The sequence below is a fragment of the Chionomys nivalis genome, chromosome 4 (genome assembly GCF_950005125.1).
Source record: "Chionomys nivalis chromosome 4, mChiNiv1.1, whole genome shotgun sequence".
NCBI lineage: Eukaryota > Metazoa > Chordata > Mammalia > Rodentia > Cricetidae > Chionomys > Chionomys nivalis.
This window is the reverse complement of record NC_080089.1, coordinates 85,756,254-85,828,342: the sequence shown is the minus strand read 5'-3', so window position 1 is coordinate 85,828,342 and position 72,089 is coordinate 85,756,254. Positions and strand designations below refer to the sequence as shown.

Sequence of the window (72,089 nt, the reverse complement as noted above, 5' to 3'; positions counted from 1 at the left end):
TCAAAAACAAAATGAACAAACCAGGAGGAAGGGAAGAGATTATGATCACTATGGAAACGATGCAGGGGTAGTGATACCAGATACATTTCACTCAGTTCTTCAGTCTTCTCCCTGTAGGAGCCAGGTGTTTCCAAGCCATAAGCTCCCTTATCTGGGATCGGAGAATTTATGTTCTTGTCATGATGATTAAAATCTCAAGTATCATCATTTGTGTCACGATTTATTATTTACTTATGGATACTTGCAAATCACACTTAATTAGGACGATCTTTAAGAGCTCTTGAGGAAGAACAATAAAGCTGTTGATTTGGGACGGGAAACTACCTTCTGTCATGCTGCAGCTTTCAGGACCACGCTGTCAGCGATAAAACTCCATGGTGTCCTCAAAAATGATACATCACTGCTGGCGCTTTATGTCTCAACTTCTCCCGCGGGTCTGATTGTCTCTGTGTGTCTCCCAGATGCATCACAGCTTCTATTTCAAGACTCAAGGATCACTTCTTCCACGGAGTCTCCCTGAAACTCTATGTACACACCAGAATGGTTCTCCTCGAACATCCTGTGCAGGTTAGTGGTCTGCAGTGACAGGCCACCTTCTTTTACAATTGCCCTTTAATGCCGCTGTCTTCCCATTGGACCGTGAGTTCTTTGAGGACTGCATCACATTTGTGTTTGTGATACTCAGAGGCTGGGTATCGAACCTTACAAATGGTCAGCAAGTCCATAAATGATGAAATGATAAATTTAAATATTCTGTTTTGCTATTGTGTATCAGGTCTTCACGGATGATTTCTTCCAGAGCACATTAGATCGGTTAAAGAATGTGTGTGTAGGCAGTCCTCCAGTTTGTCCTTTTGAACTAGAACAATGCCTGCTCCAGACCACCCAGCAAGGACCAATCCCCATGGCCACTGTCCTGCACCCCAGCCTGGAACACTGGCCTTCAATCCCTTGCAGGTGGAGTTCTCAGTATACTCCATTGCCACGGATGCATAATCAGAGAGAATTCTCAACAGTGGAGTTTCTGGCTGCCTTACAGAACAGCGGTGGTGATGCCTGAGTTCTTAAGAACTTGAGTTCTGCTGAGCCCCACTCCTGCCTTCCTTACTATAGAGATGCTTAGTCTGCTAAGGATCCCCTGAATTAATGCAGCTCTTCGGGGCAGATTACAGAGTCACTCTACCAGATTCTCTAGAACTGTGTCTCCCATATGTCCAGACAGAGGGCTCTAGCATGGCAGTATGGTCAGCTGCAGTCTAACCTGATGAGAAGCTGTCTTAGATCAGCTCTTGTTTGATTTGCCAAGCCATGCGTTCACCGTCTATAAGACGTGCTACCATCAGAACTGCAAAGCTGGATATGAGTGTGCAAGTTAGAGCAAGCCAAGCACAACAGCACAGCTGACAGAAGAGGTTGAACCTTCAAACATCTGTGCACAGCAGCTGATAGATAGCTTACCCTTTTATACTTGTTTCCACCGCCTGATTTATTTTTCCCATGTTTGATGCATTATAAATTATAAATTATTCCAGATAATAGATAACTTTACCAGAGCAGAAAGGGGTCAACCACATATTAATACTATATAACTTCAGCATATCTTAAACAGATTGTTTCTCACTTTTCAGGGGTGTGAGAGAAGGACTTTGAACTATTACCAGCTTTTGGGATGTTTTTATGGATTCTCATTCTTTCCATTTAGTAAAATTGCTAGCCTTAGGCAAGCTTATTCTTGTTATCAAGTCTCTGCTTCACTGTAGGCTAAACTAGATAATCTGTCTAATTATAATATTTTGATCTCTTCCAACATCTCATTCTTTTCTCATTATGATCTGCTACTTAATATACCAAACCAAAGAAGAAAAAAAAGACAAGAAAATCAATACTAAAACATAACCTAAACTTTGCAGTTACTGAGAAATTTTAGCTCATGTATCTAGGCAAACAATACATGTAGAAGACTTAAAAAATGGTTTAAAGTAATGTCTGTCTTGGAGCCCAGTGGAGCATAGACACTATGGAATAGTAATAGCATTTATGTTCAGTTGGGCATATGCTAAGTTACCTTAGATCGGTGCTTGTTCTTAACAAAAATCTTCCACATAACATGCTTTGTGATGTATAAATAAGGCCACTGAGCCAATTCCACATGTCTGGGCCCAACAGAGCACTCTGCCTGTTCATGGAAGTTGATTTTAAATTGAGTCTTAACAGTTGTACTTAGTGGCTGTTTCCTTCAGCTTCTTATTCATAGCCTGGGCTTACTGTGCATATCTCCATGAGATCAAACATGACAGCATGCCCACTCATGCACATCTCGAAATAATCATCAGGTTGTTGCTTATGTGATGGAGGAAGGTCATTGGTTAAATAATAAAGAAACTGCCTAGGTCCATTGGATAGGCCAACCCTTAGGTGGGTGGAGTAAACAGAACAGAAGGCTGGGAGAAAGAAGCCGAGTCAGGGAGTCGCCATGATTCTCCCACTCCAGACAGACGCAGGTTAAGATCTTTCCTGGTAAGCCAGCTCGTGGTACTACACAGAATATTAGAAATGGGTTAGATCAATATGTAAGAGCTAGCCAATAAAAAGCTGAAACTAATGGGCCAGACAGTGTTTAAAAGAATACAGTTTCCATGTAATTATTTTGGGGCATAAGCTAGCCATGTGGGCGGCCAGTTGTCGGAGACGCAGCCCCGCCGCTCCTATTACAACACTTATGTCCTCAACACTGTGAATGCAGCAAGGAAAGAGAAACTCTCTCCTCTTCAGGGCTCATGAAAGAGCGCCTGCCACAATCATTTTGGCTCTCTGTATTTTACATTTGGTAGAATTAGAATTCCTGTGGCTGGAAGAATGGCTAGTTGCCTGTATCCAGAAGACATGCTGCTCATGCATCCAGAACATCGTCGCTGCAAGAGTCTGTTCCAAGGCCTTCCATAATGTTTATTATTCCATATTCTGATCATGGGTACCCTCAAGGGTGGGTCTGTGTTATAGCTCCACATATCTCCAAGGACACTTTATACAAAGCCACATTAAAAAGCTCACTCTGATGTCTATTTTTGTTGCTCCTGTGTATATAACATTTCTTAAAACTTAGTAACAGGAGTAGTATTTGTTTCCAAAAATATCCCCTTAAGTGGGATGGGGCTTGTTACCTATGCTTAGTTTCATATATGGTGCACCCATGGTGCACTTTTTAGTATTTCTTCTGGCTGTGCCTCTGTTTTTCTCATTCCTCTCCAGAGTAAGTTATCAGACCTAATTTTGAAATATGAAAGCTATTATCCAAAATGCACCAATATTTCCAGGTGCAGTTTTATGGAACTGCACAACTGTTTCTCAGAAACATAAAACAGTTGTTGAAAAATGTTTTAAAGTGCCAACAAGTTAGAGGTCTTCCGAGCGGAGCAGGGTCAAGCTCAGGCAAGCAGAAGCTCAGAGTCCATTTACTTTAGTTTTTACTCATGATGAGCCTTGTCTTCAGACTCTGGATAGTCTGCAGGAAAGAGAGACTTAGGATAAATTTTATTCCTGTGAGTTAAAAGCCTGACTTTATTCCATGTAAGCAGTTGAAATATACCCCAATTATTTTTACTGCATCTGACCTTCCATTATTGTTTAATAGGACACAAACCTTAAAAACAACCCAGATCCAATCCAACTTCTAGAAGACTTGGTGGAGAAAAAGATCTTCAGACAGCCTTGATTCATAAAGCACCTGATCTGACAGAGCTTTCCCATGGAACATCATGATCACACAACTCTGTAGTTAGAATGAAAGTCACGGAGTGGCTCTGTAGCAATGTCCTGAGCAATGACTCTCCTTTCTCTCTTTTAGAAGCCCAGTGTAGTTTCCAAACTACGACTTGGAGCATTTGCAACGAGGACAAGAAAGGCCTCAAGGAAATATGTTCATGAAATTTCATCATCAGTAGAAACAGTTTGCTGGTTTCCTTTTACTTCTTTAGCAATACTTTATTGAATACCTAGAATGTTCTGGGATTATATGTCAGGTGTCAGTTTAAAAAGAATATAAAATCAAACTAACTGTTTTAATGGACAGAGCCTTTACACTCTCCCAAACATTTTGCAAAGCAATTTTACTTTTATTCTATTTAGTTCTATTGAAAACTTAAAAGGCTGCAAGGACCATTTTGGTAATACAGAAAGATAAAAGTAACTTGTAGAGTTCTTATATTGAAACAAACCCAGGATAGTATTCTGCAAAACTCTAATACATTCCACTATTCTGGGTTCTTTTGTTTGGGTGGTTTTTGTTGCCTCTTTGTTTTCTGACTCAGGGATTGGCTGTTTACTCTAGATTGACCTGCCTCAGCCTCCCAAGCACTGAGATTATAGGTGTTTGCCTCACACTTGGCCAATCTGCTTTTAATTTAATACAGAAGTCAACAAATTGTCCTCATCGTTCAAAATCTAGCCTGTAGCCAACTTTTTAAAATAAAGCTTTATCAGTACACATCCGTGTCCCTTTGTTTACACACTGTGGTCTTTTCATTCTGGCAGTGCTGCAGCAGTCACCATGTTGCTTGCAAAACCAAAAGTATTTATTATCTGGCCCTGCTCACAGGCTCAAGTGCTGAGCGCTGGTATAAGACACAGTGTTTCTTCTTGAAAATATTAAACTAAAATGGAAGAGTTGGGAGAAAAATTTTAGCCTTCCTTTCTACACATTAGATAAAACTCAAGACAAAGTTGATTGATTAAGATGTTATTATCAGTGGGCGATGGTGGCACAAGCCTTTAATCCCAGCACTGGGGAGGCAGAGGCAGGCAAATTTCTGTGAGTTTAAGACCAGCCTGGTCTACAAAGCAAGTTCTAGGACAAGTAGTGTTCTTATATGGAGAAACCTATCTCATAAAACAAACAAGAAAAAAACAAAAAATAAACTTCATTATCAAATACAATTCCAAAAGAGCATGGATGAAAGGGAACCAGAAAGAAGGAGGAGTTAATACTAGGGAGTGTATCACAGTGCATTGCAGAAATACAGATGTCTTTGTGAAGAAAGGAACATTCAATGGTCAGTCATGCAGGATTTGTACAAAGGTAAGCGAGGTAATGTGAAAGCCAAAGTTACATTTCAAGTTTTAATTACTGTGCCTAAGGAAACCATGAAGCAAAAATGTCTCTGATCTGTAAGCCTCTTGCTCAAGGACAGATAGTTGCTGAAATTCTGGAGACTGTTGTGTATGGGAGATAACAAGTCAGATGTTTTTCTCTCCCCTAAGTAAGTTTGTTTGGCCCATCTGCACCATGTGTGCTTGGTCACACTGTAGGCAGGAGGTTCACAGGCAGGAAATACATCAGGAAGTACGCTTGCCTCTGCTTGGATGTAGGTTGAAGGCACACCAGGATGTATGCTTGCCCTTGATTGGACGTGATGGAAAATAAGTTGCTGCAAAACTTGATTTGGGGCCATCTTCTGGAAATCCAGAGATGGACCTGGCCAGTATTTAGTTAAAGTTTGTTTCAAATTTGGCTTTAAACTGTGGTAGTGGGTCTTATTCTTGACTGGTGGGGTTAACAGTAGCTTAATCTGGAACAGCTAAAAGACAGTATGACCATCATACCCTAGAAGAAGCAGAGCAGTCTGTGCTAGAAGACACATCAAAAGAGGTAGTGGTGGTGGTGGCGGCAGGGACTTTGGAACTGCAGAAAGGGGGTGAACCACCACTGTGACTGCTGGGAAGTAAGGTAGGAGCTAGATTCAGGGGATATAAAATGTCAAGCAAGCCAGGTGTGGGGAAAATGCCGTTCCTTGCACCTGTAACATCCAAGATCATTCTTTTACTGTAATCAGTTCCAAATGTGAACCAAAGTTCTTCACTTATCTGCTTCCCCCCCCCAAAAAAAAAAACCCAAACTGCTCTTCTGCTAGGATAAGTGTAAGTCTCCTAAGTTTCATCCTTGAAAATAATAGCCAGTCACAATCTTCTAAATTTTTTCAGTGGGACTCTCAGTTGGGCTGTAATTCCTGATGGTAGACTTAGTAGATCCCAGGTCCTTATTCTGCCTTATTCTAGAATCCCCTCTTCCTTGAATGGTTTGTGCTAATTTAGTGGAACTGGATAGACTGTCATTTCTGAGGGGACTAAGCCTCCAGCTGTGTAGTCTTAGCACAACAACATAGATTCCTCATTGTAATTAAGATTAATACTCCCAGCTTTTGTTTTTTTCATTGAATTCAGGCAGGCTATCAAAGTAGCTGAAACACATGGAAGAACAGTGTAATGGTTGTTAGTATCTTGACAGTATCTCAAATCACCTAGGAGACAACTTTCCAGATACCTATGAGGGTAGGTTAGCCTCTGGGAAAACCTGAGGGAATTATCTTGATTACATTAATTTAGGTGAAAGACTTACCCACTCCGGGTGGCACCAATCCCTAGACAAAATAGAGGAAATAACTAGTCGTAGTGGTATTCACCTTTAATTCCAGAACTCTGGAGGCAAGGCAGGTCTCTGTGAATTCAAGGCCAGCCTGGTCTGTATAGTTTCCAGAAAGTTTCCAGGAACAACCAACAAAAACAAATCAAAAAAAAAAAAAAAAAAAAAAAAAAAAAAAAAAAAAAAGAAAGGAAGGAAAAGAAAAGGAGAAAAGGAGCTAAGTGGAAGCATCCATCACTCTCTGTGTTCTGACTACAGATGTACTATGATCAGTTCTTGCTGCTGTGACCTTCCTAGCACGATAGGATGTAAGTTTTAATTGTGAGCCAAAATAAGCCCTTTATCCCTTAAATTGCTTTAGTCAGGGTTATCACAGCAACATGGAAAGACAAAGAGGTTGTTTACCTCTTGGCATCTGGGAAGGAAAACAATAAAAAGATGAAGGTGCTTGGGGCAAGAGGCAATTCCCATGGCTCATAGACAAAGACTCACTCCCTTCAACTAAGTCTTCGCTCATTGACATCCCAATATCCAATTAGATCATGAACCCATAAGTGAATTAACTCATGGATGAGGTCAGAGCCTTTATGATCCCACCAATTATCAAAGCCCACAGCTAGCAATGATGTCTTACCCATAGGATCTCTGGACATTTTAGATACAGACTATAGTAGTTATTATGGAATTCCACCATCTACTTGATACTGGTGACACAAACTTCAAGTAAAATTTTTCCTTCCCAACAACATGAGAGAATACTTCACCATGCTTCTCAGAGATACACTAGAAACTTTCACTAGGGAATTTCTTTACCAGTGGAACCTTCACTAGAGTATGTCTTACTGCTGTTAGAAATGAGGGGTTGGTCCTGATACCTCTCAGGACACATGGACACCTATCTCACATGCTAATACCATCCTAAGGTTTCTACAATACTGGGCTTTCTGGGCCTTCCCTTGGTATTCTATTCTGTTAATGTTCTGCTGATGTGGGATTCCCCTCTATATATTATAAGTGCCATTGATTAACAAAGAAGCTGCTTTGGGCCTACTGCAGAGCAGAATAGGGCAAGGTGGGAATTCCAAGCAGATAGAGGAGGAGAGGGTAGACAGAGTCAAGGAGAAACCATGTAGCTGCCGAAGAAGACAGATGCTGGAACTTTACCTGGTAAGCCACAGCCATGTGGTGATACACAGATTAATAGAAATGGTTTAATTTAAGATAAAAGAGCTAGTCAATAAGAAGTATTAGCTAACGGGTCAAGCAGTATTGTAATAATAAAGTTTTGTGTGATTATTTGGGGTCTGGGCAGCTGGGAAACGAATGAGCAGCCTCTGACTCCATTCTGCCATCACTATCTCATGGCCATGGGTAACTTTCCAGGTTCTGTCTCACTACAGTACTAAGATCAGATTTATACTTCCAGAACACTGGAATATTTGTGTGATCCTATAAATTCTCTTACCCTGCTCATATGGTGTACCTCACTTCCTCAAGGCTGTACCCTACACACATTCTCATATCCCTGCTTGCATATATATGTGTGTGTGTGTGTGTGTGTGTGTGTGTGTTTCAAGGAAACCTTTCCTGGGAGCTGCAATACACACATCTACTTATCCCAGATAGGGAGCCCAGGACAAACCAAGTACAGATACCACGAAAGTCCAACTTGGTGAAGCAATGAGTTTTATTGATGTTATGTACAGGAATATGGGGGATGAATTACTTATAGGATTAGAAATTAATGACAGATGGTTACATTACCAAAGCCCACCCCACATAACCTGGAGCACACTGCACAGACTACAGGCAGTTCAACAGATTTCAGAGTATCCTTTGCAGTTGCCTCAGTTGGTCTGAGGCTCTTTCAGGGAGCTTGGCAGGTTTATGCTACTTCTAACCAGCTGGTCTGGTCTCAGGGTCTTTTTTGCAGTTTTGCTTTGCCTGAGAATCTTCTTTGAAGTGTGGCTTGTTTGAGAGTGACTCTCAGCAGTCTTCATTGCTTATTCTGGGAGAGAGGGGTCTAGTGAGTCTGGTCAGTTTCAGGGACTTCCTGAAGTGTTTTGAATTGTTTTCCTCAGGCTTAAGAAGCTTCCCTGCAGAATGGAATGTCTTAGAGGAAACTGCAGCCCAACAATATGTCCTGGTTCTAGAAAAGCAAAGTTTCTTTTTTAGGCAGTATTGAACTTCCCTGTTCAACCTACGTAGAGACTTGACACAGGTTATTGTCTAGAACAAAGAAATACGGCAAGGAAAGACCTTAACTTTCCATGTAAGAGAAGTCTATGGCCTCAAGTAAATGAGAAGAGCTTGTTTCTGATGATCAGGGATTCTGAGAAATTGGGCATTAATTGTTCCCAGGTACATTTACCCATGTGCTAACATATCTCACGGCTTAGCTTTTGTCTGTGTCTTCCGCAATGCCACCAGATATACCCAGTTGTTCTAGTACCAGAATTCATTCCCCGCCAAGTTTTTTTTTTTAATTTATTTGTTTTTATGTGCATTAACATTTTTTTTCCTGCATGAACGACTGTGCAAGAATACCAGATCACAAACAGTTGTGAGCTGCTGTATGGGTGCTGGGAATGGAATCCAGGTCATCTCAAAGAGCAGCCAGTGCTCTTAACCTCTTAGTCATCTCTCCAGTGCCCTAGAATTCTTATTTAGACAGAATTATTGAGGCTTCATATTTGCCTTTCTGCTTTAGAGTTGCCCTATCATGATCAGGTTAAGCATCTGAATTTCAGCCCAGTCAGTCCTTCAGTTTCAGTAAATGCAAATTTCCTTTAAGCTGCCATGAAACAGCTCTGGCTCATAGCATGACGCTGGTTAAGAGCTGTGTGAGTCTATATGGCTTTTGTGAGGCTTCTGGTGATGTCAGAAGCAGAAATTCTAAACTACAGTTCTTATAATTAACACTGCAACCACACTATTCATGTAGTGAAGGCTCAGTCTTGTAATGTTATGTCTCATTTGTACCTAGGGAAATTACCCGTGGTGGAAATTCTCATAACTGAGATGCCAGAGTACACCAGAGATTGTTACCAGAAGGTGCCTACACCAGTGGCCTTTTCTTGTATTTTCTACAGCTTTGTAACAAGATGTAATTGATGAGCTAGTGATATTGGCAGCCCATGGCAGCTTGTTGGAAATAACCTTGGGTCCAAGTCCAAGAGATCTGAATCTAAATCTCTGCTTTATAGATTTCTCCAGGTAATTCTTAAGAACATTGAATGCTCCAAGTAAATCTCAGCATAAGGATCTTAGCTCTAAAAAACATCTTGAGGCAAACATAATCTGTTGCTATGTAATCCCAATGAGACTGGAGAAAAAGGAAATTGAGACAGAGACAAACATAAAGTAGAAGTACTGACAACTCACCACAAATACTCAAGAAAACACAGTCCAAAAATTTAGTCATGTAATATATGTCCGGAGAAGTACCAGGGAGTCATTGTATCTTGGAACAGACTGTCACTGGGAGGGACATGGGGGAAAAGCCTATTTCCTATTTTTCATGTTGAAAGATAAACACAAAGTGTTAACTTTACTCCTAGATGTATTACTGGCTCTTCCGTACAGCCATATAGGAAGTCATTGCTTCTTTGGATCTCATTAGATAATGTTGGGGTGCTGGAACCATTAGCTATTGCCAAGCACCCAAGAAAGTCCTCTAGTATGAAAACCAGTAGAACAAAGTAAGTAGATAAAATGGGCATCTTAGAGGAAATAATGTAGAAGGACAAAAGGGTTTTAAAATTCTGATAATAGTTGCAGAAAAGACAAAGTAAATTGAAAGGTGCTGCTGATTACAGCATTCAACATTTTACTTGAAACTATAATTCAATCATGTATCTTACAGCTAAGCTTTTTATCAGTATCTTCTACTGTTACCAGAAATAATTTTGATATATGAAATACGTTAGTCTTCAATGAGATAAGACAGAGACGAGAGAGAGAGAGAGAGAGAGAGAGAGAGAGAGAGAGAGAGAGAGAGAGAGAACTGCCAAAGCAAGAGAAGTAGTTTTAAGGAACAGTCAGGAAAAAAAAAGAAAGAAATCTTGACAATGAAAATTCATAGCAGAAATGAAAGTTAAATGGAATAGATGAGGGATAATATTGAGAGACACTCCAAAAAGCATCAAAAAGACAACATGGAGATCTGCTGAAATAAAATATAAAAATTAAAACATTAAGAGGTAAATTCAGGTCTGACAATAAAAACAAAAGTAGTTTCGAACAAAGTAAATGGGGCAGAAAATTTTGAGAAATTTTTATATGTAAAGAACTTAAATTCATAAACTGAAAGAAACTATTTCATGATTACCTTAATAAACAATAAACAGATGTCCACCGCCCACATCATTGTGACATTTCAGGACACCTAGGACAAAACAGCTAAGGATTTTCTGTCAGGAAGGGGTTTGCATGCCCGACGAGAGAACCAGACTTACCCAGTAGGACACCGAAACTAGAGAGAAACAGATCTATGGATCTAATGGCTTTAAAAGACTAGAATAAATTTGGAGGAAATTCTATAGCAGTCAACTTTTCAATCAAATATAAGAGTACAAGAAATACACTTTCAAATATTAAAGTTCTGAAAAGTGTTGTTTTGCATGTGCCTTTTAACTGTGGGGCAAAACTCCAGTAACATAGGAGTGTTCAGAAACGGGGAGACTGAGTCCAGGTGCCTCGAGGTTGAGAATGAATGAGCTCCAATGTAGCTCATATCTTAGGACAGGAGCTGTGGCTCAAGTACAATTGGGAAGGATATCAAGGGATAGAAATTTTTACATTTAGCTAAGCTGAAGGGTTGCCATCAACAGGTAACCCAACTGATGGTAGCACTTGAGTGGCTGTAATAATGTAAACACCAGAGGCAGATTTAACTTAACTTCATTATCAGTAACTCAGCTCTTTCCTTCGGAGGGAGGACGGAGGGTGTGTGAGTGGGGGAGAGCGCAGGAAGAGCAGGAATTAATGGTTCCTCTTCCACACTAAATGTCAATTAAAAATCAAACATATGAAACACATGTTTTATATGATATACGCTTTTATTGTCAGTCTTATAGCCTTAATTATGTTGCCATTAAGTGTTTGGCCTCATCTGGACCTGCCTTTTATTAATCGCTGGATTGGAGCATTTGTACAATCATTTATGTTTAATTAATCAAAACTCTGTCGTGCTTACTTCTCTTTTGGAGTTCAATTATTTAAACAAACTGAGCCTTCACAGAATCTTTATGTTTAATTGAGAATATTGACAGTGCACTTTTGGCTTCCTGCTAAAGTCTTTAGCAGGCAGTCATACTTTTTCCTATGGGCAGCTGTTCATAGCATTTCCTCAGACATGCTGTGGTGATTTATATTCACTCATCGCACTAATGAAATACATGTTAAAAGATTAATTAAAATGCTTATTTTTAAAATGACCAGAGGGCAATTACTTTAGCAGTTAGAACTGTCCTAAGTGGTTCTCACTAAAAGCAGGGGGACCTTTTTTTGTGTGTGTAATGTGGTATTAATCTCATTGTCTCCAAAAATAGCAAGACCTTTTTTTTTATTGGCTTAATTTATAATCTGTAGACAGCATTAGAGTGGCAATCATAGAACTATATTTTGGAGGGTGTAGAAAATTAGGAAAAGCAATCATTATTACTATCACTAAATAAATGAATTTGCCAAAGCTATTTTTCCCTTATATAAACACGGCATATGCTCGGATTCAGCAATTATTTGTTTGCACATCAACCTCTGACATGAACGCTCTCCCATCTCTGTCACAGTGCTTCATTTTCTCCTAAGAACACCGTGTACGTTTTAATATTATCTCTGTTAAAGGAAATAGAAACTCGAAGAGGTTATGTATCTTGGCCAAAACACTCAGCTTTAAACGTTTGGGAAACAGGCACTGTGTTCTGTTCTCATGCTGCTCCCATCACAGGTGAGTGCAGAAGGCTTCACTGGTGAGCAGAAGGGGCCGTACCTTTTCCGCTCTACCTACGCTTCCTGTAGGATGCCACCTCTTTCTTATCCCTAAATGATCCAGTTGTTTTTCAGCTTTGAGGCTCTGAAGCAATGGTCCTCTAAGCCTGGACCAGCAAAAATAGAATTCCTAGGAACTTATTGCCTTTTAGCTATCTTGGAACTTTTGGATCAGAATGAGGACTAGTGGGTATGCCTAACAGGTAATTTTAAAGTTTGGGGTTCTCCCTACAGTTACCTTTGGTAAAACCTTAATTCTGAAGTCCTTGGCCTGAGTCCCCATGCAGTTTGCCTCTGTGGTAGTTAACGCTTGATGATTTCACCAGGTATATCACTTCTAAAACTGCCTTTTGTTATCTTGTGGACAGATTCTTATCTGATCGCCATTTCTAAGGTACCTTCACTACTTCTTCTCTTAGTGCCTGCTATCCTAGTTAGGTTTGTATTGCTGCGATAAAGCACAGACCAAAAGCAACTAGAGAAGCAAAGAGTTTATTTCATTTTAGAGCTTGTAGTCCATTGCTAGGGAGGTCGAGGCAGGAACCTGGAGGCAGGAACTGAAGGAGAGCCCATGGAGGAAGGCTGTTTACAAACTTGTTCTTCATGGTTGACTCAACAACCCAGGAATAGGGCTGCCCACAATGGTCTTGACCTTCCATATCAATTGTTAATAAAGAAAATGCCTCACAGAGTTCCCTACAGGCCAATCTGGTGGAGAAATTTTCTCAAGTACCTTCTTGACCAGGGTCCATGAAAAATTGACAAGACAAAACAAACCAACCAACCAAACAACCAGCACAACTACTGAAACAGAATCCTTAAAATGTCTAAGTTCCCACGGCCTTGAGCATCAGGTATATATTCAACACTGGTTTCCAAATTGCTGTCTCCTTTCCAGAAAGCTCCATTAGAGAGCTGCTCTGTTGTTAACTCAACCTGTGTTTGCTACAAAAAAGCAGGCACAGTCCAGCACTGGGGGAGGGACTTCCCAGAAGCAGGAAAAGAAATTTACAGAGGCCTTTAGAGCATTAACTCTTCATGTCCAAGGGCATTAGCTGATCTTGACTTAAAAAAGTCACCATTCTTACCTAAACTGAGTGGCAGGCAAAGTGTCATCATCCACAATAAAATTACCTGGTTCTTCCCTTTTCCTTTCTGTCTTTTCCTTGGGGACTGGAGCAGTCCTCAAGCTTTTATACTTCTTTAAATATCTGAGCCACCCATTCCTTGTGGACAATGCAGTGGGCCCTGGTCTCATGAATACAGTGACAGGCTGCAGTTATATACTATAACTATACCAAAGAAATACACTCCTACCCATTTCTCCATTCCTTTTCTATCAAATACATCTTCCATAGTGTTTTCTGATTCATTTCCTTCAGATGTGAGATCTTGTCTCATCTTTACCCAGTTTAAGATCCCTCTGATAAACAACTGGAATGAACGCTTGAATGGTTCCCAATTGCTCACAGAAAACAGACTCTTACACACACTTGAAGTCCTAAATGCAGCTTTAAATTTAACTTCCCTCATCACAGCCTCGTTGGACTCCTTGCTGTGCCCCTGTATGTCAAGCTCTTTCTGCTTTGCTGTCCTGATCTGTGTCTGGGCGAGGGACTTCATCAATGCTTCTCCATGCTGAGCTTTCCTATATCTGGGCTCAGTTTTGATGTCCCCCTGTATGTCAAGCTCTTTCTGCTTTGCTGTCCTGATCTGTGTCTGGACGAAGGGACTTCATCAATGCTTCTCCATGCTGAGCTGTCCCATATCTGGGCTCAGTTTTGATGTCCCCTTTCTTGAAAGTCTTTTCTAATGCTGCTCCAGTTCCCACACAAGCAACAGGTTTCTCCTTGAGGCTTCTAGACTGTTGTGTTGATTTGAGTAACAAGGGCCTTTGGATTTTACACACCTTGAGAGAAAGGATTGCATCAACTCATCTAGAGAGGCCTGGAAACTCACCCTGTGCTTTGCACATTAACAGGTGGTTAATAAACCAACTGGACTCTGATATAATCAGTTTGGTTACTAGACTGCAGCTCTCTGGAGGCAGAGAACATTAAAAGGAGAGCAGTTTGACATTCTAGACAGGTACATTGTGAAGCTGATGTGGAGAACAGAACCACAAGCACTATCCTCCCAAGCACACAGCAGGGGTGATTCCAGTGAAGTCTGGAGGAGAAAACCGATTCTAACAAAATGACTGCTTTTACCTGTACTTATAGTGCCAAATAACATACCAGAAAGATCACAGGACCACTAGCTCCACCTAAATGTTGTTTCCTGTTGGAGTCTTTCCTTGTGTTGCAGAGAGGGACCATAGCCGCTTGTGCCTGGATGAAAGTGTGGTGAAGGAACACGGGGAAAGTAGAGAGAAGACAAGGGAGGATGGTGTGCAAAAGCAGCGCTGTCCGCCTTGACCTTTTCTGAGCACTTGGCCATCTCAAAGCTTTCAAGTGTACATTTCTTTCTGTGCTCAGCATCAGTTAACACATTCTCAGGGCCCACTTTATTCTCCCCCCTCCCTCTTTTAAATTAAAGAAATTGAGGCTCTCTCTCTCTCTCTCTCTCTCTCTCTCTCTCTCTCTATATATATATATATATATATATATATATATATATATATATATATATATTTCCTGTAAGTCATAGAAGCAGGGAGGAAAAGAATGGACTCCAGAAACCACTGCTCAGCTTGGACTCAGCTTGGCCCTGACTCCTGCATGTTTTTTTTTTTTTTTTGACGTATTCACCTAAAAGAACATTGACGAAATAGAATAGTTTCACCAACATTTCCTTTAGGTAATGAGTTTGCTTCTAGCCATGACTTCTCTGCTCTACTCATATAGTTAAATGGCCTTTAAACTTTTTTCCATACAGCTCATTCGACTCTAAAGTCTTAAAGGCAGGTCTTCTTCATGCTCCACACAGTTATAATATAATATAGGTACTCACCAGGCCCCCATTTCATTCTCCCTTTGGCTAGGAGTTTCCTTTGGGTACTGTGAATACAGCCAGTGATCATCCGCCAGTCACACCAATCACACAGCTCTGGCTGAACTTAGACCCCCACACACGTTCAAGAAAGAGACCAATGTCAGAGTATTTAAACAATAAATGCAATTGTTCTAAGAAGAGGCAACATAGGACTCCTTCTAATCTCTTTGCCTCACCACAGACAGCTCGCAAGGCTCCTCGTCTGCGCTAGATGTGGCTGACGTCCTCGTGTTTTCTGCTGTACTTATCATCTGGAAAATTTGACTGCGGTCGAATATGTGCTAAATGATACGCCAATACACTCTTCAGCCAAAAGGTAAAACTCAAGACTGTGTTGGGAAAACCTTCACAAGAAGACTGCAACCACTTTACATGTGTAAAACTCCTTCCATCGGGGAGCGGGGACCCTGAAACTTCCACCAAAGCACATGAAAATAACATCAGTGGTCTGTTTCCCGCCTCGTAAATGAACCAGACCTAGGCAGAGACATTCAGGCAATGTCAGCTCTTGTCAAGCCAAGACAAGGTTTGGCATCTGTTAAACAGTTAAAGATACAGATAAAATGGTGACCAAGATGGAGGAGGGAAGGGAAGTGTGGAAGACATGTATAAAGTCTGAGAGTAACAGGTCAGGGCTGACTGAGTCCTGGATTTGGAAATATCACTAAAGCATATTGGCTAAACCTTCCCAAGTACTACATCACTGCTAACACACTCATAGTAAAAGGACTGTGGAAGTCTGTAACAGAAAGCCTTGGGGCTTTGAACACTGATGAGGTCATTCCTAGTCTAGGTGGGTATCCTTGGGTGCCTCCCACCCTCACCTTCTTCCAGGAAGCTTGTTTTGATTCTATGGAGTGTAATTTGCCCTGACCTCTAAGAGAACATTGTCCTTGAAATTGCCCATAAAAGCAGACTTAGGATTACTCTAGGTTTGATTCCAAGTTAATCAGGAGAACCGCCTTTCTCTGTCCTGGGGGCATAGTGCCTTTGAAGTTTCCCTTCTAAGTTTATGACAAGGACAACGCAAAGCATCATCAAATTATTTTATTTTTGCCGGGCGGTGGTGGCGCACGCCTTTAATCCCAGCACTCGGGAGGCAGAGGCAGGTGGATCTCTGTGAGTTCGAGACCAGCCTGGTCTACAAGAGCTAGTTCCAGGACAGGCTCCAAAACCACAGAGAAACCCTGTCTCAAAAAAACAAAAAAAAAAATTATTTTATTTTTATTTTTCTGGGGAGAAGAAAACACATCCATTTCTCCACAGGTATGTGGGCTTTGGAGTCGACTTCTCATCAGCAGAAATTGAACAGGAGTCACAGGAATCTCTTCTGGACCAAGGTGATGGAAAAAAAATGAGCTTTTCCCATAGGTGTTCCTCTTTCTGTGAGAAATTTAGGGGTAAAGTTAGATAGCACAGGTACAGAAAGTTAGCCTCTAGGTCCTCAAGTCAAGGAAAGATGCCCCCAAAGCCACCTCACCCAATGGTACTGGTTTACTCTGCTGTCATTTGAATACACCTTACACTGGATACACCAACAACTATTGGATATACCTTAGCATTTAGTTTCATGACTTATGAATAACTTCTGAGATGCCTACTTTTCTCACATCAGCAAGACTAAACCTTCCTTGGTAAATGTACCATGAAAACAGACGAATATGCATCCAGGTGAGCTCGGGAAACCTCAGGGCCCTGAGCAAGAACAAGAACAGTTTCCATACATGGATTAATCTGGATTTCCTATAGCTACAAGGAAGTACAAAGAAAGCATCCAGCCAGTAGATGAGGGGATGTAAGTAAGGATGGCCGTAGTGCCTTAACTCGTGTCTTAATTTAACTTCCTGTTGTGATAAAATACTGTTATCGAAAACAACTTAAGAAAGAGTTTGACTTACAGGTCGAGGAGAGTCCAGTCGGTGGGGAAGGCATGGCAGTATACAGTAATTCTAGTTGGGGTAGCCAACAGGAAATGTGGCAAGGTCATAAACTCTCAATGTCCATCTCCAGAAACACACCTCTTCCAGTAAGGCTGCACCTGCTGAAGGTTCTGAACTTCCCAAACAGCATCACCACTGGGGACCATAAATACATGTGCCTGTCGTGGGTATTTCTCAGTCAAACCACCTCACTCACTGAAAGGAACTTTCATTGCTGTGTGAGTAGGGTTGGGGAAAATAGGAGATCCACAGCAAGAGGAAAAGGCCAGAAAACTGGACCTGGTGAATAGCGCCTCCATCCAACATGTAAGACTCAACCTTGTACTAGGTCCTTAGATGGGTAGTTTTTCTAATACAGTCTCAATAGCAAAGGCAACTTGGTAGCACATGCTTTAGAAATGTCAATCTTGTGAGCACTGAGCACCAGGCTGAGGATCTGGGCTGGACATAGATAGCAAGAATTGTTCCTTTCAGGGGAGTGCTAGGCACTGAGGTGGGGGCGGAGTGGGGGACACAGCTGCAGCTTAGGAGAAGCCAGGAAATGAATTTTTGTGAAAATTCACCGTGTTCTTTTCCCTTTGGGATTTTTCTAGGGAGTGGTTTCTGGTTCTGGCTGTAATCTGTTAGAAAAGAAGAATCCAGAAATACAGTGTCAGAGCGCATTTCCCTTCCACCTCCCTTCTCTTGGTAGACCTGGAGTTTAGACAAGAAAGGGTCACAAGAGCAAGCAGGATTATTTTAAATGCCCTCCTCCAGAACCTGGATAGACCTGTTACCAACTCCCAAGGCTAGGAACTCTCCCCCTTGGTGCCTCTGTCCTCTGCCACCATCAAGTCCTGCTTCCCTCCAGCAGCACCTGTGCCTGAGCTAAGAAATGGACCTGACATCTGTCCTGGATGATTCAACCCACACCTGACAAGATTTAACCAAGAAGAACTTGCATCTCTGTTGTCTACCGAGACAGCTGCCTTGCAGGACACTGCTAGCCTTTTATGCAAGTCATTGGCATTGTTTTAAAAGACAATTATTTTATTTCACTAAAAATATTTATCAAGGAGGATACATACACACACATATAGAAGAGGGAAAGTCGATTTTATTTAAGGGGGTGGCCCTAGGTAGGACCACGCTTAAGGGAATAATCCCATATCCAAGAGTGTATGGGCAGCACAAATTAGACTGGGTGGATTATTAAAATGAAAAGAAAAAGAGAACAAGAAATTGGGAGGGGTGGAGAATTGGAGGGTTGATCTCAAGGGAGTTAGCAGAGAATTGAGGGGTAAATATGACCCAAATACATTGCATGCATGTATTAAATTCTCAAAGAATTAATAACAATATTGTACTAAAATTATTTAGTTGGGATGGTGTAATTGGTGGTGACCACTTGCCTAGCATTCACAAGGCCTTAGGTTCCATACACAGCACCATGTCCAATGAACGAATGAACGAATGAATGAATGAATGAATAGCAAAGTATTGAGTGCAGTGGTGAGTTTGAGGTGACCCCAAGCTACATGAAACTGTCTCAAAAAGAAACGTGTGTGTGTGTGATATCATGAGAAGACAGTAGATTTTAAGTGTCAAAGTTAAAAACGTGCATGGGAGTTAATTCAGAAGAAAGCTTGACTACTCTCAGTTGGAAGGTGAATTTAGTATCTCAAAACATTGGCGCTACATGGTACCATTGCAATTACCTCATCTAAAGATTATTTCTGGGTATCGTGGAGCCAGTGACAAAGTCAGCAAGCTCTGACTTCCATTTGCTCATGTCAAGCCCTTGGCCATTCGTCCATCCTAATCACACCCCTTCCCCCTGCATGGAGCTACCTGAAGTGGAAACACTACCTGCTGTTCTGTATCCAGAGGATCGATGTATACACATCAGGAGGCTTCTGACCTCAAGCAGCTTAGGACCTAGCTGAAAGGAAGATGCACATATACTTCTTTAATTTACAATGGGAAATAGACTGAACTGCACTGGGTGGATAAGTAACTCATTCTGAACCTGCAAGTTTCAGCAGGAAAAGGATGGACACCCCCCCCCGCCCCCAGTGTGTGCTGAACAGATGGGAGGGAGGAAGGGAGGCAGGAAAAAAAGGAGGAGGAAAAGAAGGGAGGCAGGCAGGCAGGGAGGGAGGCAGGCAGGGAGGGAGGGACGGAAAGACACTTGAAGAGAATGCCTCCCCAGTGAGCCAACTCGTGTAGTCTTAGTGGATGATCCAGGACAGAGAACTCTTCATAAAACTCAACCCATTTCCTTGACTGAGCAGTTCAAGGTGAGAGAGAACAAGGGAAAGACAACTTTACCTTCTTGCCCGGTTTCCAATTCTTCTATTGTTAGGAGAATACTGATGATCTTGTAATGACCCTCAAAACCATAGTGACACACTCTCCTTCCCAAATACCCGGATGTATCTAGCCGCTGCAGGAACGCATTCACGGAGTAACCCATGCCACATGAAGGTAATCCTGACTACCCCACAGCCTGCCATACAGAGGCCAGGTGGGCCTGCACCCTCTGTACTGACAGGTCTCAGAGGCCACTTTGGTTGTTCCCATTTGCTCCAAAACACAAACATAGAAACACCCTTAGACTTCACAGCTGCCAGAAAGCAATCTGGGAAGTAACAGTTGAAGCACACGGAGGACAATTAAACCATCAGGGACAAGCTGGGCTTTTGAAGCTTCTTCGGTTAGGTGTGATGGTTCAGGCCTAAAATGCCATCATGGGGAAGCTCTGAAACTCTTGTGTGTTTGAGGTCAGCCTGGGTTACATGGAAGACCCTGTTAAAGGGACATTTCTTAGGTGTCAGTCTCTGGAAGGTCCTTTCTATAAAGCAAATGCCTTCATACTGTAAAGAGTATTAGGAAGAAGGGAGGGAAAGAGGAAAGAGGGAGGGGGAAGGAGTTTAGGCACTTTGCCAATGTTTGCACTTCTGTCGGAACCCTATGGAAGTCAGCACTGAATTCAAGATTCCTACGTTTCTTTAAACTGCATTCCTATAGCATGGCTGCTTTGATTTATAGACAGCAAAGTAAAACCACAACCCAGGAAGTGTTGGGTGAGACAGGGCCAGGTGATTCCCTAATGGAGCAGGACATAGGACATATCACTCCTGCTGCGGCGGCTGCTTTGGACCTCATCATCCTTGTCAACTTAGGGAATATATTATGTTTTTTACTGTGAAGACATGGTTTGATTTCTGAGGATCCTGCTTTACTTCTTACCCTTGCTGCTAGGAAGCTCAGAGGCGAATTTAAGCACCCCTTTCGTAAACTGTCTACTGTTCCACGTGCACATCAGAGCTCTTGTTTTCTTCTCATCTTGACTCTGGATTCTGATTTCAATTTTACGCAGTCTTAAGTTTTTACATAGCATTTACATGCTTGTTGTTAAGTATTCTCACAAGGCATCCCCAAACCTTAGCAGACTAAAGTAAGGCATGCATGACATTAAAAAAATAATAATTTACCTGGGCTGGGCTTTCATCTGTTGTACCCTACAGATTCTTCAGTGCTTTGAATTCTATTGCTTAAAAAAAAATCTGAAGAAAATTCAGACACCATCTGGCTGTCTTTAGAAAGACAGAGGTAGTTCAGGTCTTTGATCTGCACTGCACATGGGCTGAACGAGGGAAAGAGGACCAATCTCCCTGACACAGACAATCGCTCGCTTTATTAAACAAGTGTCTTGTATTACACACAGAGAGCATGCATTATGTGGACGCACACGGGAAAGTTAGAATGAAAAGTAGATACGGAGGGAGCGAGGGTAGGAGACTCTGGGTTTGAAACATTCCCCTTACAGCTGTTTCTAATAAAGTCCTCTAAAGGCGAGCTTATTTCCACAGCAGAGACTAATGCAACTGTAACTGCCCCGAAATGTTGTATTTATTTTTCTAAATATAAAGTATCAGAAATAACTGAGAGTCCATAACCACTGCAGGTCACCACCCTGCAGACAGGTTACTTTGCATTTTTCTTTTAGTAATGCTATCATTCAAGACCCGGGCCATTTGTCACCGTTGACCTAGTAATAAAGTTGTGAACGTGATCACAAGAAAAAAGAAGAAGAAAAAAAAGGGGGGACTAGGGGAAACAGAACCACACTAATGAGAGAAGTCAAAAAGGTCATTGGGGATTGCAAATGGAAATGATGGCCGGCGAGAGGCTCTTTCCAACTTGCTGTGTGGGGAAAAGAGAACTGGATGGGTCCTGGGAAATTCACTGGTAAGTGTCCCTAAGCTGGCTCGGGTTTGGGGAGACTGGGGTCTTAGTCTGTTCACTGGCTCAATTAGCCCTAAGGTTAACCTTTACATCAGTCTAGGAACGCTTGTTTCCATTTCTCAGGTTCCCCTCAGGTTACCTTTTTAATTTTTCACCGTCTTCCTCCATCACATGTGGAGGCTTGCGCTTCGATGCAGTTTTACAGTTTTGTAAGGAATGGGAGATTGCGAGTTTCTTTCAGTGGAAGTTGGGAACAACAGTAAAGGCCAAGTCCTTCCGTGTCTGGGCTGGTTCTCCAACTCACAGCCATCTCCAATCTGGCCAGAGAGGGCCACCTGCAGAGCTTCACTCTCAGGGGCCGTTGGATTTCCCGGGTGTTCCAAGGGGTCCACGAGATGCCCTGTACTAGACACAGGCAGAGCCTGGATCTGCAGGGAGTGGTGCCTGGCAACTCTGCTACACTGGCTCGTGACTGCACCAACAACCGTCCCCAGAGGGCGCCCTGGGCCGGCACCCTGGTTCCAGACCAGGCCTACAGCTGTAGGAGAGAGTGGGAGGGTGAAGGAGGGTTCTCTTGCGGACCCACGTACAGGGTGAGTCTTCAATTCTTCACTTCTGCCCTATGCCAGGGGGTTGGGAGGGGGTTGGAAACAGCCACCCAGCGGGATAGTTGACAGACTGTCCGCCACCCCTTCCTTTCCCCCACCAGAGTATAATGTCCCACCACCGCCCAGCTGTCCATCCAGGGTGGGATTATTATTCAGGCTGTCTGGGACTCTACTGAGTCTTGCTACAAACACTTGCCCGAATCACGAAGCTCGCTAAGGTCAGGGCACTGTCCCCTTCGTATAGCCCAGGAATGTTCCGGATTCCTTGCTTTGGGCCAGACCACCACGCCAGGTTAGCATTTGTGGCAGATAGGAGAAGCAGCACGCAGCGTGGGCTAAGGCCCTAGATCCCTGGGCCGATCCAGAACTAGCGTGAGCTGCTTCACAGAGACTCAAGTTCTCAGGTAGCGGCCACGAACCACCGCGGATGACCCTGCCAACACGCAGCCTTGGAGAATTGCCCTCACACCAGTAGTGGCAGTGTCGCCCGACCACTGGAATATTTCCTTTAGAAGTTTAATTTTGCGCTCAGTATTCTGAAACTATTTTTTTTTTTTAATTTTTAGGGTATTCTTAGTTCAAATGTGCAAAAGGTTCAACAACCCCCTTTCCGGCACTGCATTTCTTCTCTCGCTTTCCTGCGGCCACTGAGGGTGACCTAAGGAGAATCCACAGACGCACGCATGCCAGCTCGCTCCGCTCTGTCTACTGAGTTACCGTCACTTCTTAGGATAACGTGGTGGCAAACCGAAGGGACGTGGTTTCGCGGGCTCCAAGAGTTTCTGGGGATTTTGATGTGCGCTGTTAGCCGCGTGCCCTGCCCGAGGGCTAGAGAGGTACAAACTCTTGCATAACCCAGGGACAGCTTTACTGTCAACCCGCAGATAGGCGCGAGTGATAGACGCTGCTAGAGACGAAATCTTTACCCAGACGCTCACTGTGCGCCTCTTCGGAGGGGTGATCCACACGCGCGGTTCCTCGCGGCCCCACTGGCCGCCTGCTGCTCCGGCTCTCCAACAGGTGCGCTGGCCGGGGCATCGGACCACTCTAGGGTCCAGCTAGTCAAACAAACCAGGAGACGGAGGGCCCTTCCAGCTCCGGCAAAAGGGATGTGGGCTAAGTGGGAGCCTAGCTCCCAGGATGAGGCGCGTGCGCTACGGAGCGGAGGCACCAACAAGCTGCACTGGGAAAGCCCGCACCAAGCCCAAGTGCGCAGACGGCCTCCCTTGATTGTCATAAAGGGCTTGCTGGTAAAGAACGGAGACAAATCTCCCGATCAAGGGACAGGGCCAGCAAAGGGATCCGTGGAGAGAGTCCTGGCTTCAGCACTCCCCTCTCCACCTCTCCCTTTTTAGCCCATTTTGGTAGCACGTACATCACCTGGGAGAACTGTTGATGGAGAATTAGTTAGGAGTCGCTTAGGAGTGGCCAAGCGTTTCTCTTCCTACCCCACGTATCACGCCCTTCCACGGATGACTTTGAATTCTACGTCCAGTCCGACCCCCATTTGGGCCGCAGCTTCCGAGCCACGAGAGTCTGGCAGATGCACAGGGGCAAGTGGGCGCACGACGCGGACTCTGATTTATGATCCAGCGATTCGCGAGAACCCCAACGCTTTGGCTAGGTTAATTTTTGTCATTGTTCCTCATTAGGGTGAGATAGTTTGAAGTTTGGAGCGGGTTTTATTTATCACCCCGCACATTTGAAATACAGTCAGACATAAAAATAAGTGACTCTGGGACTCTGGCGCAATATTGGAACCGTCGGGGAATAATTTGGCTAACTGACTTGGACGTTTCACCTTCTAAACAGAAATGCAGCTCTCAGTCAAACTGTAAATCAGATTGTCTTCAGCAAGGGGGTTGGGGAGTGGTGGTGGCGGTGGGGGCAACTAAGACCAGAAAGAACAAAAACCGAAATGAAAGAAAATGCAGATACTGACTCAAGCAACTCCAGCTTCAGAAAGCCTGGTTGGATTTTAATTTCAGGTGTGGAACCTCATAGGAAATGTGAATTCCTAAATGTTTTGCCAGGGTGTTTTAGGATACCCAGGAAATTGAACTTTTTTTCTGCCGTTTTGTGACAATGTCAAGGACTAAATGGCCATTTTAAAGCAAGCAAACAAACAAACAAACACCACTCGATTAAGCGTACTCTGGGTCGAAACCCAGGTCCCCTTTTACAGTTGTAATTACAGATGAACATAAAGAGACAGGGATTGGCCTGGGGTCAGACTGGGGGTGTGTGTGTCATGAAAGCGACTTAAATTTTGATAAAGAGAAATTTCTCTTGCAGTTCCCTTGTTCCCAACTTGCTCTGAGTCTTGGGAAAGGGATATGATAGCCTTTTCTTCTCAGGGATTCCTCTCTCCATCTATCTGGAAGTCCGAATAATAAACGCTAGATCTCTTACCGCAAAGCCTCCGCAAAGAAGGAACTGGAAAAGAACGGAAAGTCAATCCAGGCAGCTACTCAACAACTGATCACAAAGGAAAATGCAAAATACAACCAAGCTAGACCATCTTCCCAAGAAGGGAGCATCTGTTACTATTTTGCATTATGTCTACCCCCCCACACACACACACACACAGGAAGTTTCTCTGGAGCTCCGGCCTGGACATGGGAGACCAGGACTTTTCTTTTCCACTATGGAAAAGCAAGCATGGTTTTCTTGATTTCTTGATGCTTACCTGCAGCCATAGCACCTGTAGTCACCTGCTCCACTTTTAAGGCATTTAAACAAATACATATTGATTTAAACTCATCTTTTTATACCAAAGCCATTCACATAACTTTTTTAGGAAATATTTTCAAATGGGAGTAAGAAACCTATGCCTTTTTTTTTAAAAAAAATCATACTATTAAATTTTAATTTAAAGATAACACAGAGACTTTTTTTTTTTTTTTTTTTTTTTTTGGTTTTTCGAGAAAGGGTTTCTCTGTAGCTTTGGAGCCTTTCCTGGAACTCCCTTTGTAGACCAGGCTGGCCTCGAACTTACAGAGATCCGCCTGCCTCTGCCTCCCAAGTGCTGGAATTAAAGGCATGCGCCACCACCGCCCGGCTCACAGAGACTTCTGGTAGAAAAAAAAATCACTTTAACGTAGCTTTGAACTGTGCTGAAAGATTTCCCTGGTAGTAGATGGTACTTAGTGTCTGATGATAATAGTGAATGTACAATTTAAATTATTCTTGCAATCAAAACACACTTCAAAATTTTTAAATAAAATAATTAAGATCAAAATACATTTGATAGGCAAAGGGTTGACAAGATGCTGGGGTTTTGTTTTTTTGTGGGTTTTTTTTTTGCTTCCCCCAAATTGAAAAGTTTTTGACATTTGTAAGGCCAAGTTCTTAATCTGATGGTGTTTTGTTTTGTTTTATATCAGTTTCAAGCTAACTTTACTCAGATTCATTTATCTGCTTCAGAACAGAAACTCAAGAAATGCAACTTAATCTGCTGGGCACCTTTTTCCTGTGTTGTGAGTGATCTTTTGCCAAAATGACCTGAAGTCTTTTTTTTTTAGGCTAACCAGCTGGGAAATAAAACAAAAATGTTTGTCTTTCTATACATTTATTTTTATTTGTTAGACTTTTCCCTCCTTTGCTTCTAATGAATCATAAAGAAGAGTTCTTTCTCTTTGAATTTCAAACCACAAATATTTTTAAAAACATGTATTTCAAGAACTAAATCTACAGATGTAATACATACTGTGAACCCTATAAAATGCGTTTACAATGCTGACTTAAAAAAGAAATTTATAACTTTCATATGTACCTTCCTTGTGCAATAGGCAACCTCCATATGTTTCCGACTTCCATAATTCAGTTTTCCTGGACATCTGTAGCAGGTAGTGAGTGCTTCTTGAAGAACATTTTGGGTAATTTGAGAAGGAACCACACTGAGAACTAAAGGTGAACATAAAAAAAGTTTTTCTTTCTAGAAACGCTAGTTACTATAACAATTTAACCTGAGGTGACTGTTTTTGCCTCCTTGATGTGATTGAATGTAGAATGTGGCAGTTTTGACACAGGGTGGTGATTCTGCTGAGGGTTCTTCCCAACCACTTACTAAGAACCTGAGGAGTCACTCTTGCTACCTCCAGGCCTTTTGCTTGAAGATTTTCAGGGACTCTTCCTGAAAATCCAATTTGAGAGTTGAAGAAAGGGCTCGGCAGTTCCCAGCTCTGATGACAGGCGGCTCACAACTGCCTCTAACTTGATCTCCAGGGGACCCCACCATCTCCGTCTGTTGGCACCTGCGTCCACCTGCACATACCTACATTCACAGTTAAAAGTCATTTAAAAATATTTTAAAGAAACAATCAAATTTGAACATATATTCAGTATGTTTTATTTTAGATACTTTCAAATATTTGTAATAAAAGGGGAGAGAATACAATCTTTTTCATTTTTGACTACTTAATTGTTCATGTACAGTTCTTAAATAATAGAAGACTTTGTCCAATTCGAAGAGAAAACAAAACAAAAGGTATGTAGGCAGGTCTGCTTTTGGTCCAGTTTCTGCCATGTGCTGAAAGACAGGGACCATTTCCAATGCTGCTTTTCAATAGCTTAATTTGTAACACTAGCCTTAAATTAATCTGCCAAAAGCCCTGCCATTCAAGTAAAGGTGAAATGTGTCTTTGCTAGTATGAAAGATGAATAAATTCCGTCTACATTTTTTGTTGTTGTTTCAATAGATTACATGGTTGTGAACAGATTCTATTGTTTAAGAATAGCAAGCATCTACCAACGTAAGGTACAAAAACAGTTTCAATAGAGGCTAGAATAATTTTTATAGAAAGCCAAAATCTTAAAACTTGGCATAGTGGTGAGAGCCTGTGCTCCCCTGTGAGGCTGTATGGCTGGAGGACCACTTGGGATCAGGTGTGGAGGCCAGCCTGGATGCACCCTCTCATCACTAAAGAAACAAAAACCGAAGCACCAAACAGCGGTTCTTGAATAGGGTCTATGCTTAGTCCCATTTTCAACCCACTTGTTAAACTGGGAGCCACAAGGTTGGTCACCTTTGCTTACAGGGAGAAATGGGATCAGTTCAAAGTATATGAAGATAACTATATAATGAAACTGAGACTTTTTTATAACATAGACTTCTTAGTAACTAGAGAATATATATTATTTTTCAGGTTCCTTTGTTGTCTGGTCCAAATCATTGCTATACTGGTGTTAATTGCATGTTAATTGCATGAGCACCTTCAGTCTATCTTATTTTATCCGTTACAAGAAGATACATTTGGTGTATTTCACATCTCATAGTACTGTATGAGGAGTGTGGGTCAACAAATGAGAAAGAAGGGGGACCGCTTCCTCAGTTACTGACTGAGACAGAGCAGATATTTATGGAAATAGTTTGAATGAATTGAGATAGGCACGTTTTTGACCCAGGCTAGGGTTGGGTTTTCTTCTTTCTGGCTGTATATGGCAAGTTCCTTGTCCCTTAGGTTGAAAGAGGGAAGATAGAGGATTGATTTGCACTCAGACTACACTTCACTTGGTCCTCCGGAAACCATATCTCCCCGGAGCCCAAGGGAGAAGGAAGTCTGTGTTGAGAAGAAGCCACTAGCTGAGCCCTGTAAGGGGGTTCTTGTGCTGTCTGAGCAGGGTTCTTGGGTTCATTGAAAGGATGAACTAATTGAAACTGAGGAAACCCATTTTTAGGAAACAGTAGAAGAAATGGGGAGTTGTTTAAAGTGTGGGGAGTTGGTGAGGGTTGTGAGTCAATAACAGACGCCAGTTGAAAGGAACCCCAGTTTTGGGTCTTTCCAAATCCTTGGCTTTGCAGCTGCACTCTAGAAGGGTGTCACTTGCATTCCAGCCAGCCCGATTTACTTAGGGAGCCTTGGTAAACGTGTGCAGGTTATGGTTTGTTTGCTGTAAACCAGATTAGAGGGAGAAGCAAGGAAACGTGTGGCCAGATTGAAGAGCCGCGGGAGCAAGAAGCGAGTGGTCTGAACTGTGGGAGGCATTGATGTACAGGGTCCTGAATTAAGGATCCTGCATCTCCTTCTGCGGTTCAGTTACAAAGTAACAACCAAATACCCTTCGTTTCTTGGTGTTTGTAGTCTACCAATTGCTCACCCCAACACTCTTGCCAGTCTCTGTGTTTTTCAGTCTTTTAGTCAAGATTTTAAAATATTTATTTTAGCATGTAAGAAGGGACCACCGCAAGTGCCCCGAGTTTAGCTGATCGCTCACTGTATCAGTGTATGTGTGTATACTAATACAGTGTATATGTATACATACATACATATATATGTATATATATGTTTCTACTATAAAAATGAAACGTAAAAGTTAGGGTATTTTACAGTGATTGTGAAGTGTAAAAGAAAAAGGCTGCCTAGTATAGAACGAAGTGTGGGCAGGTGGGCCTACTTTTAGAAAATCATCAATTGTTTATAAAACTAGGTGTCTTATAGATCAGATAAAATGAAACAGCAAGTAACAGAGAGAGAGAGAGAGAAAGAGAGAGAGAGAGAGAGAGAGAGAGAGAGAGAGAGAGAGAGAGAGAGAGAGAGAGAGAGAGAGAGAGAGAGAGAAGAGTCGTTTAAACAAGATCCAGGCTAAAATGCATTGTGGAAGCAGGGGAGAATGTTTCTCTTCTTCTAAAAAGGATGTTTCAAGAACTGCATCAAGAAAAACAGAGAACAGATACCCTTTTTAAAAAGCCTACCCTTCCATTCAGCGTCGCCCCCCCCCCTCAACCGGCTGTCCTGTGGGATTCTGATTCCAGCGTGAATCATTGCCCTATCCCACCCCGAAATACGGACAATCCAGGATTTTATGCCTCTCCTTCAGCTACAAGTTCGCCCAGGCTGATTCCATCCTTAGAGTTGCTTTTATTTAAAATAGAGTTTGGCTGGTGCTGGGAAAGACCCGAGTGCGTACTGTTTCAGTCCTAATCCATCATTAGTGTAAGGAATACAATGGAAAAAGACATTTTCTTTTCCCGCGTTATAAGCAAGCACTCCCAGATACTTAGCTCTTTCCCGGGTTTTTACAGGTGCTTAGGTGCAAGTGCGCACACTAACACATGTACAGAAGATGTACGAACACAAACAGACCCTCGCAAATGAGACCCCAGGATTCGGAGATTTTCGGAGCCTCCGCTCAGGAGGATTCCTAGTAGTGGAGAAGGGCCTTGGGAGAGCTCAGCTTCTCTGAAACCCCTTTCTTTGAATCTCAACTTACTGGGGTCTAGTTTCACTCGCCAGCCATGATAAGGTTCTCAGTCAGCTTCCAGGGAGTATGGTTCTCTGTGTGTACAGTTTCCAACCCAATGGGAAACCAGCTTGTTCTCGGTCCTGGAGCCGAAGCCCAATTCTAGCTGTTGGTCCTGGAGCTGAAGCGCGATTCCAGCATGAGGAGGAAGCAAGTGACTATGCGGCCCTGAAGCAAGGATTGGCAAACCCAGCCCAGGACTAACGGAGCTAGCTCCCTCATTCATACGCGCACACTTGGACGCATAGGGGCTACTTTTTGTTGTTAGTTTGTACTTTTCCGGATGTCCGCAAGGTCTGGCTTTCCAGTATATTTGTTATGTGAATCTAAGTCCGAATGGCGTGACCTGCGCCTCCAGCTGCCACGGGTAAGGTCGCAAGAGGAGGCAGAGGAACAGAGAAGGACTTGGGGCCCTGTGATCCTTAGGTCACCCCTGAAGGCCCCGTTTAATCATCCCAAATCAGTTTGAACTGGGCGACATCTAAAAGGACAAGATCATAACCACAAAGCAGGCTTCCGGTCTGGAAATCCGGGAGGTTTCTTGTAACCAGTCGCTCCGCCAACTCCTGCTGCCTGGTCAAGTAGGCCAGAAACCTCTAGTGACTCCACCCCTGGGTCACAGAATTTATGAATCTCTTGGGCTGCAAACTTGGAGAGCCCCTCGGATCGGTGCACTGCAGGATCTAGGAGGGCCAGGGCCCGACACTCCAGCCTATCCAGCCTAGAGGGCTACAGAAGATGGCTTCACGCGCCGCTGGAGCTTTACACACAGTCAGAAGCCGCGAGTGTAAACGCCAACGACGTCTGAATCCCACTTCATCCCCAGACATCCCCCCCTTCCCCCGTCAGTCCGAACTTTGCAGGCTGCCTCACCATGCTCTTCTGTGGGCTCCAGCTTTCGGGCAAACGTCACAAACAGTGGTTGTTTAATGTATTTCTTTAGGACACAATATTGTCCTGCTCACTACTGAGTTTGGAGATCTTCGGACAGCTCCAAGCTAGTGACACAGGCTCCCATAACCCAAAATAAAAACAATGCCTTCCAATTGAACGTCTTTCTCGGGCATTTAAAGTCTGCATCCTCAGCAAGTCCTTCACGGGAGAAGGTTGTTGCCGGGTTTGCCCTGGGCCTGCAGGCGCCTTTACGCACCCCCTGTTCTGTTCCATCTATCCTATCCCTAGCATTCTGGTTCTGAAGAACTGCGGGTTTCTCCAGCTATGATCAAAACAAAAAATACTAGTTCCAGAAGTGATGCCACTTCACAAGCCACTCTCCTGAAGGTTGAAGGGAAGCCGGAAGAAAGTCGGGAGTTACAGTGTTCAACTGAACACTGAAACAAAACTAATCGTTCGCAGCGTGTTTTATACTGAAGATTTATGACCACAGTGAATTTCATTCTACACGAGATTTTTAAATTTACATCAGATGCATAGCCTGTTAGTGCTAAGAAAATGTTGAATGTAAACAACAGAATTGCATATACGTGTTTGCTGTCGTTCAGTTTTAAAGTTCTGCTTTCCTTCAAACTTATTTTAAAGAAGTACGCCGATTCTTAAAAACCCAATATAAATATAAAGGTACTTTAACTTATAGATATTTAAAAATGTACAAGTGCCTCGTAAAACAGGTTTTACTTTGTGAAGTTGTAAGGCGTTTTAAAGTTAAGCCCATATCATTAAAACATATGGAATTAAAATTCCATGACCTACGTTTTAAAATAATTACTCCGAAATAAAGGGGATCACATAAACTAGTTTCCTCACTAGTTTATGTGAAGGACTGAGAGATAATACAATAATTAATTTTAAATATTAAAAAATCAAATATCCTTAAATGCATCTCACCTAAGAAAATCCTACAGAGTAAGGTTTATGCCCATGGCCATGCTCTGTGCAGTGGGCATTATTAAATGCGGGAATGTTTACATGAAAAAACGACAAACATGTTGGCTATGAGTTCTTGCCCCCTCCAAATGTTGTGCTTTGTAGCCACATCGATAAGGATGTGGGACCGGGCATTAAAGGTTCCTTGGAAATTTTGATAATGCTAACTAACTTCAGTGCTCTATTTTCGTTTAAACCTGGAGGCTCAACCTTTCCTGGTTCTGATAAGTCTGAGCGTCAGGGATCTGGACTGGGTTGGTGGGTGTCCGCGAAAGAGCCCTCAGTTTCTCTAGGCTGGCACACCCCAGCCAGCTGGCGGCGCTTCTCAGGCCCTGATTTTCCGACCTTCTAAGGAAGTGGGCGCGGGCTGAGCGGAGTCGACGCCTCCTGATTGGTGAGCGGTCTCGATAATGGACAGCTCTGGAGGCTCCGCCCCCGCCGCTTTATTGACACTAATGAGCAAGTTCTTCCCACCGCTCTCCTGCCTGGAAGTGCTGACAGATCAAGGCAACAAATTTCAATTACAATCCCTAATTTGTGTCCGCAGAGTGTTTTTTTACCCGTGTTAGTCCTCTCTGGCGCATCAGTCGAGGCCGATCTTGGAGCAGCAGGAGGAGGTGGAGGGTTGGGAGTAAAGAAGTGCATCACTGAGCTCTAGGCAGAGACCAAGGGAAGGAAACTTGACTGCCGCGTTTCTGCTTCCTCGGATCCCAACGCCAGAGAGAAAAAGGAAACTGCATTTTTTTTTTTTTTTTTGGGCCGGCCGCTGCGGGAGGCGGGGAGGGGGGGGCAGATCTCGGGAGGCGTCGGGAGCTGCAGAGCGTTTGGTGGGGCCAGGAAGGCGAGCGCGTGAGTGCGCCCCAGCCGCGGGTATATGAGAGAGGGGCGGGCGGGCGCGGGGCGGCGGGGATGGCCGAGAAACGGAGGGGCTCTCCGTGCAGCATGCTAAGCCTCAAGGCGCACGCCTTCTCGGTGGAGGCGCTGATCGGCGCGGAGAAGCAGCAACAGCTTCAAAAGAAGCGGAGAAAGCTGACCACGGAAGAGGCGGCCGGAGCGCCGGACGACGCTGGCTGCAGCCGTGGTGGTGGCGCAGGCGATCAGGGCAGCTCCGAGGCCGACGAAGACGCAGCTCCCCCGCAGCCGCCTACTGGGGCGGCGTCCGGAACGGCGCGGAGCTGCACGGACGTGGAGCGGAGCTGTGGCTCCCGCGGAGCGGCGGGTGAGTCGGCCCCTTCCCGTCCCAGCGGCTTCCCGGAGCATCCCCGCCCGGGTCCCGCGAATCTGAGCTTCGGCGAGGCAGTGCTCGTGCGGGGGGTCCTTCCCGGTGTCTGTGGCTGAGCCCGGGGTGTCAGGCGCTGACCTGTCGGCCTCGCGCACCGTCCGACCGGGCTCCCAGTAGGGCCCCGCGGGCTACCGCCGTCGTCGCCCCCGCGAGCCCACGGTGCTGCTCTTCGCCGAGCTAAGTTTTAGGAGCCCCGGGACGCGTACCGGAAGGCTCAAGCTGAAGCACTGAAACCGGGTCGGACGCCCCGAAGCCGGGTGTGCCAACTTGGGGAGGCTGCGGCGAACTCGCCCACGCCCTTTCCCGGGAAATCGAGCGCTTCTCGGCCCCGGCTCTGGGCGCCCGAGGGCTGGCTTTTCGCCCTCTTCTCGCGGCTACGCCGCTGGGTCTGGGACGCCTGCAGCCGGGAGGATCGGAGGGAGCGGCATCTGGAGCGGCATCTGGAGATGTTTCCAGAAGGTGCCTCGGGCCGGGCCCTGCGAGAGGAAAGGCAGTTACTCAATTGAAGGGAGGCCCGGGGCTATCGGGAGCGGGGCGGCCGGTGGCCGTAGGATCTGGACCTTGAGCTCCGGGTCGGGTCTCAGACCTAGGAGTGAGATTGAGTGAGTGAGTGAGTGAGTGAGTGAGTGAGTGAGTGAGTGAGTGAGTGAGTGAGTGAGTGAGTGAGTGTGTGTGTGTGTGTGTGTGTGTGTGTGTGTGTGTGTATGTGATGTGTGATGTGCCCGCGAGCCGGGGCCACGCACAGGCGGGGCGCCGTGTGGGGAGAACACGGCCCTGGCTTTCAGAGATGGGAACTCAGTGGGACCCCGCAGGCCTTTAGGCAGCTCCGAACGCCCCAGGACTGCGGGCAACTCTCCTAGGGCCTGGCCCTGAGAAGGTCCCCAAGGTCGGTTCTCCCTCTCACTGCTTCCCCGTCTCTGCCCTCTGCTGTCCAGGCAGCTGTGAGGACGGCTTCCTGCAGGGCGCGTCCCCGCTGGCGTCTCCGAGAGGTTCCCCGAAGGGGTCTCCGGTACCCGGCCTTGCTCGGACAGGGACCCCACTGCCCGCGCCGCAGGCCCCGAGGGTGGATCTGCAAGGAGCGGAACTCTGGAAACGCTTTCACGAAATAGGCACGGAGATGATCATCACCAAAGCCGGCAGGTAAACTTGAGCTCTCGGCGGCGGCGGGGGCGTGGGTGCTCCTGCCTTCTGGCTTCACCCTACCCCTTGCCTGGCCACAGCTGTGACCGCTCCAAATGGGCCCGGGGCAGTAGGCCCTCTTTGTAACCTTCTTTGCCTTCTATACTGAAGCGCTGTCCATGAAGGGCGCAGCCGGGCCCACTCTTGTTCAAGTCAGGGAGATCTTTGTCAAAATGGATGTTACAGTCTTGTCGATGCTCTGAGAAAGTGCGGAGGTGCATTTAAGGCTCGCTCTAGTTGTCTGTCCTGGACTAGGTAATAGATTGACCACTCTCGCTTTAGTTATAGTTAACTTACTTTCTTCAACATACTTTTTTTTTTTTAGTTCAAAACTCTCTCTCGGGTTAGTCCTAGCACCGTGTACTATTCCGATATTAGGCAGCCATGAAAAGTTACTATGGGCATGTTTGCTATAAGAATAGCAGTGCATTGCTTAAGAATTATTATTCTGTTTTTTTAAGACTGTACACACACACACACACACACACACACACACACACGAAATCCAGTCCACTGCCTTAAATTTACTGAATACAAAAGCCTTTTGGGAGAAGTAACTTTTTAGACTATGTAATTTGTCCGTCGTTCGTTAGTCAAATAAATGGACTTGTTGACTACATCATACTAATTTGAGGTTGGTGAGCGAAATTTTGCGCTTTCAAGTTTTCAGCTCATTTAGTGTAACGAAATCTAAGAATAATATGTATCCTTTAAAGGTTCTTTAAAACGAACGCACAACTCTTTCAGGGAGTACACATGGTAAAAACCTGGGTAGGATAAAAGTATCCAAACTTATTAGAAATTACAAAAACATATTTTATTGAATCCATATGCTACCTTCTGCATTCTCAGGGAGTTTTTTTTTTTATTAAGGATCCAAATGCGTTCTTCAACAACACAAAGCAACAGTTGTCTTATAAAGGATGTAGTTGAGGACCTTGACTCTATCTTACAGGTGCGCCGGAAGAACACTAAAGCAGCCAGCATATTAAACTGCTCTCACGCTTAGTTAATAATCATGGACTTTCCTTTGTCTGGCAGTGGTCTTTAATAGCATTGCTGTAAAAAAAAATTGGCAGATAAATTTGTGTTATAAGGTTAAATGAACAAAAATGAGATTAGTTGGAGGGTCCTAGACATAAATCATTAGAAGAAAGTCCTTTTTTTTTAAAGGACGAAACTTATGTTGTTTTTAATACACAGTAATGTGCTGCTGTATTCCTTGCTTCTGTGCCCCTTTTAAAGGGATTATGCGCATTTACTTCAGCATCCCCTTTAATACACATATCTGGGAAGTCAAAAGAAAATGGAATTTTTGTTTGCTTTAATTAGCAATAATTGTGGTTAGAAAAGAAAACATTTTTGGGTTACGGTGGGGGAAGGGAATTCGTAAATATATGTTGTGTTTAGTTTCTGCTTCCAATAAAGAAGTTTTACTATACCTTTCAAATTCAGAGCGCCTTTTGCACTTCTCCGTACCAGGCTGCAGACAGGAAGTCCTGTCTCAATAAAGAACATATTGTTTGGTTACAGCATGGCACGTTGGCTCCTTGCGGGTTTTTTATAACCTCCTTTAAAATTTCACATTGTAATATATTTTATCGCTTTCAGGAATTTGAAATTTCTATCAGTGATGTATTCATTATTTGTAGTAAGATAAGTCAGCTGGTTGGTTCTGCTTCAAAAGCAAAGTTTTTTTCCATGTAAAACCCTTTCACTTTTAAGATACATTGAAGTTTCAGTAAACACGGAGTGTGTGTGCCTGGTGCAACAAATCACGTTTCTAAAGCTACAGTTCTGATGTAGCCTATGCTCTGACACCCAGAATTGTGTTATCTACCTGTATGTTATAAATTTGTCTGCATTAAAATGGAAATTACTGGAAGATTCTAGGCTTTATTCAGTTTCTATTCTTAATTAACCTAACCCCCATTTCTCCCCCCCCCCCAACTCCCATCACAAACAGGCGCATGTTTCCAGCGATGCGAGTGAAGATCTCCGGATTAGATCCCCACCAGCAGTATTACATTGCAATGGATATTGTGCCCGTGGACAACAAGAGATACAGGTACCTCGAGCAGAGCCATAGCAACTCCAGGACCCTGCTGGCTAGTGCCTGTCTCCTCCATGGCCCTGTGACTCTTGTTTCCCAAAGTGTGTAGAATTTCCAGATTCAAGATCTAACTCCCATGGGTTCTAGACGCTGAAATGGTGGTTCTCCCCTAGCATGTGTGGAAACTCAGCGTTGTTTTTAATAGGAAAAGAGATGTCCTCAGTCTCTGAGACTTTGAGCTGAGGCCAATCTGGCATTGCTAAGGTGAAATATATTTTTAATGTTGGTTAGCGGTTCAGTTAGAATTTTGATAGGAGATGTTTATGCAAAATTTGAAACTACACATGATAGTAAATGCTATATTTTTCCCATTTTTGCTCTTATGTAAATTTTCTTGTTATGTTAAAAAACCAGATGTATTTTAGACTTTCATTTGAAAAACCATGTTTATAAGGTAGAAAAATAAAATCTCAAAATTCACTGCGACTTAAATCAATCTGAGAGTGTGTACTGAATTGTTATCCCTGTCTTGTTTTTAAGTTCGTAATTGACAGTTCTTTAAAAATTTCTATAATACTTGGATGTTGAAACAGAATACATTTGTCTGCGCATCAAGAAAACTCTGAAAAGATAATGAGTTCTTTAGTTTCAAGCCTCTTTGCTTTTACTTATTCAAGAAAGCAAATTAGAGATTTTCAACGACAATGCCTTTGGTTTATTGGAAGAGTGTAAAATGCTAATCTTTTTAAGAGGAAGTTTGAGAGTTTGGGAGAGCAGAAGAGGGATCTCTATTTGAAAACTTCTCATGTAGTGTAGGTCTAAATGAAATCATCCGGTTTCTATCGCTTTTTAAAGAAATGGATGTTTGTTTTGGTAAAACAAGTTTTTGATGTCCAAAGTATTCAGACTGAAATCTGTATATGAGCATAGGAAATACTAAAAGTGTTTAATAGTTTTATTTGTATTTTCTATTTAAGTTATATTACTTAGTCTAATTAAATAAGTTATTAGAAGTTTTGCTCACATTATCTGTTGACGAACAGAGAGTCGAAGATACTAAATTTATTAATTAAGTGTGCATGAGTTAAACCCATATTCTGATTTGAGTTTTGTGTTGAGGACGATAATGTAGTTCTCAGTGAGTGTCTAATTTGTTTCCTTTTTCAAGTTTCTATTTTGTTTCTTTCTCCAGTTTCCCCCCCATATACTTTAGATTTTTTATTTTACACAATTCATATTTACTTTCATAGAAGGCAATGAAAATTTACATCATAATAGATCAAACTGTGAAACAAACACAAATTTGCCTTCTTCCACTGTTTTTTTTTAAAGAAACATTTAGATTTGGTGCTTGGAATGCTTTTTGAGGAATGTTTATATGTCATTTTATTCTCTTCGAGGGTGTTGGATTTTGGACTATCTGATATGCTTAATTTTGCAAGGTTTTGTTAAAACAATTTGATTTAATTTGACAGAAACTCATCTTACCTGAAGTGCAGGTTTTTTTTCCATGCGTCTCTACGGTTCCTATTTTATTTTCCAACTTTTTTCATTAGAAATTATTTTTGACTTATTCTCTGTCAAAGAATGGCGTTCGATCCAAGTTAAGAAACCTTATGAAAAATTGCTAATCTCAAAAGCTTATACAAATTTATTTATTAAAATCACATCATACCAATTAAAGGAAGGTTTTGAAAATTAATTTAAATGCTATGCTTATATATTTTATAATGCAAAGGATATGGGGCTTGCAGTTGAGCTCACTGAAATATGTAGCCGTAGTTGAGATGAAGAGCTTCACTAAAGACAGATCTAAGAAAATGTTTCCTGCTCTTTTAAAAAGATGTGTGTTTTCTACACAGGTATTTCTGAACATTATCACTGTAAATTGTGTGCAGTATCTTAACCCATGAGCAGGAGGCAATATATCTAAGTGTATAATTGCAATCATTTCATGGATATGCTACTTTCTAGTTTTTAAATTCACATTAGCAGATAATAATCTGAATATTCAGCTAAATTGTAAGATGTTGTTTATTCCTGAAAATTTTATTATTTAAATGTTTTCCTTGCTAAGTCAATTTACTTGTGTGATTAAAAAAAAATAAGCTATTGTTCTTAACTGTGAGAATAGCATTAATTGGCTGTACTAATCAAGTTTGCTTTTAATATTGGTAGTTGGAAGCTAGTATTTGCTAACAAGTAATTTTCTTAGAATGAACAAGAAAGAAAAACAAGAAAGATTAATGACAGCATACATTTTATAATTCCTCAAAAATTTAAATTAGCCCGAATCATTTTATCCTCTACTTATAGTGTTAAAGAATTGGGGAAAACAATTGTTAATGTTAAAATGACTAACTCTCCCCCAAAATAAACAGTGTGGCATTTTCTTCTCACCGCCTCAACTGTTTATTCCACCAGGCTGTACAGAGCCGAAAAGGGGAGTGATCTCTCACGGGGTAGAAACCTTTAAAATTAGACACTGAAGTATTTTGAGATTTTCCCAGAGGTGAGATTGACAACTTCATAGTGTCTTCGGGTCAATTAAATATTCAGATGAAAACTATCAGAATAGAAATTATGTGTATTGCAAGCATAATGCGTTAGTCAAGATACTTGGTGTGTATGGGGAAGACAGCCTGAATATTTTCACCAAGCTGTCAATATGATGTTTACTCTGAGTCCATCCACCCCCCCCCCCCCAGTATAATATCAAAAGTTATCGTGTGTCCAGAGATGTAAGTTTATATTTAGAAAAGGGTGCACAGTTGGTCTTGGTTGGTAATTCCAGGAGCTGGGGTGGTCCACACTTGACAGTTTGGTCTTTGCCTTGTAGGTATGTTTACCACAGCTCTAAATGGATGGTGGCAGGTAATGCTGACTCCCCTGTGCCACCCAGGGTGTATATTCATCCCGACTCGCCTGCCTCTGGGGAGACTTGGATGCGGCAAGTGATCAGCTTCGACAAGCTGAAGCTTACCAACAACGAACTGGATGATCAAGGCCATGTAAGTAGACAGCCTCTCTGGCAAGAACCAGCAGGCCACACAGCCCAGTGCCTGGCTAAAACCTGCTAAGATTGTCACACCTCTTTCTGTTTGGTCAGTATGTGAACGGTACACGAAAAATCAAGGTTCTATTTGTATCAGAGACCATGCCTATAACTGAAGTGTCCCATAAAGCATTTAATAGCTTTAAACCAGATATTGGAACGAAAGGACCCAAGGCAAGAGAGACTCTTTCTTTTTTTTTAAACCAAAACATTTATGTGAAATCCCATGAGGAGCTAATTATTATACTGAAATGTGCTTGGAAGTTTGGTCAGCAGTGATTTATTGTGTCCTCTCTGTATCCAGCTCTTTTCCCAACTGAGGTTCACCACAGTAATGACCTGGGCCTGCGTTGTTTGTCTGCTCCATCTGCAAGTTCCCAATTGTTCTGCAATGACAGCTAATGTGTCGAGTATATCATAATTCCCTTTACTCCTAAAGCTGCTGAAACCTGATACGTGGGACAGGGCCAGCTGTTCCAAAAAGACAGTCCTTGTTAACAGCTTGCTGACTTAGGCAGGATTCTACGTTATTGTTTGAATAACTCACTACCTCCGGGTTATGCTCATTCCTGTTCAAAGTGAGCATTTCGGTTAGGTGTGTCCAGTTTTGATGAAGGTGAACTGAAAAGCCTTTACCAACTTCCTCATTTCTCAAATAAAGAAGATACCACGCTTATTTGTAAATAAGTCACTCGAAATAAAACTGCGAACTATAATGCGCATTCACACAGCTCGTGCTGTGGTTTGTGAGTGTCTAGACAGGACCTTCAGTGCCCTGGGGTAATAACCTTCCTGTGACAAAGGTGGTGTCTATATGTAAACGCACAGCTAGCAAGATTTCACATGACGAGGCTTCTGTGGTCACTCTATGATTTAAAACGGAATTGGAGAAAGACATTTCATTTCTTCATATATTTTCATATCTGACTTCACATTCCTTCTTTTTATTTTTACAATTCCATAATCAAGTTGAGCACTTGGTTCATTTGGTTTTAGTGTTGAAAACAGTATCAGGCTGCTCTGTCTGTCTGAACTATTGATAGCACATTCGTCTGAGAGATCTATTTTTCTGCCTTTTAGTAGGAAATTTAGACAAAATGCTATGTGGTGTTGCTTGCTTTCAAAACCTTGTTTGTTGGATTTTCTGAATTCTACAGTTTAAGAGATAATTGTACCTCAAACCATATTCTGATAGGGCACTCAAATCAATATAATCATCTTTTAATTCTAATTCTTAGTTCTAGGTACTGGCTTTTTATATATGGTATGTACCATACCAAATTTTATATATAGATTTATAAACCTAACTATGATTTTAGATTTGCAATTTTAACAGCTTTTATCTACAAGAACATTTTCCAGAAATATAGTATGTGCATATGTATGTGTGATACATATATGTATATAGAGAAAATAGTTATATATGTGTCTCACATATATGTGTATGTATGGGAGAGAGAGGAGACAGAGAAGAACAAAGGTAGGTGAGAGTTACAGAAAGAGAGGAGAAGGATATGAGAGAGAGAGAGAGAGAGAGAGAGAGAGAGAGAGAGAGAGAGAGAGAAATAAATGTGAATATTGGTTTATGTGATTTGGGAGAGGTGGCCAGGTCCCTGTTTTGGAGACCTGGGAAGGGTGAAGCTGTAGCTTGGATTTGAAGGTAGTCTATTGTCAGAGTTTTCTCATCTTCCAGGGACTTCACTCTATTTTCTCTCAGGGCCTTTAGCTGATTGGATGGTGGCCACTCACTCACTGCTACTAATCTGCTTTTCATGGAGTCTATGGACTATTTATCTCTAAGCCATACTTTCACAGCAATATTTTTGGTGCTGTTTGGCCAAAACCATGGATATTGTGTCCTAGCCAAGTGAACAGATAAAATTAACCATCACACAGTTATTCATTTAAAACATAAAAGAACAGTTCCAAGTTGAAGTTCAGTTACTTGGACATAAATAAAGAGTCTTACTGTTAGGAAAATTTATAAAAGCAGCGAAGAACGGTTAAAATTAAGGAAATGTTCTTTCTGCTGGTGAAATTTTCTGCTATGGTTGCGACAGGATGTACTCTCTTTGATCAGGCGGTATTGAGAATGTGCACAGGGAGCCTCTGGGAACTGGGTGAGATCAAGAAGCGGGACATTGCCTTGGGGAGGTTAGTGCTTGCAGGGGCAGCAGCTCTGTCCTTGAAGACTGCTGCATGTGATCATGGACACTGACGGAAGAGACTGGCTTTGTGAGGTTCTTGCCCAGATGGAAGAGAAGGGAGTTTGCAGACTGTCTTCCTGTCTGTTCATAGAGGTTCAGGTTTACTAAGTCAGCATAAGGTTATCCCAGCTCTGAGAGACTGGGAGGAACGCCGCCGGAAGTCCTCTTCTGTTTGTACTCTCTTTGATGGCCCCAGTGGGGCAGATTGGAGATTGGGAGTGTGCTTGTGATTCTACAGCCATCTGTGACTCGGGTCTGAGAAGGCAGCACTGTCATGGTGGGACCTACTGGAGACCCTCGGGGACTTTAGTCTTTTGCTTTCTATCATTCCACGAATTCTAAAAGAAGTCATTGTCACCTCTACTGAAACTGTACATGCACTAGTTAATTTCCTAAATTCCGTTTCTAAATTTTGATTCCCCGCCCCCATTTTACCGTGCTAAAGATGCACACGCGCGGCTTTGTGCTGTGAGAACTCAGTGGCCCTGCGAGTTTTACTAAGTCAGCATAAGGTGGTCACAGGAATCAGTCCTGTAAGCAGTGACTACACTTCTGAACACATGAGATGATGTGTTTTCCCCAAAGTAGCTTTTCAGCTTGCCAAATACCAGACCTGGTTCAGAAAAGAAAATGAAAGTGGATTTGGAGTGGCAGTATCCCTCAGAGCCATAGCAACTCCTTGGATACGGTGGTAACTTTGGAGTCCATTTTGTTCCTTGGGGGTCTAGCCAGCTCTGTGCTGGCTGTGGTAGACATTGAGGCTGGTTCTTGGGCTGCCCGTGTGCAGGGGATTCGCATGCTTGGATGACAGGTTCTCACCACAAGCATGCCTCCTTGTTTTCCTGGAATCCGTCCTCTGGAGGAAAGTAGGTCCATGAGCATCTCTCTGAAAAGAAGACATTTGATGGTGTACCACAGACTGCAGCAGCATCCATACCTATATTGCTGGAGATTGTGGCAATGGGCCCTGTCAAGTAGTCACAGTCATGGGCTCATAGGAGTGAGTGTGTTTCCACTGCTGCTGACTTTGTAACACACCCACCCACACTCTCTTACTGTTTCTCCTTGAAAAACCAGACGGAAAAGCAGGATGATGCAGGAGAAGTAGCTGAGCTCTCTTGGGGAAGGAAGTTGGAATGGTTGAGGACATCACATCAGTGATCCGGGGGAAGTCGGTTCTACTCTCTGAGGCCTTGTTTCCTCTGGGTCGTATTGGAATTAGAGACCCAAGGAAGCTAGCAAACTTGAAAGTATGTATTTAAGGAGGGCCTGAAACACACTATCACCTAAGAACAGAAAGGAAAAATTCTACAATGCCTGTGACTGACTGATAAAGTTTCAACACTATTTAAAGTGAGGTGTAGCTGGTGTTATGACACGTGCTTGGCCTAATCCACTCTTTTATAAAAATTTATTCTTCTCTCGTATATTCCATCCTGACCACAGTCTCCTTCTCCCCCTAGCAACCCCCCTCCCAGATCCATTCTTTTTCCTTTCCCTTCAGGAAAGGGCAGGCCTCCCAGGGATATCAATCAAACACAGCATATCAAGTTATAATAAGACTAGGTACAAACCTAATCCGATCTCGAGAGTTGGCTGTAGTAATATGAGCGGCAGGGCTGCGTCCCCAGCACCCAGCCGCCCGCATGGCTAGCTTATGCCCCGAAATAATTACATGGAAACTGTATTCTTTTAATCACTGCCTGGCCCATTAGCTCTACCCTCTTACTGGCTAGCTCTTACATATTGATCTAACCCATTTCTAATATTTTGTGTAGTACCACGAGCTGGCTTACCAGGAAAGATCTTAACCTGTGTCTGTCTGGAGTGGGAGAATCATGGCGACCCTCTCACTCGGCTTCTTTCTCCCAGCATCCTGTTCTGTCTACTCTGCCTACCTAATTTTCTGTCCTCTTAAAGGGCTAAGGCAGCTTCTTTATTTAACCAATGAAATTAACTCCTTCATCAGTTGGCCATCTAGAAAAATTTCAGTTCCACTGTAAAGCTGAACAACTAGACACCCTATCTGTTAGACTTGAAGCACAGTTGACATGTCAGATAAATAAGTATGCTTTTGATGTAAACCTACTTTATTATTAATTAATTAGTTAGCAGTGTTAGAAGTTAAGCCCAGGGCAGGTGCTTTACATATCCAAACCCCTCAAATCCAGTCTTTAAAGTAGAAAAGCATTTAGAAGCCTCTGAGTGGGAAAGTACTCTGTGTTTGTGGACACAGGCCTGTATGCTTTCTCTAATATTATAGTCTGCCCAAATTCTGTCTAAACAGATCAGACAGTATACAAAGTACACAAGATATAATTATTTGCATTGTAATTATGATATCTTTTTTTTTAAAAAAAGGCCAATGGTCCCACATATCCTACTAAGAGTACAAAATATTGTTGATTTACTATTATTAAATAGTAATGTTTAATAATATTACTATTATTGTGTTTATTGGGTGTTGAGGTTGTGTGTCCCTGCATTCTATTGCACAAATATAAAGGTCAGAGTACACCTTGCAAAAGTCACTTCTCTCTTTCCACCATGTGGAGCCCAGAGATGGAAGCTTCAGGTGGTGTCAGAGAACAGAGTCTTCATAAAACGAGACTGTAAATGGGAAAGAAACTTTTATTACCTCCCTTCCCAGTTACTTCGTCTCAGTGTCTGAAGTTGACTGTACACTCTTTGCTAATTTGTGTGGAATATTTATCTTTGATTTTTTTTTTTCTGCTCTGGAAATGACTTCCAAAGGGGTGACGGTTCTCTCTTGGAGTTTCTAGGTCCTGCCATGTGTGAGCCACTGACGTTTTGGTTCTTAGCTTGGGGAAAGAGGAAGTTTTTCCTTTCATCTTTTCAACCCCCAAAGATACCTATTGCAGGGCAGTTTTCCTAAGAGAAAGTTAGTTAAACAAAGGAGTGCCAATTTAAAATGAGCATTAAAGTTACAACTTTAAAGTGGTGGCTTGTTATTTTATATTAATATTGAAAAGAGTGTGCTATGACAGTAATAAGTTTGCTAGTTCATGTTAACATTGAGAAGGGTAGGCTATTACAATAATAAGTTACAGGAAATGGACCAGGACAGTTAGGTTTGCAGGTGGGGGCTGAGACACAAGCTGCATTCACAGGTTCAAAATCATTCTTGTGTTTCCTGTATTGGGCTGGGTGTAGGGCCTGTGCCTGCCCACATGGTGTAAATTCACCAGGAAGGTATGTAGACAGGAATGGAAGGAAAACTGGCCCTGGGCCTAGGGAGCTGTGAGGACATGGAAATCTCTAGGTTCTGTAGAATGTACCATTTTTTTTTTTTAAAAGTTGAGGTTTAGAAATGTCATGCTGGACCCTAAATATTAAATAGCTATGCTCCTACCTGGAAATCAGGGAATAAAATGCAGCTTCCCCCTCTGCTGTTCCCCTCACCAGCATATCTCAGAAAAAAATAAAAAACCTGCAAGGATATAAACTGCATTAAGGATAGAAGCTAAGATTTAGATACCCGTTAAAAACAAAATTAGCCGACATATTCTAGTAATAAGAAAATAAACAAAAGACATTCCCCACCCACTGAAGATCTGTTCACTAGACAATGCTGATGGTTAGACTCTTTGAGGATCATTTTGTTTCTGCATTTTCCAAACTTTCATCCTGACTCACAGCAAGGTGTACCTTCCATGTGATGGTTGTGTGCACACCTACTAACAGCCAACAAGAGCTTTTGAAAAAAAAATAGTACATATCTCTGGTATAGGCAACACAGTGTTCATACTGTATAATTTTACTTATTTAACTGTTTTGGTCAAAGCTACTAGTAGCTCATTCAAATGATGCCCGTAGTCCTAGAAAGAGGAGTGGATTGCTGTCTGCGTCTGTCCCTCATGAGGACTATTTTCCGTTTTGCATTTTCTTGTATTCATACTGCCTCCTTCAGAGGCTTGTCTGGTTGGCAAGATCTTTAGATCTACTTCTCAAGTGTGTCTTCCATTTGGCACAAAGGAAACCGTAGGGAATAAACAAAAGCAGAGCCCTTGACTGCAGGGTTGGCTGTCCCGAGAGTAAAGCCATGTTCTCACGACAGACACATTCTCCGCGTCCAGGGCTGTTCGTGTTTGAGCTGGCCCAAGGCTCTGAAGTTGGATTATTAAACTGCCTACATTCTGAACAAGATGAAGCACACCAAACACCATGTTTCCCGTGACTTTTGTGTAGGTGTTTTCCTTCTAGATTCATAATAACCAAAACCATGGATTTAAAGCTTACAGTTCAGAAAAACTGCATGCTTGTTAGCTAAAGTAAATTATGAGTATCTGGATACAGAATTCAAGAAACAAATAAAAAAACCCCGCTGTTTGTGAAAGTATTGCAACATAAAAGGCATATATATGTATGTGCATGTTTGTACACACATACACACACACCATGCATACATATACACAGGCACGTGCATGCACACACATACCTACCTGTGATGCCATCCATCATCAGAGGTGATCACTGTTCATATCTCTGTATGAATCCACTATACTCAGTTTTAATTAGCCATAAAATGTGTCTAAACAGTTAGGTACCAATTTTACCATTTTAAGTTTAAAAGCAAAGCCAGGCGTGGTAGGGCACACATTTAATCCTAGCCCTCAGGAAGCAGAGGCAGGCAGATCTCTAAATTCAAGGCCAATCTGGTCTATAAACTGAGTTCCAGAACAGCAAGTCTGTTACACAGAGAAACTCTGTCTCAAAAAAACAGGAAAAAAAAAGTTTAAAAAGAAGCAATTTTATTATATTGACTGAAATTTGCCTAAACACCATTTGCAACAGCTTGGTAATACCATATCTCACAATGTAAATTTCCATTGGTAACTACTAATCTACTCATACAAGTGGCTTATAGGTCTTCCACTGTCCTAGATTATGTAATGCATATTTTGTGTATGAAAAGTTTTTATGAATGTGGAGCAATACCTTAGGACAAATCTGAGAGGGGTTGCGAGACCCCATGAGAGACTCAGGGCAGGGTAGGCTCTCCGTTCTCCAGTGAGATTTGACTGAGAACATGGGCACTGTACTCTTCCAGCAAACCAGAGATTTTGCAGAACAAGCACAGGAGACAGTAAGGTGTCCTCCCTATGTGTGTGCTATCACTGATGAAGGAGCAATTCGCTTGGAGTTTGAAACTCTTGCATGTATCCCTTAGGAAGTGGATTTGGTACAATGATCATTTCAATCTCATTTTTAGTCTCGTTGGCCTAATTCAGCTCATTATAAGTAAAACCTTTACGAATATATTATTGTAATATTTTAAGCAATAGAATTTTGATGTTGACTTCCTGGGGCTGTAGTGAGGGTTTCTTTAAAGTGCTTTGTATTTTTATACAAATGTCACAGATGTCTTTCTAGCCTTTCCCTGCAGCTTTGCTGTATTTTGTTAAATTAACTTCCTGCATCTTCAGAAATGTAACTTTCCTGCAAGAACTTATTTTCCACGTTACATACTTGTGCATGCCGTCAAATTGGGAGTGGTTCTGTTTAATGTGGCTTTTCCCCTTTGATCTAGATTATTCTCCATTCTATGCACAAATACCAGCCACGCGTGCATGTCATCCGTAAAGACTGTGGGGACGATCTTTCCCCCATCAAGCCTGTTCCTTCTGGGGAGGGAGTGAAGGCATTCTCCTTCCCAGAAACAGTCTTCACCACGGTCACCGCCTACCAAAATCAGCAGGTATTGTTTCCAGCAGTCCTCTTGCTAGACTCCTGCTCTCCATATTGCTTTATCCAAATGTTAGGAATTCCTATAAAACATTTGCTATGCATGATGTCAACAATGTATACATTTGTGCATACAATGACAACCCCTAGTCCGTAAGTTCCCAAACAGGCTACTCGAGTTTTGACTTAAACTGAGCATATATCTTGCAATTGGCAGTCCAGTTTTACTTTCCATCTTGAGATATTGAATCCTAGTGTCATGATTAAAGTTAGAAAGCAAGTTACTTGCCTAGACAATAGACGAGTAAAATATGAAAAGCTATTTGTATCTTAGCATGAGATGTGGTTTTAATACTGCAGCCTGTGAGTTATAAGAAAAATTTCAGACAGGTTTATCCTATACATTCCTTTTGTATATTTTTAAAGGGCTGTTTCATTTAACTATGATTTAAACTATTATTCGGGGTACTGATATACATTATAGTCTGAGAGATGGGCAATTTTGAAGTGGGCAAATTATATAATGGTTTAAATAATTTGAGAAGTGAAATTTTCTATTTTTATATGGGCAAATGATTGTGTTTCTTTAAGGTTGTTTTACACGGGTCAAGAGTGTGAGTGTCTCTTACTGATTATCCAGTGCACGCGCGCGCGCACGTGTACACACACACACACACACACACACACACACGGCGTGGCACATTATAGTGCAGGACACTGCTCAGCAAATACCAACAACTTAGTTAAGAGTCAACAAATTAGAATGGAAATGGGAAATGCTACCACCTCTGTTTTTAATTTTTCATAACCATCATTTTTAAGAATTTAGGAAATTTATAGATATTCTGATTAATGTCAATGTGATATTCGTATCCTGGGTTCATGAACCATTGTACATAATTTTGAAAGTATTGCTTTTAAAGAAAACATAAGGGGGGAGGGGGCAATATTTGGGAGGAGGGGAGGGAAATGGGAAACGGGGAGCAGGTGGAAATTTTAATTAAATAAGAATAAAAAAAAAAAAAAAGAAAACATAAAACTGGGGTGATAGCTATGAATAAGTTGCTATAATAAGTGAGGAGTTTGCACAAAACTCGGTATGGCATCCATAACCTATGTTTTTTTTGGGGGGGGGGGCGGTTGAGACAAGGTTTCTCTGTGGTTTTGGAGCCTGTCCTGGAACTAGCTCTTGTAGACCAGGCTGGTCTCGAACTCACAGAGATCCGCCTGCCTCTGCCTCCCGAGTGCTGGGATTGAAGGCGTGTGCCACCACCGCCCGGCTCCATAACCTATGTTGAATAAATCTGATAATATTGCATTAAAAATAATGATGATAATAACAGAGCTATATTTTTGTTTAGAAAGGTTCTTTAGAAAGGTATAAATCTATACTCATAACTAACATCTGAAATACTTAAATTATTTAACATTATTTAAATATTACTTAAATGAATAGAGAGTTGAGCTTTAATATAGTCTGTAATAGAAAATTCTTTTCAGTGATAGAATGGCAATTAATAATAAATTAATCAGCAAGCTTTTATAACATCATTTATAATGTAGTTATAGCCACATATCAAGACGATATCTGATGGAACTCATGTGTCTGGAGTATTGCAAGACTGATGAGGCTAGGGGTATGCACAAGCCAGGAAACGAGGTTCCAGGGAGGCTTTCCATCTCCACCATGCTACCCAGCCAGTCTCATTCTTAGCAGGTTAATGTAATCACAAACATGCTCATTAATGCCATAGATTTTATAAGACCAGGAATTTAGAAAGCAAAAGACAAGGAATAGGCTCTGCACACCTTTGTGCAAAGGACAGATCTACTAAGAAACAGAAATGTTACTCAAATGTCAAGTTTAGGATGGTGTGAGTCCACCATTAATGGAGATGGTGAAGATATTTGTAAACTATTTTCTTCTAGACTCTGAGATCTTAGTGGGCAAGAAGCCAGTTTTGAGGCAACAACTTGAAACTACTTAAAATTAAGTATTTTGAAGCTAGCATTTATTTCTATCACTTTCGTATGATTTTGCTCTGTTAGAAACTTTAAGTCAGATGTTTAGAATCGTTACAGTTTGATGACCGGCTAGCACTGTACAGATAAGAGATGAAAGAATAAAGCAAAGGGTAAGGGAGAGACAGAAAAATGCTGTGGCAGTAAGGTTAGGGAGTGTGGGCACTCCCGATTCTGAAGAAGGCAAACCAGCTTGTGGTTTGTCAATAATGCAGGCTCTGGTTGACACTCAGTTCTCAGCACTGCAGGATAATTGGGGTTAAACCCTACTCTAGAGTCGAAGGGAGTAACTTCAGTTTGAGAGGATGGTCAAATAGGACAGGAGGCTATTAAATTCAGGTCTTCCTGCAGATATACTCAAAACAAAATAAGCCTTTATCCATGTATTAAGATGGAAAATGAGTGAAGAAATACCTTTTTCACAGCAGATGACTGTTCTAGAGGACTTCTGAAGTCTTTTATCTTCACTGTTAGGATATTAAACCTAGAGAGGGGAACACACACACACACAAAATCCTCTGTCAGTTAAAATTTTGGATTGTCGGTATTTTGACAGTTATCTTAAATTTTAAATAATTCTCTGTAATGTTTATACAAGATTTAATGTGGTTTCTTCTCTACTCTGCAGATCACTCGCCTTAAGATAGACAGGAACCCATTTGCCAAAGGCTTTCGAGACTCCGGGAGGAACAGGCAAGTGCTAGTGAATTCTCCTGGTTGTTTTAGTAAATATATGTAAAGTTTTAGTGTGATTTTTTTTCTGTTATGAGCTTAAAGGTTAACTTAATAAACATAGTGTTGGAATCACTTCTGATCAGAATCTAAGTTGGTAAACATTATTGTGTCTTGGTACAGAGTGTAGTCATATGGCTGCCCTAAGGTGAGCTTTAATGTGTGAGGCGGGGGTGAAGATGCCAGCTCTTGGCGTGTAGATTGCATGTTATTTCTGGAGAGGCCATGCAGCAGCCGACCCAATGGCCCCTGTGTCTTCATACTACAAGAAATTGTTCTTTCTGCCTTTTTGGGGGGGTTTAGAATGTTCTTAGTGATGATACGCTGTCTATTGATTCTGTGTGATGTGATAAGAGTATGATACTCTCTTAGTAACTCAGATTTTCAACTGGAATATGAAATCATTTCACATTTCCAAAAGACCCAAACTTCTTCAGTTTTCAAATTTGTCTTGGCCCTACTGACAGCCATACACTTACTATCTTTTTCTGTGTTGTGTTTTACGGTGTTTGCACTAAGTGGGCAGCAACAATTAACTCCACTCTATCATTTTTATCAAGGAATAGGTCACCCAGGCTGTTTGCTGCAAGTTTCTAAATTTATCGATATGAGTCTGTTCCAGTAAAGTTCAGTGTTACATTTTCTAAAATAATTGCTGGTCATAGAGGGTGATAATAGAGGAACAGTCTCTAAATGCCCTTCCAGGTAAGGCTTTGATGTGCATATGATAAATGCATTTTTATAATAAGAAACATTTGAACTCTATTACTTCACTCCCCAAATTATTCTGATGTGTTTTGAAACTGGCATTAACTGGATTTGTCTATACGAACTGAAAACCCTCAGTTATCAAGAAGCAATTTCACTTGAAACTTTAGAAGGAAAAGCAATCAGGTAATATTTTAGATTTCCAGTGTTTTTAGCTGATTAGGCCATCAAGATAGGTGACAGACAGGGCTCAAAATGTGCCAAAGAGACTCAGTGCCATCCTTATTTAGAGTGTTGTTACCTAAGCCACACACAGCTGAAGTTCTAAAAACGGCAACTAAGATTCAATGAGACTAGAGGGTCCTTCCAGTTAGCGTTAGGAGGATCAACAAGCCTGGCCAATAGGAGAGTCCTTTGAAGTGCTTCACTCTGTGAGAAGGTTTTGCCCTGAAATTGCTTAATGTCTTTTTGGAAATGTTTTACTGTGGTGAAAAGTTGTGCCTGGTGGTTGTTATATTATGCTTCTAGTTATCTTGCTTTTCAGGGATGTTTTCGAAGATTGAGGGAAAGATCAATAGCTTAGTAGCCCTAAACTGATGAGTGTGGTGGTAGAGGGAACTGTGAAGTGAATCTTTATCTGTCTTGGAAAATGTTTGGGTGAACCCTTCTTGTGAACATCAGAACAACACTTTAGAGTCTTGCATTGGCTTTAGTTAATGTTTTTCGTCAGCAGAAATACTATATATTAAAACTCTACAGGAGGACCACACTTAAATACCAGAAGCCATACCCAAGTTGTCGATTAGTCTGAGAAAGATCCCACGGCTGCTGACACTGGAGAGAGGGTCACTATGAGGCAATGGCTTATGAAGTCTTAAAATACATTTTGGACAAAAAGTAACAAGTGACGTTTCTATAAGAAGCTAGATGATGGGACTGGAGAGATGACTCAGTGGTTAAGAGCACTGGCTGCTCTTCTAGAGGTCCTGAGTTCAATTCCCAGCAACCACATGGTAACTCACAACCATCCATAATGGGATCTGGTGCCCTCTTCTGGCCTGCAGGAATACATGCAGGCAGAGTACTGCATACATAATAAGCTGGACTGGGACTGAATAAGCATGGGTTGAAACTGGACTCTCTGAACATGGCGGACAATGAAGGCTGATGAGAAGCCAAGGACAATGGCACTAGGTTTCGATCCTAATACATGAACTGGCTTTGTGGGAGCTTAGCCTGTTTGGATGCTTACCTTCCTGGACCTAGATAGAAGTGGGAGGTCCTTGGTCTTCCTGCAGGGCAGGGAATTTGGACTGCTCTTCAGTATCGAGAGGGAAGGGGAATGGAGTGGGGGGGATGAGAAGAAGGGTGGGGATAGGGGGAGGGGAGTGGGGGGAGGGGGCAATATGTGGGAGGCGGGGGAGGGAAATGGGAAACGGGAAGCAGGTGGAAATTTTAATTAAAAAAGAATAAAAATAAATAAATAAATAAAAATAAAAAAAGCTAGATTACGGGTTCATAAGATAAAATAGGAGGAAGAATTCTAGATATGCCAGTGTCATGAAAAGATTTGGTAACTTCAGTTGTGCCATTAAAAATCCTCAGTCTAATTGGTGAAAATAAACCATGGAGCCTATTGTTCAGTTTGGAGGCCACGGGCTTGGTTTGACATGGGTTCCCTTCACTTCTGGCTGTTTGGAACTACATAGGCTTGTCATCAAATGGTGTTTTGCATTATTTCTTTTGATTTTAATAACACCTGTAATGTTTTAAATCAACACAGAGAAATAATGAATTATGTTTTAACACTCTGAATTTTGTTAAAATTCAAAATTCTTATTTTGCTCCAACCAAGTGACTGTCTTGCTACAGGTGAAATGCGCTGTGTTTGTATAGGGTTCTCAGCTTGTGGGTTGAGACCCCTATGAGGGTTGAATGAGCCTTTTGCAGTGTTTGCCTAAGACCACAGAAAAACACAGATGTTTACATTACAGTTCATAACAGTAGCAAAATTACAGTTATGAAGCAGCAATGAAAATAATGTTATGGTTGCGGGGCCGCCACAACCTGAGGACCTGTGTGCTCAAGGGTTGCAGCTTCAGGCTGAGGAGCACAGCATTAGAACTTTCTGGTTAAATAGAGGTGGAAATAAAGTTTCCACCTTTTCTCATGGAATACTGCTCCATGTTTAAAAAAACTGACCTTAGCAGTACGAAAAAAAAATCCGCCAATTTAAAATATTTCAAAGTTATGTGTTATTTTTCTTAAAAAATTAAAAAGAACCTGTGTTCCATGAGAGGCTTCATTGAAAGTATAGTGTCTCTGAGGGCATAGAGGGACATAATATTTTTTCAAATATTAATAGAGGAAAGTCTATGAAAAATATCCACAATATTCCTTTATTTTCTCCAATTCTGCTGTGCAGGTTTACTGTTTTTTAAAACAAACTTTGATTTTTATTTCCCTCGTATATGAAATAAACAAGTTGATCAGGACACAAAATAAACACAGGCGTATGATTGCTTCGGCTTTATAAACACCATTCTGTTTAATTAAAAAGTGTCCTTCTCTGGCTGCTTGTGGCACTGCGGCCTGTTTTACGGGAATCAGTAGCCTCGGCCCTTGCAGCCCTCCTGCAGGCCTTTGCTCCGTGAGTGAATTTATGTGCTGAGAATAGCTCCATTCCGCAGTTGGGCCTTAGGTTTGACCCTATAAAAGTTTTTACTCAGGAAGGTACAAAAATTTCTTCTCTTAAATACTTCAGGAAAAGCATAACCATTTTACTAAATAAACTCAGCCATTTGATAGCATAAATGAGGGCCCTGGTAAATGTGGAGGCTGTTCAAAGGCACCTTGTATAAATTATCGCCTTGGCTACTCTCCTGCAGGAGAGACCTTTCATCTTCTCTTTAACTAGATGGGAAAAGTCTCCATTACTGGAGAAAATGAAGGCTTTTTAACAAAAGTCCAGATTCAACTAATAAATATTTTATAACTGTTTCCTGCAAAATCTCTGAAATCCTCGGTGGAATTGGCAGTGTGAAGTAGCAGCCTCGGGCAATGTATCAATAGCTCCCAATCAGAATGCTTGTAGTAGGGGTGTCCCTTCCAAGTTGTCACTTTAAGCGTAAATATTTGCTCTGCTCAGTAACTTCTCCCTATGAATTTGATTTGTGGATTTGAAACATAAGTTAGTTAACATTGCTAAAATAAATAAAGCAGCAAAACACATCTATTGAGTCTACAAACTTCTGGTTTTAGTAAAAGTGTTTCATAATTATACTGGTATTTTCACTGTCCAAAACTACCTTTATTAAAATTAACCTGAGAATAAAAAGTAGGTAGTTTGTTTTAAAAATAAAGGTGTGAACTAAAACTCTTTAACAAAAAATGTGTTTCTCTTGAAAACAGTAAAGACTTAGTATTGGTTTAAGCTAAATACAGAGAGACCACCAAAGCAATACTCAACACTCATTAGACCAGAATTAAATAAAACCTACAGATAACACAGTATTGAGACAGACAAGGGCCACAAACTTCACAGAAAAAAATTATTTTACCATAAAGAAAATGTTATTGAGTAGTATGACCTTGGGTATTTGACTTGTACTTTGGCCACAGGTATGGTATCTGATTTACAAAAAGTAGAGTAAGCCGGGCGGTGGTGGCGCACGCCTTTAATCCCAGACCTGGGAGGCAGAGGCAGACGGATCTCTGTGAGTTCGAGACCAGCCTGGTCTACAAGAGCTAGTTCCAGGACAGGCTCCAAAACCACAGAGAAGTAAAATCAAAGCCATTTAGAATGAAATGAATTATAGGTGGATATAGTAGTGCTTTGGAGCTTTACAGTTCAGTCTTCTCTGGAAACTGAAATCCAGGGAGAGCAAATGAGTTAGAGTGACTTGGAGTCACTGGTTCTTCTGATTCCAGGCTAGTACATACACATGTATGTACCCCATACAGTTCTTTCTGTGACACAGTGATTACATCAGAGGTCACACTCCTCTCTTCCCACCCACATATCCTGGGAGAAACAGCTGGGGGTGTTTTCCCTGTGCCAGACTGCTGTAGCCTCTGTATGGGCTGGTGATGGCTACTCCGAGCCTGAAGAAATTAGGAAGGTCCCCACGCGAGTCACGGCAACAGGAGGTGTAAAACCTTGAAGGATGGCAATGGGAGATGCTTTCCTTGCGTAAATCGTTGCTGCTCTTGGAGGAGCTTTCACTGTTGGAGAGGTCACATGCTGGCAGGAGGTTTTCTCTGCCTTAGTTCTTTGTTCATGGTTTGTGGGTGCAGGGAAGCAGCAGCAGAGTTGAAAACAGTAAGAAATGTTAACAGTCACAAGAAATTTCCAGGTAGAACCTTACCCAGAAGAAGGTTTTTCTGTTTCTGTAGTGCTGAGGTTGAACCCAGGTCTTTGTGCGTCCTAGATACACAGGCTGGTTTGTAGGCATCAGAGGGAAAGGAGCCTCAGTTGAGGAAATGCCTCTATGAGATCCAGATCTAAGGCATCTTTCTCCATTAGTGATCAGTGGGGGAGGGCCCAGCCCATGATGTGTGGTGTCATCCCTGGGCTGGTCCTGGGTTCTATGAAAAAGCAGGCTGAGCAAGCCAGGGAAAGCAAGCAGTAAGCAGCACTCCTCCATGGCCTCTGCATGAGCTCCTATCTCCAGGATGCTGCTCTGTTTTAGTTCTTGTGGTGACTTCCTTGAGTGACGAAGAACAATGCTGAAGTGTAAGCCAAATAAGCCCTTCCCTTCCCACCTTGCTTTTGGTCATGGTGTTTTGATACAGCAATAGAAACCCTGACTAAGACTCTAGATATGTGGTAAAGTACGGAGATGCACCCTGACCCTGACCGTGTTATCTTTCTGACAAACTGCTCAGGGTTGAAGTGGTTGAAGATGACTAGCGAAGTCCCAGGCTGTCTTGAGAACGGCTAATTGAAGGGAAAGAGAAAGGCTCAACTCCAGATGCCAGGTTGTATTCTTTAGCCTCCACATATAAGAGGATGGAAGACTGAGTCACTATGGTAGGAAGTTATGTTTGCATTTAGAGTAGTTGCTTTTGTTTTAAAATACACAGGTGAGATACAAATAGTCTGCCACCAAGTTTGTCACTTTATACATCAGTTCACTAAGTGTGTATGTGAGGCTGATTAATAACTTACAGTGTTGCTACTAACTCTGTATAGAAATAGGTAGCTTTGGCGATCCCTTTCCACCCTTTCGCATGCTGTGCAAAGCCGAGTGGGAGGTCAGTGCTGCCCCCTCCTGGCCTCCTGGTTGGTAGTGGAGACTGTGCCCCAGAGCAGAAGTTGGTTTTCTTTGATTGGTTCTTCCTCTGAGCTAGCTCCTGAGGTACCAAATGATGGCAGAGATGCAGAAATGTCTCTTAGAAAAGAGAACTTGACATAAAGATGTTTTTGTAACTATCTCCTTCATTATCAGAGGGCAGACTCCTTTGACAGAAAGAAAAGCCCCAGAGTACTTACTACAGAGCCTTGGTCTCAAAGGAGCCAGGATGGACTCAGATCCTCAAGTCCATGTGCTAGCTTTAGGGTCCTGAGAAGTTTGGCAGGCATCTTGGTAGGTTCTATTTTCTTCCCTACATCCCTGTTTGATGATGGAAGTCACAAAATAATCCCACACCAGTTCAGAATTATGAATAATAAAAGGATTATTTATTTAAGGGAAAAACTTACAGATCACTGCCCTAGATAACAGTCCTCTGCATGAACAGGAATAGAGTCTAGCAGCTGAAAGCGGGAGCTGGAAGCAAGAGAGAGGGTGCACGCTTTACAACTGCTTTTAGAGTATCAGAGACCACACACAAGTGGGCTGGTATCTTAAAGGCTATTGGCTGAAGGAGTGGGATGTGCTCCCACAGCACTTGTGTGCAGCATCTCTTTTTGCCTGTGGCAGTCTCCTAACTTGAGCCTGGGTGTATAATGTGTACGGCATTGCCAATACCATGGTGTTTATTCAAATGCATATTCGAATAAACTACTAGTGAAAACCCCAAACTTTCCTAACTAGACTCCATATGTCCTGATCTTTCCATGTAGAATGGGATTGGAAGCCCTGGTGGAGTCTTATGCTTTCTGGAGACCATCACTACGGACTCTCACCTTTGAAGACATCCCTGGGATTCCAAAGCAAGGTAATTCAGTTTTCTGGGTCATGCAAGCAGCCTGAGAAAAGGCTGAGGCATAAGGGGTGCACACTTTGATATTTACACCCACAATGTTGACTCTATCACCAACATCCTTCTACTCCAGGACCGATCCTTTTTCTCTATGACAGGAGACAGGCCAGCAAAGATGGCTGTCCTGTGGCGTTAGAGGTTAAATAATGCATGGTTTAGCTGTTTTATTTCATAATGCTTGCATCTTCCAGACATCTCTCATGGAGACGTGTGATGCTGGGTTCCAGAGTCAGGGGTGCTCTACAAGAGTTGCCCATGCCAGTTTCTCTTATTCATCTATTGTCTTTCAGAAGGGTTTTCTTATTGGGTCTGTGGTGAGATTTGGCACACAGGATCAGACCATTTTGAGCTCATTTCTCACAAGCCCGGAACTTCTATCTGTGGCGGCGTAAATGAATGCAGACAGATTATATAGATATATACAGCTTTAATAAGGAAATAGACTTACAGGACCACAGGTTCCCGCGGAGAACAGGAAAAGCGGAGCAAAACAAAGGCTGCTGGGATCACGCCTGGCAGATTTATCCGTAAACATTAGCCCGAGGCGAACACGCCCCCAATGGGTGGGGCTATATCCCTACATCAGTCTGCCAGCAAAGGCAGAGAAGGGAGTTGGAGGGCAGGAGAAGGGAGTTGCTGTTGATTGGTTGCGAGATTAAACCACCCTCTCTGAATGTCACAGTCTTGTTTATTTCTTAGACCTTCAGTTTGTGTTGCATGTTTTCTAGCTGGAGTTGAGATTTTGAGAGTCAAAATAATAGCATAGTGAGACCTGAGTGGTACAGGTGTCGATGCACACAAACCTTAGTGGGAAGCTACAGAGGTACATGAGGCGTGGTACCCTGGACCACACTGTGCTTTCCTCTGTAAGGATTGATCCTGAAAAGACTGTGGGGAGAAAGGAAAAAAAAAAGTAGTTTATTATACTGTCGAGGCAAAAGGCAAAATGAGATGAAATTTGATTTTATAAAATTTTTGGTAAGTTTGGCATTTGTAATATTTGTTTTTGCAAATAAGAAAATTCCAAGAAAGCAAATTGAGATGGAACATGAAAATTCTATGTGATTGTATCTGTTTGTTGTTGTTACAAAACATTTTGTGTTCATCATTACCTAGAAAGATATTAGTCCTAAAGTAGTCTTCCAAAATTTCATCACATTTAGTCAATTAACTAATTTATTATTATATTTATGTGTGTGTGTGTCTGTGTGCATGTGCGCATGTGCTTGCATGTATGATAACACATGTCTGGAGGTCAGAGGACAAATTTTAGGAGTTCATTTTCTCCTTCCACCTTGTGGGTCCCAAGAATTGAACTTAGGTTGTTGGGCTTTGCTGTAATTATTATTACCCTTGGAGCCATCTTACCAGATCTCGGCATAAAAATAGTGAGAAAATGGGCCAGGCGGTGGTGGTGCATGCCCTTAACCCTAGCACTTGGAAGGCAGAGGCAGGTGGATCTCTGAATTCAAGGTCAGCCTGACCTACAAGAGCTAGTTCCAGAACAGCTAGGACTGTTACAGAGAGAAACCCTGTGTCAGAAAAAAAAAAAATTGAGAAAATGTTTGTTACTCAATATGAGTTCAATGAAGTGAATTCATTGAAAGCTAAGCCCCTTTTCACCTTTGTAATTCCCACCCTTGAAACAAACCTTATATATCACATTCACTTACCAAATTTTGAAGGACAGATGACATTTGGAGTCATTCTTTACACTGCAACTTCTATTGTAGGAAACACAAGTTCCTCCACTCTACTGCAAGGTACTGGGAATGGTGTTCCTGCCACACACCCTCACCTGCTGTCTGGCTCCTCTTGTTCCTCTCCTGCCTTCCATCTGGGGCCGAATGCCAGCCAGCTGTGTAGTCTGGCTCCCGCTGACTATTCTGCCTGTGCCCGTTCAGGTCTCACCCTCAACCGATACAGCACGTCCTTGGCAGAGACCTACACCAGGCTTACCAACCAGAGCAGCGAGACTTTCGCCCCACCCAGGACTCCTTCCTATGTGGGTGTGAGTAGTAGCCCATCCGTGAACATGTCCATGGGTGGCAGCGATGGGGACACCTTCAGCTGCCCACAGACCAGCCTGCCCATGCAGATCTCGGGGATGTCCCCTCAACTCCAGTACATCATGCCGTCACCATCCAGCAATGCCTTTGCCGCTAACCAGACCCACCAGGGGTCCTACAACACTTTCCGGTTACACAGTCCCTGTGCCTTGTACGGATACAACTTCTCCACATCCCCTAAACTGGCTGCCAGTCCGGAGAAAATTGTTTCTTCCCAAGGAAGTTTCTTGGGGTCCTCACCAAGTGGGACCATGACTGATCGGCAGATGTTACCCCCTGTGGAAGGAGTGCACCTGCTTAGCAGTGGGGGCCAGCAGAGTTTCTTTGACTCCAGGACCCTAGGAAGCTTAACTCTGTCATCTTCTCAAGTGTCTGCACACATGGTCTGACGAAGCCTTTAAGTGAAACTGCATTTGAATCGAATGGATCTTCCTTATTCTTGAAAAAGGCAATATGGAAAAAAATGTTCATACAGTAGAAAATGAAGGCTCTCTGAGGATTTGTACTTTCTCCTGGCAAGACTGTAATTATCTATGCATATATGTATGCTGTATATTCATAGCATGTAGTATACTGAAGGCTTCTCACTGCCGTGTTTATCCAATGTCAAAGAATATTGACTACATGCACTGTGTTTATCCAGCGTGAGCAGACTCTAAAAGCAAAACGGTACACTTGAAAGTTGGTAATGATACTAACCAAAGACTTCTCTATTGCTCCTGTGCAAAGTGATGGGGTTCATCCCAGCAATTCCACACATTCCTAACCAAAGATTTGAAGCTTCAGTGTCGAAGAGTGCTCTGAGCAGTTCGTATCCGGGTGTTGGCAGCATTATGATCTCTATTTCTGGACACGATGTGAGGCCCTCCAGTGCAAAAGCCAGTTAATTCTTAGTGCGTTTCTGTGGTATCTGTAACAATATAGGCTTAGCTTTCCATCCCTGCTTATTCTTATTTACCGTACACCTTGGGTCCAAAAAGCCATAGCTCGGCTGCTGTTTATTTTCTGAAGGAAGGTGGAGCAGACACTTGTGGCTTTTCACGTTCCATTGGACAGGAAATCTTACCTGCAAAATATGCATCTCTCCTATTTTAAAATGGTTCCCCCATTTCATTTAGTTTATCAAGAAGGCCATTAAAAATGTCCTGTAAACAATCTGAAACTTTGTCACCAGGGAAGGGGTTGGATTGTGTGGTATGAGAAATTGCAAAAAGAGAAAGTCAGTCCAGCTCAGATTCTTTTGTCCCAACGAGTAATGCTTATTTATTGACTTTTAATTAGAGGAATACAGCCATCCACCCCCTGAGGCCTTGGTGGGGCTTGGTTTTTAGATTTAGGATCATTTGTCCATCTTTGAGCTGCCTTGACCCCTGGTCTGTGAGTAAGGAAGAGGCATTTATGCTACTTATTTATGTCTCATAACTCCAACAAATTGAACAGTTCCCCCTCCCTAGCCTTATCTCCCTGTCTGACTCTTTTCCAAAACAGATAGGTCCTGGCTTTATGGTGCTAATGCTACAAGGAATTTCAGAGGGTTATCTCTAGCAATCTGTCTTGTGTTGTAGTCAAAGGCCAAAGTCCATTACTAGAAAGGCCTCATAAGAGGACCAAGGAGGAAGATACTCATTATGATAAGTGAGCTATAAAAACTTTTAACCTCAACAGCATTTTAGCTTTGGAAGTTAAGAAATGAAAACACGATTGACTTCTTAAAGTCCCTGAAATGAACATGACTTGAATTTTATAAAAAGGAAATTTGATAGTAGTTAGGGAGATGAGCAGAAAAAGTGAGGCATGTGGGATGGGGCCCAGCTCCTTCTGCTGAGGACCCACAGGCTTTCCTTCTGTTTAGCCATAGGCTTCCTCTAATGGTCCCTAATTTGCATGGGGAAGAAAACTACCCCAGTTTACTTCTTTACTGAACAGGATCATTGTTGGATATTTAGGGGAATGTTATGTTTAGACAGAACGTATTCAGGATTTGTCTCTATAGATACTGACAAATTTCCTCATGGATTCTATAAGAACATCACCAGATTAATAACAATTTGAAAATCTAACATTAGCATAAAGGGACGTGAAGTATGTGATAGGTTTTACGCATGGTTTTATTAACTTGACAGAGATTTGGGAAAAAGGCTTTGAGAGTGAGTTCAATCTTTGTGCTCAAGGAGATAGTTTTCCATCTTGAGAAAACACTAAGAGGAGCATCTCCTGGTAATTTGAGATGACACCATGATGTGGATAGACTTTTTTTTTAATTGTTTTGGTAAAATTTAGCAATATTGTTCAAATGCTGTTTTAGGTTTTGCAGTAAATAATAATCACCACATCTCTCCAAGGACTAACCTTTTATTGTTGTATTAATGACATGCGTACATTGATAATTATAACTATCTATCTGTATTTTATTAAGAAGTGCTTAAGAAATTATATTAAAATGCATTATTAAACCTTTCATTGTTTTGGAGGGTAATCATTTGAATTGCTTGTAAATATTTTTTTCTGAGCATAAAGACATCCATGTGTGTTCTAGACACAAACTCTGTAGCTCTCAACTACAAATCAGGGAGGACTGGGTCTGACGTTCATTTTTCAGGTGTTCAATATAATTTCTTGGTGTGGTGACCATGTCATTGAAGGTGAAGGCCCTGACAGATGTTGAACGCATGACTGTTTGGATGCGTTTTTCAGCCCCAGAGAGAAAGGCACGGATGCAGGAATGATCTGCTTGAGCTGCTAGCCAGTGATGACAGATTACGTCTAGGCCTCTTGACTGGAAAACATTCCAGGGCTCATGGAGATGGGAAGAGGGTGTTGTTATCAAGACCAGTCACATTCTGAAAATTAATACCTGCTTCCATACAAGCCCCCTCCCAGAGGTCAACAGCTTTTCACAAGTGGGGCACACTGTTGCTGACCCCTGATTTCAGGAATGCAGGGGGTCAGGAGACCTTCATGCCTCCCAGAGGAGGCACAGTGTGGCCTCTAGAAGGAAGGGCTCACTCTTTATTTCAGTTCATGAAATTTTGAGAGATAAAGAAACCACTTAAAATGCAAGGAGGTCTTCACTGCCCCTGCAGGTTTAAACTTACTAATAGCTGAGATTTTATTGTATAATCAACAGCAGCTTTGGGAGATAACTGGACATTTGATTAGGAGAAAAATAAAGACTAGGTTTTTTCTGCAGCAAATTCCTTCTGGAAGATTTGATGGAAGGAGAAGGTACAAAAAGAGATCCTTAGTGAAATCACAGATTTTCTACATGAAGAATTTCCCACATTTTGCATTGACAACTAGATATTCATTTGATTATTACCATGTTGTATTTTAATCTCATCATCTTTTCTGAAAATAGATGAAAGTTGGGAAGAGGTTAGACATGAGCATTTAAGTTAATGAATATGACAAGTTAAAAGTGGATAACAATACAAATAAAGTATAGGAACCTCTAACAGATCTTAGACTTGGTATTTCTCTATATCCTGGTATGTTTTCAGGTAAGTTGTTATTTTTGAGATTTTTTTTGGCAGAGTGAAAATATGGTTGTCTTGGCAATTAGAGAAATTGGTTGTACATCATGGATTCCTCAGTCAAGATTTTGTGTAAAAATTGCTTTGCGTTTCATTTTTCTAGCATGTAAAAGGTATAGTTAGAATGGGAATCTTAACCATTTCTTTCAGTTTTGAATTCATGTAACGTCTATTAATACTTACCTTAATATCAGTTAGCTTGTTCTATTGAAATAGTATATGCATTGGAATGTGTATCTTTATTTCACGGTATACACATACATATTTATAATCTTTGCAAAGGTCATAGCAATGTCAGGATTATTTTCAATATACTAGATTAATTAAAGATGACTAAGTGGAATGAAGCTTTGCTCAGTTATAAGATATGAACAAATTTTAATATTTTCACATTTGAATAAAACTATTTAGTAATGTATTTTCTACTGTATAGTATACATAATGCTATTTCCTTTTCATAATGCTTTTAATTGCATGGCATAAATCATCACATGGAACAAGCATGCAAATCTTGTTCTTAGTCATCTTTGTAAGTCCATTCAAATTCTTGAGAAGACACTTAAACTTGTCTTTCTGAAGCTTCATTTATGATGGAACTCAGATGCAATAATATCAAGTAATTTATTAACTGTGTTGTTGACTTAGTTTGTACAAGACTAGATAGAGCCACACAGACATTCCATGTCCATGTTTGAACCCTATTTCTATCAATCAGTTTTATTGAGATACAGTTCACACATCATACAAGTTATCTTTCTGAAGTGAACAATTCAAGGGCTTTAGTATATCCACAGATCTGTAAAACTATCATCATTATCAATTCTAGAACATTTTCATTACCTTTTTGGTTCCTTTCCTCCCATGCCTTTCTTACTCCCAAATCCTAGGCAACTATCAATCTACTTATTCTGGGAATGTCATGGGAATGGTTTTATTATATGTGTGGTCCTTTGTGACTGGTTTCTTTTACTTAGCATAAAAATTTCAAGGTTCACCCATTGAATACACATATTATATGGCTGAACCACAGTGTGGTGTGTTCATAATTTGAGGCCTTTTCCACTTTTGTTGTTTGTGAGACAGAGTTTCACTATGTAGTCTTAGGTAGGACCCGAAACTCATTACCTGGATCAGACTAACCTTAAACTTGGAGTAATCTCCTGTCTACTTCTTCCTCCCAAGTGAACCTCCCAAGATTGCAGGTGTGAACTAGCACACTAAGCCTGTTTTTACTTTTAACTATCATGAGTAATACCATTGTAAACACTGTAGATATTATTGTGAGGACACACACCTTCGTATCTCTTGGAGCTGTGAAATGCTGAAATATTCTTTCCCTGTCTTCCAAAGCCTATTTCTCATGTTTTCCAGAAATGCAGAGCTATGATGTCCCCATACCTTTGCTGACCTTGTTATTGTTAGTCTTTCTGATGATAGTTAGCCCAGTGGGTATGCAGTGCTATCTTACTGTGGTGAGATTTGCTTTTCTTTCATGACAAGAATGATACTGAACACCTTTTCCTGTTCTTTATTGGTCATTTGTTTATCTTCTTTGGAGAAATACCTATACAGATTCCTTGCCCACTTTTAAATTAGGTTGTATCTTTTTAAAATTGTGGTATATTTTTCTTTGTATGTAACTAGATCCATGCTTTTTATAAGATACAGGATTTGCAAATATTTTCCCTCATTCTATGTGTTGTCTTTCAGCTTTCTTAATGGTGTCCTTTACAGAACAAAGACCTTAATTTTGGGGAGGTCTTGTTTATTTTTCTTTCCTTGATAGTGCTTTTGATGTAAAGACCAAGATATTTTGATGAAGTCATCAAGTCTGATGTTTTATATTATTATTATTAGTGCTATCATCATCCTTAATAGTAGCAGTAGTGATAACTGATATGCATTTTAAAAGTGCTTTTAGGGTCCATAAATTTAATAGTACTTGATAAATTACCACTCCTCCCAACAGGTCTGAAATGTTCTTAAGGAGATAAATCATCTCTTCAGTATCCTGATAAAAGGATTCTAAAACACCATGAAGTTTTTATTTCCATAGAAAATGGTCAGCACTTTGAACATTTATTCAGTCAATGACTATTTATTAAGCCTTCACTATTTGTCTGATATAGTTTTAGACAGAGGGTAGTATTGAATGACGCCATTGGTGCCATCAGTGCCTTGTAAAATGGTTTCTGAAAAAAGGAAAAAACATTCTTCAGATTGCAATATATGAGAATTGGAGGAAAAAATGTATTGCCGCTTGATTTTTCTATGAAATGATGCCCTTGCCCTTGTTATGACATTACATATCCCAGATGGTCACTGCAAATTTGCTTGCTCATGTGCCAAGGTACAAGCGGGATGCATTATTGCCTTAACTATGAGTTTGTTTTGTGGTTTTCTTTGGAAATCCTAGCATCATTTAGGATTTATTTTTCCAATTGACTTTATTTATAGAACAGTAATAAAATATTTCTCCATTATTAAAAGGAAAGGAAAAACTCTGCTTATTTAGGGTTTTGGAAAACTGCACATTTTTTAAAGGTATTTGGGGAAATGGATTGCAGAGATTTACAGACTCCTTTTTCTTAATTTGCCTAATTGAATCTAAAGGAAAATGAGTTGAACCAAATGTCTCTCATACAGAATAGAAGCTCTCACTGTGCAGCAGGAAAGGGATTCTTTAAAGAGGCTGCCATTGAGAAGTGTTACAAAATGCCAGAAGACCTTGCAATGAATGAACATATTTTGAAACCCTCATAAGCTTGTACCCCTTTGTTTAGCTAAATTTCATAGCCTTGGTGTGTGGAACTATAAGGTTGTTTATGTCTGAATGTTTGCTCCCTATCCAGATTTACCTTGAGGTCACCAAAAAGGCAGGGAAAATCTCACAAGTTCTTGATTGGAAACCCCTTACACATAGCATAGGAGATATGTATAGAGATGCTTTGTGGGTAGCTTTCTGACCCAGCTACAAATACTGGGATACTATTGAACAAATTTAGTGTGTCGTCTTAATAGCTTCCTCCAGCATTTCTGGTCTTCCTTGTCTTTCCATGCCATTCTCTCTGTCCTGAATATCCTTCCTCTTCTACTTTCTCGGTTGAAAAGATTTACTCAAGAGACTTCTTTCCTTGGTGAAGTCTTCTTCAATTTCTGTTCTTCCCAACAAGAGACACAAACTTTCCACAAGAGAAGCAAATTATTTCTGGAAAGTATAACAGCACTCTGAACACTCCAATTTTTGTGTTTATTTACTTATCTATGCAGGGGTGCTTGTATGAAGGTTAGAAGATGACTTGTAGGAGTGGATCCTACCTTTCTCCTTCCACCAGGTAGGTTTCAGGGACTGAACTCAAGCTGTCAGACCTCAGGGCAAGCACCCTTACCTGATTGAACTAATGTGCTTGCCCTGTATATTTCTCTTAAAGAGTATACATGTATTAATGTGTGATTTTTTTCATTTATGTCAGTCAGCCCACCTAAAATATGTACCCACCCACTGCTAATGGACATGTATTTCTGCCTCAGCACCTAATATTAAGTAATAGGAACCAGAGATTAAAAATATACACCTGAAGAGTTAACTATGGTCATTTCTATTGTAGTTTAAATGTGAAGCACCCTCCCCAAAGGCACATGCATTAGAGACCTGGTCCCAGTTTGTAATACCAACCACTGAGAGGTAATTGGATTATGAAGTTTCTGATAGGTTAATCCACTGATAGAGTCAGAATTTGATGATGATTTGGGGTGGTAGTAGAAGTTAGGGGGTAGGACTTGCTCCTTTGAAGGGTCTATCATGTCACAGGATCTTTCCTTGTTCTTGCATCTCTGGCTCACAACACGAGTGTCAGAGACCGCTATCTCTGCTAAGGACACATTCCCAGTGAATTCCTTTTTCCTTTTCCCACATTCATTTTACCTAAAGGACACCCATTGTCAAAACACTAGACAGACCCCTGCCTATTATTTTAAAGTCCTCTTCCAGTGTCAAACCAGACCAACAATTTACTTGTGAATGCAATTATTTCTCTTGCCTTACTCAATTAAATAAGATAATTCCTCATAGAAAAGATAGGAAAAAGTCAGTGTTGAATCTTCCTCATACTAGATAGAAAAGCAGCTAGAGTTTACAGCATGATAGTACATAGGACATTGTTTTATTTAGTCTTTCTAGCAACTGTCAGACGTATTTTTGTCCAAGCTTCACTAATGGGAAAGTAAAGATCATAGGAGTTAAAGACTTGAGTTTAACCATTTGACTATTAATGATAAGTTGGGATTAAGCCTAAATTCTCCAATGTCTAAATGGTGTGTGACAGAAAGAAAAGGAGATTGGAATAATAATAATGGTTTGAGAAATAATCTTGACTGAGGAAGGAGGATGAATAAAAAAAAAGAAAGGACAGAAAATACTCTTTGTTGGTATTTATTTCTCTCTTACTGGGATCCCAGTGCATGTTAGAGAAAAGCCAGTAAATAGCTGATGACCTAGCAGCTGGTGGTCCCTTTAGGGCTGAAGTTCATGTTGAGGATCAGTCATTAATTGACAGTTGTGGGTGGATTTTTCTCTCCTGCCCACTAGTTTCCAAATAATCAGCATATATACTTAATACTAAATATAAACGCTTGACCAATAGCTCAGGCATATTACTAGCTAACTCTCACATTTTCAATTAGCCCATATTTTTATCTGTGCTTTGCCACATGACTTGGTACCTTTTCTCAGTACAGCATATCCATCTTGCTTCTCTTTGAATTTGCTCACTACTCCTCTGACTCTGCCCTTTATATTTCCAACATTCTCTGTTTGGCTCTCCCAACAACTACAGAGCTGTTGGCTAGTCAGCTTCTTTATTAGGCTAATCACAATGATATATATTCACACAGTGTAAAGAATACTCCACAGTCCCCTTTTTGTCTAATTAAAAAGAAAAGTTTTAACTTTAACACAGTAAAATTATATACAACAAAACAGTTATTAAGTAAGAATTACAGTTGTACTATCTCGTTCATTTGTATTTGGCAAACTCAGAAAAAATACTCTGTTATTTATCTTTGTGACTCTAAAGTTTTATATTTAACTTACCTTTTATGATAACTAAGAAAAACTTTAACTATGACTATTTACTCTTCAACTACATCAAAGACCCCAGAAGAATGAAATGTTACCTAATGACAGGGACATCTAGCTGCCTGGACAGTCACCCAAAGTTCTTCTGTAATTTTGAGACATCCAACTTTGTCCTAAAGGTCTAGTATATCTGACAGATATTTTTGAGAAGCTAAAAATTTTGAAGGACTTACCTACATAGTCTTGGTAAAGTTTGGCAGTTATCTTTTTTTTTTGTGGCATTCTACTGGTCCAGTTTGGACAGTATACTGACAGCAATTGAGACAAGGACAGTTTCTTTGCCCAAATGGCTAGCTTTTGCCATGAAGAAAACAAAATGCATACAGAGTTTCTTCAATGCCCATTATCCTCTTTTTTTTGTTTTGTTTTGTTTTTTTGTTTTGTTTTTTGAGACAAGGTTTCTCTGTGGCTTTGGAACCTGTCCTGGAACTAGCTCTTGTAGATCAGGCTGGCCTTGAACTCACAGAGATCAGCCTGTCTCTGCCTCCCTAGTGCTGGGATTAAAGGCATGCACCACCACTGCCCGGCCAGTTATCCTCTTTTGAAGTAAATTCATGCTATAGGAGCAGATGGGTCCGCTTTAGGTTATTAAACATGTTATTAAATGACATATTCTGTAGGTCTTTGAAGTGTTTGAAGACTATCTATCTGGATATATCTGTGTATGACCTTGAAAACATACCTAACATAACTATAAGTTTGACTATTAGAGATGACTATCAATCTCCATTTCTTAATTATATATTACATTTTAAAAATGAGTTGCATAAGCACAATCCCCAAATAAGAGTAAAAACATACACATAGTATAGTAAAAAACTTTAAATTTCTATCAATAAACCAAAATCTATACCAGTGTAAAATATTTTGAGATTAATAGTCAGTTTGGGATTAAAGTAGGTTCAATAATCTACCCTTTAATCCTATTATTTCTATAGCCCCCCCTTTTTCCAGAATAAGATTCCTGAATCTAATCTCCTTTGTCCAACTTTATTTTTTCTGAGCATTACCAGTAACAACATGTAACCAATGCCCCTAACTGATAACAAACATCCATAACCAGTATTTTTGGAATGTAGGTACCATTCTCTAGACTACTTCCTGTTGTATGGGGGTACTGGTATCTTTGAGGGAACATTGAGAAAATTGAGATAATTAAGTCCTGGCTGGGAGTAGTCTGTGAATTTGAACCGTTTCTGCCAGCAGTCTTGAAAGCTGTTTTGGTTGCAGAAGTTTGAGAAGACCATAACAAAGGCATTTTGAAACGCTGAATCACCTAGGCCATTCGTTTTTATTGTTGTTTGGTCCCCTTGTTCTGAAAATATATAAACTTTTAAAGCTAACAAATATTATAAGTATGGAATATGTTGGTGCAGGAGGTCCTTCTTTCTATGTGTTGCTCATATTGGTTAATGAATAAAGAAACTGCCTTGTCTTGATAAGGTAGGCAGAGAAGACAGAACTGAATTCTGGGAGGAAGAAAGCAGAGTCAGGGAGAAGCCATGGATCATTTGCCTGAGACCGACATCAGTTAGAATCTTTCCTGGTAAGCCACTGCCACGTGGCGATATATAGATGAATAGAAATTAAGATGTGAGAGTTAGCCAATAAGAGGCTAGAGCAGTGTTTTAGTTAAACCACACAATTTCTGTGTGGTTATTTTGGGGTTAAGCTAGCTGGGCAACCAGGATAAACAAGCAGCTTTTCCCTACAACAATATGTGGTGTGCATAAGTTAGTTAGGATGATTTTTTGTTTTATGTTTGAGCAGGTAAAATATACATTACATGTCTTGTAGTTCTTCTAGGTTTATTTATTTTTTTCGTGTCTGACGCCCCAAATTCAAGGGGTCTTCTCCTATCAAACCTGATTTTCTTTAACCTGGAATGAATTCACAGCTTCTCATTTCCTGTGGAAATAAAAGCATAACTTTTCCCACAAAGTAACGTACCTTTTTGACTTAAAATTTGGAGTAAAAATATTTTAAAAATATGCAGGTTGGTTTAATCTAGCAGCTTTTATAAACCAGTTTCAGCCATCAAAAAATTCAAAGACAGAACAATAACATGCAGACTCCAGACTCTCTGTGTATTTCCCATCTTTACATGATTTTTTTCTCTTATTTTATTCCCTTTTTAGGAACTTTAGTTTATTATTTTAAAACTGTATTTTTTAACATCTATGACTGTATATACTCTTCCTCTTTTCTCTCCCAAGCCTATGTATATTTTTAAACACACTCTAACTCATTCAGAGACTTTTCTGTTTGGATCTGTTTTTTACTGAGAATCAGTATTGTTTTTGATTGTTTGAGATGAATCTTAAGCTGGTATGTCAGCTACTGGCATTGCTTCTGTTAGTACATAGCAGTAGTGCATGGGGCTTGGCTCCCTCCTGCAGGTGGCTGCCAGGAAACACTTTTCTATACTGCAGCTGGCATGAGAGACATTAGGAACTTAGATGATGCTGGGATGAAAGACTTGGGAAGCTGCTCTTGGCTCCATTTCTGTGTTTAGAACCCTTTCTTAAGCTCTCTCAGGTTTTATGTGGATATAACTGCTGAACATTTCGGTGCCATTTGTAGGTGGAAGTTTCTGTTCTGCAAGTTACATCCAAATAACCACTCAATCTTATTATTAATTATAAATGTTTGGTCAATAGCTCAGGCTTGTTACTAGCTAACACTTACATTTTCAGGTAACCCATATTTTTATCTGCACCTTACCATGTGTTTTTTTTTTTTTTTTTTTTTTTTTTTTACCTTTTCTCAGTACTGCCTGTCCACCTTGCTTCTCTTTGAATCTGCCTGTTACTCCTCTGACTCTGCCCTTCTTTCCAGAATTCTCTGTTTGTTCTCCTACTTAACCTTCTCTTGTCTAGCTATTGCCCAGTCAACTTCTCTGTTAAACCAATCACAGTGACATATATTCATGCAGTGTAAAGGAATATTCCACAGACAGTCATAATATATCCTTCAACACAACTTCTTTTCTATCTGTTGTCTGCCTTCAGTGAACACCCTCCCATGATTGTACAGCTAAAGAATTCAAAACTGGGTTAGGGTCACTAGAAAGTCTGCATGGTGTTAAGAACTAATTATTAGAGATTGGAAAGGAGAAATGAACCTGCCAACCTTCTTCCCTATGAAACTGGAGATGGATGTACAAAAGTTCAAAATGCTATGGGAACTTTTTTCTAATAGTGAGACAATTCTTCTCTCCAGGTCCCTTTAAAAAGGGAGCAAGTTGGGGCTAGAGAGATAGGTCAGCACTAAGTGAATTGGCTGATCCTCCAGAAGACCAGAGTTCAATTCCCAGTTTTCATGTAGGAACTCAAAACCATCTGTAACTCCAGTTTCAAGGTATGAGACACCTTTTTCTGATCTCCGCTGGCACCAGACATAACATGTGGTTCACATGCATAATGTTGAGTACACACTCATATACATAAAATAAAAATGTTTAAACTGTGTGTGTGTGTGTGTGTGTGTGAGGGTGGTGGCTGTGGGTGCTTGCATACCATAGAACAAGTGTGGAGATCAGAGGAAAACCTGGTGCCCTGGCCTTTCTTCCTTGTTACAGACAGGAGTTCTTTGCCACCATATAGCCAGGCTGGCTGGTGTAGAAGCTTCTGGAGGCCCCTCCCTCCACCTACCATCTCCCCATGGGAGTGATCTGGGATTACAGACACTTGTGCTATTGCCTTTGGCTTTTAGGTGGGTTCTGGGTATCTGAACTCAGGCAGACAGGCTTACAGAAATGCTATGACTTAACGAGTCATCTCCTCAGCCTCATAAAGGAATAAAATTCTGGAGTTTTTCCATGACAACAAGGATCAGTCTTGAAAACATGCTGAAGTGAAATATGTATACACAAAGGACAAATATTTGTCCTCTTATATACCCATTTATTGGATGCACCCAGAGTAATCAAATTTGTAGAAAGAGAAAGAAGAGTGGTGGCCAGAGGTTCAAGGAGGTTCAAGGAGGAATGGAGAGTTCCAAACCTCAGTTTGAGAAGGTATGATGGGTACTTTTATGTTACCTTGACACAAGTTAGAGTCATCTGGGAAGAAGAACCCTCAGTTGAGAAGATGCCCCTGCCAGACCAGCCTGTGGTACATTTTTTTTTTTTTTTTTTTTTTTTTTTTTTTTTTTTTTTTTTTTTTTTTTTGCTTTTGGATTAATGATAGATGCGGGAGGGACCAGCTCCCTGTAGATGGTACCATTCTTGGTCTGGTGGTCCTCTGTGCTATAAGAAAGCAGGTTGAGGAAGCCATGAGGAGCAAGCCAGTCAGAAGCATCCCCTTATAACTTCTGTATCAGTTTCTGCCTCCAGCTTCCCGAGCTTAGTTTCTGCCCCAACTTTCTTCATTGATGAACTTCCTTCAGTGATAGACTGTGAGTAGAGCTGACTTCAGTTGCAGCTCCAACTTCCTTCAGTGATGGACTGTGATGTATAACTATGTAATCTAAATAAACCCTTTCCCAAGTTGTTTTTGGCTATTTTGTCTCATCACAGCCATAGAAACCTTAACTACAACAGAATGTGGAAGTTTTTGGAGATCGAGGGCATAGGGTTGGTTACTGCACAACACGTGAGTCTATAGAACTCTAACACTTAAAAACTAAGAGGCTCGAAGCATGCTTCAGCAATTAAACAGTGCTTGCTGCTCTTGCAGAAGACCAGAACCCATGGTGGGTTCATAACCACCTCCTAATTCTGGTTCTGGGAGGCCTGATTCCCTCTTCTTGCCTGTGGGCACACACACAGAGACACACACACAGACATTCGAGTGTGGGAGAGACATATGCATAAGTAAATAATAAAATAAATCTTAATGAATTATCTAAAAGGCGAATGTTTATATTTATTTAATATATATAAATAGTATATA

The 72,089-nt window shown here is 41.5% G+C and overlaps 1 protein-coding gene across 1 annotated transcript; it reads left to right on the top strand.

Moving 5' to 3' along the window:
* The first annotated feature begins 32,213 nt into the window (after positions 1–32,213).
* On the top strand, positions 32,214–60,937 carry Tbx18 (T-box transcription factor 18). The gene is made up of 8 exons (XM_057767384.1): positions 32,214–32,523; positions 33,522–33,726; positions 35,732–35,833; positions 38,658–38,829; positions 46,632–46,799; positions 49,437–49,501; positions 56,316–56,410; positions 58,189–60,937. Exons 1-8 carry the CDS (start codon positions 32,214–32,216, stop codon positions 58,911–58,913), a joined length of 1,842 nt encoding a protein of 613 aa, XP_057623367.1. The 3' UTR covers positions 58,914–60,937.
* The last annotated feature ends 11,152 nt before the right edge of the window (positions 60,938–72,089 follow it).

Excerpts from the sequence above, each read along its gene's own strand:
- Tbx18 (XM_057767384.1), top strand. The coding sequence starts at position 32,214 with ATGGCCGAGAAACGGAGGGGCTCTCCGTGCAGCATGCTAAGCCTCAAG. Across the intron at positions 35,834-38,657 it reads GTGGACAACAAGAGATACAG|GTATGTTTACCACAGCTCTA; the intron begins GTACCTCGAGCA and ends TTTGCCTTGTAG. Across the intron at positions 46,800-49,436 it reads CCGCCTACCAAAATCAGCAG|ATCACTCGCCTTAAGATAGA; the intron begins GTATTGTTTCCA and ends TCTACTCTGCAG.